General features: G+C 32.4%; 2 protein-coding genes across 2 annotated transcripts in view; one reads left to right on the top strand and one right to left on the bottom strand.

The window, feature by feature from the left end:
• Positions 1 to 2,698, top strand: part of LOC145248082 (kynurenine formamidase-like) — a 108,806-nt gene extending 106,108 nt beyond the window's left edge. The window contains exon 10 of the mRNA XM_080109860.1: positions 2,023 to 2,698. Coding sequence (XP_079965986.1) covers positions 2,023 to 2,052 — 30 coding nt within the window. The 3' untranslated portion in view covers positions 2,053 to 2,698. The remainder of the gene's footprint in view (positions 1 to 2,022) is intronic.
• Positions 2,699 to 34,577: 31,879 nt separating this feature from the next.
• LOC145248081 (palmitoyltransferase ZDHHC12-like) lies at positions 34,578 to 69,681 on the bottom strand. The gene is made up of 5 exons (XM_080109859.1): positions 69,307 to 69,681; positions 53,788 to 53,921; positions 41,604 to 41,711; positions 37,483 to 37,649; positions 34,578 to 35,201 (listed from the first exon to the last, which is right to left on the bottom strand). The coding sequence occupies exons 1-5, from the start codon at positions 69,407 to 69,409 to the stop codon at positions 34,865 to 34,867; spliced, it is 849 nt and encodes a 282-aa protein (XP_079965985.1). The 5' UTR covers positions 69,410 to 69,681; the 3' UTR covers positions 34,578 to 34,864.
• Between the last annotated feature and the right edge of the window lie 2,408 nt (positions 69,682 to 72,089).

The following is a 72,089-nucleotide window of genomic DNA, read 5'->3' as shown; positions in this document are numbered from 1 at the left end:
TGAAGGTTAACTAATTTGCATTTGAAAAACGAGCATTAATTAATTACTTATTCATTTTATGGTTTCCTATTAGATGATTGGTTTCATTCAACTTTTACACTGAATTCTGTTTATGCATAGTTTCTACATTCTGCATAACTGTGCAGAATTTAAGATGAAAACATTCTAGCATATGGAAATTTTTTATCTATCTATCTATCTATCTATATATATATATATATATATATATATGTATATATATATATATAAAATATATTTTAGTCATCGACATACAGACCTGTTTCGTTGTTTCACAACTCATCAGTGCCGCTAGACTAACACCTCTCCCAAGCCGAGGATCGAACCTAGAACCGTCGTGATGACAGTCGGCAGTCCTACCCCCTGACTACGGAATCGGTGGCCGAAATTAAACTGTCCGAACGTCTATTTAAATAAACATCCGTCCGCCACTCGTAGAGGGCTCAAACGTTTGTTTGTAAACAAATCGCGAGCTTCGCATTATTTCAGCTAAATTAAGTAGCGAGTAAGATAATTTACGAGAGTGCTCTACCGAAGAGGGGAGCTTTATAAAATATATTTTAGTCATCGACATACAGACCTGTTTCGTTGTTTTACAACTATTCAGTGCCACTAGACTAACACCTCTCCCAAGCCGATATATATATATATATATATATATATATATATATATATATATATATAAAAGTGACCTTGTCGAAAACTCTCTACCAAACTCCTCTCTGAATATTTTGTCTAGAAAGTTGAAATTTGATATATAGGGTATTTGGACATGTATCACACTTCTGATTTAGTTTTTAGCCAGTAAAATAACTACTAAAAGGTTAAAATAGGAAAAGTTGGCCTCGGCTTGGAATAAGTTGACTATACTTGTTTTTTTTTTTTTTCTGCACATGCATTAATTAAAAGTTATAGGTTAAACAATGTTATGTTTTACAGGCTTTTATATATGTATGGATTTAGGTCATATGTTAACAGATAAGGCTGGAGAGCTATATGTTTTGGTTTTGATTCTAAGTGATGACATACAAATTATTCTTTTACTTATTAAATCACTACTATATATTAGGTATAATGTTAAATAGAGAAATGGGTCTATGATAATAAATATGAAATCTGCATGAATTAAAATATATTCAAGCAAACACATAAATTGCTATTTATTCCATGTTGGAGACTTTTTTACCGCCACTTAATGTGAACTGCAAAAACAAGTGGTTGTGGTTGAGCTATTTAGTATGTCTACTGTTGACACTCTAGGTCTTGTTGATGAAAAAGTGGGTGGCATCATGACTGTGCAGTAAACCTTCAACTGGGAGGTAAGGTTAAATTCTTTCTGCTCTCAAACGCTTTAAGAGTCTCTTGAAGGTGATACTGAATTTGGCAATTCTGTTGTTAAAATTTGGCAATTATGTTGTTAAGATTTGACAATTCTGTTGATGAACTTTGACAATTTTGTTGTTGTACTGTGACAATTTTGTTGTTGTACTGTGACAATTCTCTTGTTGAACCATGCAAATGTTGTTGTTAAACGATTTCCATTAAAAAAAAATGGACACATTTTTCAATAATGACCTAGCAGCAGAAGACCTACAGAAAAAGAAGGAAAAAAATCCCGATGTTATTTTTGCTTATTTTCCATCTATTTTTTTTTGAGAGAGAGAGAGAGAGAGAGAGAGAGAGAGAGAGAGAGAGAACGAGAACAATTATCTTTATGCATTGAATTAATAATCACCATCACATATTTGCCCTGTGGATCAATCACTTAATTTGCTGTTCATAGAGATAGGATCTGTGAGTTCTAATCTCATGAAGGGTATAATTATTTTTACATTGATTTTATCCACAAAAGCTTACTTAGCTTTCATTTTTTCCTGTAATCTAAATAATTTATAGAAATTAGGACCCCAGGGCTATGTCAGGTGATCCTGCTAGTTGTAAAATATTTATTTTTCATTTTATTTATGCATTTATTTTTTTTCTCTCTTTTCTAATCTCCTACAGGAGATTCACAGAATTATGGGATTAAGTTAATCCCTTGTCAATGGAGGAAGTTTTTAGCGGCCATGATGATTGAACCTTTTTTTTTTTTTTGGCTGATGAGATTTGTCCAAATCTTCTCATTCAAAGCAACGCCAAAGAATAGGAATGAAAGAAGAACGAAGACTGTTGCCACGCACAGAAATAAAGATGAAGAAAGCATCAACTCATGTAAATATTTGCATTATTTGGACTATTATTCTCATCTTGAATGTTATTCATGCAACGTGACGTAATGGATAAAGTACTAGGTATAATTCAGTTGTAAGTTGAACAATATTTTGGAGGTTGAAGGTTTAGTCCGCAGTGCAAACAATACAAAGAATACAATTAAGAATTACTTAAGACTTCTACCCGGTGATGGCTGACGGAAGGAGACCAAACTATGCCCATGGATTAAATAATGGGTTCCATTCAAAATTCTGTGCCGATTCTTTAGTTCAACAAAAACATTCCTGAGTTTAACAAGTTACACCGAAAGAAAGTCAGAGATTACTTTAACCAAAATGTTATGAGAATAACATTCGAGACGAGAACATTAGTCCAAATGATCCAAATAATACCAATTATCAATCATCTCAAAAATTCAAAAATATTAATTCATGTATATTTACATATATTAAAATTGCCTTTATGCACAGGCGCTCTATAAAATTTCTATATTTTTTATATTCACAACGTTTCAGCCAATGTAACCTCTGTATGGATTTGTGATACAATAGTGCTAATTAGCAACTAGTTGGAAGCGACAATCTTTTGTGGTTGAAGGTTCAATCCTTAATACTACTAATAACATAATAATTAACACTTCTACTCAGCCATGGCTGACAGAAAGAGAAGAATCCACCCTCGTGGATCAACCCTTTTATGCACACAATCAGGATCGTTAAAAGTCGATATCATCATAATATTTTTCATGTTTTCAAAAATAAAAAGAAAAAAAAATAGATGAATAAATAAAAATACTTTTCACTAAAAAGTGAAACCATTTTTACAACTGGACATTTTTTCACTAAAAAGAAAAGAAAATCTAAAACACATTTTTATCGAGACACTTTTCACTGAAAAGCAAGGAAAGGTTAAAACACGTTTCAACCAGAAATTGAAAAAAAAAAAAGAATCAAAAACAAAAAAAAAAACAAAACAAAAACGCTAAAACATTTTTGGGTTCGTTATATATACTATACACACAGATTCGAAAAAGTTGTCAAAAAAACAAATATATAACAAATAAATATAACCAAAGGCAAGATGAGTTACTTTTCAACCTAACTCGATAAGTCTTTAGTGTTTTATTTAATATAAAATGTTTATTCAGTTCGAAAATCATCCACTGTTTATCGATATATTTGAACAAGACAAATGGTGACAAGGTCTCTGTCGAATATGTTAAGTTTGGGAAAATGAGTTCAAACTAAAAAATTATGCAAAATACTGTTAGAAACCTACTCAATATGTTACCTATCATGACATAGGCTGGCATATATTGAATGAGTTTCTAACAGTATTTTGTATAATTTTTTAGTTTAAACTCATTTTCCCAAACTTAACATATTCAACAGACCTCACCGCCATCTGTCTTTTTTAAATATATTGATAAACACTGAATGATTTTCGAACCGAATAAACATTTTACATTAAATAAAAACACTAAAAAATTATCCAATTAGGTAGAAAAGTAACTTATCTTGCCTTTGATAACATTTATTTGTTATATATTTGTTTTCTGACAACTTTTTCGAATCTATGTGTATAGTAAAACAAACCCACATTGTTTTATCAGGGACTTTTTTGTGAAAAAACAAAACGAGTTTAAAAAATTGATAAAAATAAATACCAGCTTTTAAAGTGTAAACACATCCACGTTGAATAAAATACTCTAATACTGGAATGTCGTTTGTTTTCAAGCTACTTTTTCTGCTGCATGCCTCCTTCGTAACTAAAAAAAAAACACTGACCCTTCCATTATGAAGCAGGCACTCTTGAGAATGATAAAATTATGGGTTGACCCAACACCATTACTAAAGACGTGCATAAATATTCTCCTCGACCTGAAACCTTTCTCTTGCCTCACTGAAAAAAAAAAAAAACTTCAATTCTGAAGTAACACTGGTGACAAATTGATTTGTTGACAATGTTTAGCAATGAAGAGCATTAAGTTAATGACTTCGAATTCCACTAAAACATTTCAAATTTTAAGAAAGTTTTTACATCAATTCTACAAAAAAAAAAAAAAAAATTGAATACAATCATTGAAAAAAAAAAAAAATTGAAGACAGTCAACCTGATGTTCACAAAGCGGATTTACACAACTGACATATTCAAGATCCTTACTACATTGTATTTCGTCTACACATATGCAAATTTTGACATAAAATGGACAAATTTTAAAAAAATATATATATATTTTGATAAAAATTTTTTTTTCAATTTTCTACTAAAAATCAATCTAAGAGGTATTTGTAGTCGGTCTACTACATATGACACGATGGAAGTACATTCCTATATATCTCGAATGTAAGTTCAAACTAGCAAGAATTCAAATTTGAACATTATATTTCCAAATGCTTACTTTTTAACATTATTTTACATAAAAATCTTTTTACAAAATAAAGTTTCACTTATGTTTTTTTTTTACCCCCTTATCAAGGCCCAAAAGCCACTCGAGGATAAAGGTTAATGAGTGTACGGTACAGTAGTCAGCAGGACAACAGTGTAGTAAAAGTAGTGGAAATAGGGTAGAAATGGATTGTTTAGGGGGACAACTTAACAAGAACCTGTTTACTTACTGACTTGAAGACAACCATATTGTAGTCAGCGGGAAAGCAGGCCAGCAGAACAGAGTTCCACAGGTGGACATTTCTAGGAAAGAAGCCTTGTTCAAGGAATTTGCATTTAAATTTAGACACAAATAGAGAGTGACGAGAAATTGTTGATAGCTGTTGTAACTAGATGCGTGATTTTTGTGAACGTTTGGCAAGGTGGGGGACTAAAGATTGGAGCTCAGACAAGCACTTGCGATGAAAATAATGATTCAACTGAGACAAGCTGGCAACGGCTCTTCTGTGGGAAAGAGGTTGCAGGAACGAGAAAAGGTCATCATCTACTAGGTTTGAAAGTCGATTTTAAACTTTGTTAAGTCAATATTGTAAAACTATCTCTTTTTTTTTTTGTTTCCTTTATTTTATTTATTTTTTGTATACCTTATCATATACTTTTATATGGTTAACAATAAGTATTTAAAAGAAACGTTTCACAAGAGCCTCTGCAGTTTCACAGTAAACCGGAGCATCAGTTTATCAAGTGACATCCACTGAATGAAAAAATATATTTTGATCGTTGATTTTGATTTCCTTTTAAAATAATCGATTCCAATGATTGAAGTGAAATTCACTGATTTTCTGAAGACTAAAATATTTAAATTGTACCATTTTTACCATGCAAGGTTTCAAATTCGCAATAAATTGAAAATTGATTAAATTTGGAAGAGAAAGAAGCATTAGGTTTAAAGAATTCAAAAAATTTAGAAAACAACATTTCAAAGGATATCTATACATGGTAACCACTAAACAATGATAGGGATCAGATTGGCACCAGCAAAATACAAAAACGAATGCCTGTCCCAAGTCTTTTAATTCTCAACTGAGATTTCTGAGAGTTATTATATAGAAAATAGGTGTGAAAACAAATTTGAACATTTAAAAAAGTTTGATAAGGGAATGGTTATTAGTGCACTCTAAAATATTTATTTATATATAATTTTTTTGAATTTAATTTAATTTTTATAATATTTATTTATATATAATTTACTAATAAAAAATTAGATTAGACTTGGAGAGTCAATGTTAAATCTGGGAACAGGGTTCCTAACCCGTGGTCCTGAGGCCTTTTAGTCTGATGTTGTAAATAAAAAACTTCTAATAGATACACTGTGTTTGTTTGATTGCCAAGAAAAAAAATTAAATGAGTAGTTTTTGGAATCAGAAATGGAGCTCAAGTCTTTCTGATCCAGATAGCAATTCCGATACCTTCCAAATTTTAATTTTGAACTACTTTCTACAATATTCATGGAGGAGGCTGGAAAAAATACAATCATCAAGATGAACTTGCTGTAAGATGATAAACTTGATTGAATTCTTATTGCAACGAACAGAAAAAGAAACATCATTACAACAACTACAACTACAAAGAGATGTCACAAACTGGTTGAATCAACTACCTGCAACAGGGTTTGTACAGATTTTCACTGTCTATTTTCAAGCTTTTTATATTTTTTTCAAGGACTCCAGACAAAATTCAAGTTTTCAAAACAAAATTTGGGATTTGTTTTACAAGTCACAGCAATTCAAAATGTGATAAAAAATTAAATATACAACAAATAAATGTTACTATAGCCAATAAAAGTTACTTTGCAAACTATCTGCATTATTTTTTGTGTTTTTTAAAAGTAGTTTAAAGTGCTTTGTATTTCATTTCAAATATTAACTCTCTTTACGACTTGTAAATTTCCAAGATTATTGCTGCCGTCTTGTTCATTTTTTTTCAGCCTGACCAGCCTCGTTTTTAGTTATCAGTATGGGGGGGGGGGTATTTGCCCTTTGGAGAATCCCATCTGGGCACAGAGTGTTTCTTTAGTCATTTTTATTTATAGCAGCTACCACTACCTCCCTCACACAAAAAAATTAAATTATAAATGAGAGTAAAAAAAAAAGAAGGGAGATTTGAATACAACCCCCCCCCCCCCCCCCCCCCCCGCTCAATGTAAGAAATAAAAATGACCATCCACTCTAATACAGACATTCCTTGCATGGACAGGACTCTCTAATGGCAAATATGATTTTCAAGGCTTTTTCAAAATATTTTCCATATTTTCAAGGCTTTTTCAAAATATTTTCAAGGCTTTTTCAAAATATTTTCAAGGCTTTTTCAAAATATTTTCCATATTTTCAAGGCTTTTTCAAAATATTTTCAAGGCTTTTTCAAAATATTTTCCATATTTTCAAGGCTTTTTCAAGATATTAGAAATAAGGCCTTTTCAAGGCAAAAGTCAAAATTTAAGGATATTTCAAGTGTGCATGAACCTTGTACAACTTGTTGACTAAGAAAACTACAGCCGCTGCTGCCAATAAGACAATGGCCAGCAATCAGGTTGGGGAATCCAAAGAATTTTTTATCTAACATTACAATCCACTGATTGATACCATAGTATCACAAAAGAAATAGAAGCTGGTCTCCTCCAAGTGTTCATGGATGTTTTAGCATTATTTACAAACAAAATTATTAGGTATTTCAATATCAAAACAAAAACAAGTCTGGTCATTTAAGATTGTCACAAATATACAGAATCAGAAATGTCATAACACATGCATAGGAATAAAACAATCAATTCTCTCTATATATAAAACAGTAGATGTATGTATGTATGGGTGAAAATACTTAACTAATACACTCTTAAACTACTGGTCACATAAGACCGAAATTAACAGAAAATAGTAATCATACATCAAGAATGATTAATAACGAGTAAAATCTTTGTTTGGATGAATAATGCTTACAGAAATATGTCGGCAAGTTGAAATGCAAAATGTTCATTTCAATTTGCCAACATATTACTTTTGTGCATGCGCAAATTCGTTCATAGCTTGAAGTTTCATTTGAAAACTTTCTGATCTATCTGCCAGTAGTTCTAATGGTAGAGAATGTGATTGTAGGGCTTAATGTTTTGGTTTCAATTCTAGCTGAAGGCACACAAGTACTATATATATATATATATATATATATATATATATATATATATATATAAGGCTCCCTATCTTAAATTGTAGCACACTGGGAAGTGACATACAAACTGCCATTAGCGTATTAAGCGATGCTCTTTGTGTAAACAAATTGAGCTTCAGCATTTGGACGATGTCAAAACATTGTTAATTCACTACTCGCACAGCAGCAGCCGAATAGTGTAATGGTAAGAAGCCTCGACTGTCATTTGGGTGGTCAGGTTTTGATCCTGGCTTGAGCTAGTTGCCTGTCTAGCCACACTGATGAGCTGTGATACAGCGAAACAGTACTGTATGTGGCTGACTATATATATAAAGATGAAGTCTGTATTAATTAAAATATATTTAAGTGTATTTTATAACCGAGCAAGGCGAGCCCCCACCTCCACCCCGTTAATATCATACTAACGCTGCATGAATTCATGAGTACATTTTCGCCTTTCACACACATTTAAGAAGATCGTTTAATTAGAAAAACTGGTCCATGATGAGTAATCCAATGTTGCAAATGTAATTAAAAAAAATGCAATTTTAACATGAATTGCTTCTAAATCAAATTATGTGGTCCAATCAAGTAAAGAAGTATAATCTTAAATCAATTTCAAAACGTGAAATTCAATTTATTGATTTCAAGAATATTTAGCTTACTGAACAAAAAAAAAAAGAAAAAAGAAAACAGAAAATGTTTATTGTTTCCAAAAGAATTAAATTGTCACAATTATAGTTTTTTTTATATATAATATTGTGCTTGTTCCTACCTTAGTCCATACATTGTGCTTTGAAAATGGCCGAATACAATTTTTGAAGGCCAAACTCTTTAAAAAAAAAAAAAAAAGGTCGAATTCATGAAATTTGGCTTTAAAAAGGTCAATCTGGCAATTAGAATATAATGTCGCCTCATTTTCGAATCTCATTACAATAATATATAATCATTGTTGTAATTATGTAATTCATAGTAATTTTGATGTGCAGCATTTCTTCACCGAAAAAAGAAGTCAATGAAATGTTACATAAAAAAAAGGAACATTTGAAAGAAATAGGGCAAAAAAAGAAAAAAAAAAAATTGTCTGTCAGAAGGTGCTGGACTGAATGACTAAAGATTGTTTCTTACAATATGATTTTATTAGTACTTATCAATTTATTTCATTTGGGTCAGTTCTATGTTAAAAATGCAATGAACACTATTTTCATAGAAATGTTAATAAACTCATATTTGTTGCATGTTATTGGTTTTCTGTTAAAAAAAACAAAAAAAACAATTTTTTCACTATCCATAAAAATATCAGCTTTATCAACATATTTGTTGATGAAATAGATTTCTCGTTCCATGGAATTTCCACAGGTCCTGCTAATATTAAGTATTCATTCAGTAATACTGTCTAATGAGAAGACCTTCATGCCAGACTTTGTCAAACGCTCTGAATCTTTTAATTTATTTTAAGACTATTTAGTTGACAATGACAACGGAAGAAAGAGTGGTGCTTATTCAGATTAGCACTCATAGCGATAAACAAAAATGAAAAAAAAAATCTTTTATTTTATATCTACTTGTCACAAATTGAAGATTGCATATTCCAAAAAGCACAAAAATTGATCAAGTAGTTTTATTTTTATTTACGAAAAACGAATTCAACGTTTTTTTATAGATAAGTGAAAGACGAAGGTATGTTTTTCAAGAGAACATAATGAGGGGTGATTATTTTGACAGTGTCCACATGCAATTGGGTTGTCTGCCCTTGTCTACTGATTCATTGATTGTAATATGGACGCTTTTTCCACTCTTATTAAAACAGTGTAAATTTTGATCTTCTTGAATAAAAAAAAACTTGATTAAATTTCGTGACTTTTTAAAATTTTTCATCTTCATCCCATGACTCGTATAAACAAACATTTCTGCATTTTCTTTAATTTGAAATGCCACCATAAGTGCAAATTTGAATAAGCACCGAAACAGTTCATTTTTCTTAATAGTATTGATCCTGGCAGACATTTATTATTACAAAAAGAATATTATAACTACAAGTAAATTATACAAATTGGTGTAGAAAGCACAAACAAATATTTATGTTGTGATGTGGCTCAAATATGTTTCTACTGTTCACATATATTTAAGGAGAGTGAAACTGGTTTGAATCGGGTGAAGTTGTGAGATGGAATGCAAACACTTGTCAACTCACTTACCAGTTGTTGCTACTTGACATGGACTTTTATTATTGTACCTAACAGAATAAATCTTAGTTCAGTTTGAAAATTCATGTAAGATGCACGTGAAGAAGGTCAGCGTGTTGTGAGGACATCCAAGAAGAGAACAGTACTCTGAATAATTCAAATTATAAATCCTCATTTAAAAAAATTCTGAAACAGGTTTTTTTGTTTTTTTTTGCTAACTTTTATTCACTCCCAAACAAGTCATATTGACATTGAGAAATAAGGGGCTATTATGATTGGGAGTGAGATTTATTTATAATGATCATCCTAAGTGGAGAGTTGCTCAGCAAGATGTTTGTTCATATTACATTTAAATTTCTCAAAAGCCCATGTTTGTCTAATAAACAATGGATATGTGGACACTTCACGATATATAATGTTCTTAATTTGTCATTTTTAGTGTACGCATTTTTTTTTGTAGACTGTTATCCTCATCTTCATAGTTGGTGCTTTCACCACGTTTCGGTCAACTCATCCCCTGGCTTTCTTTAGGTGGTTAATCACAACGGGATAGGAATGCTGAGTTTTAACTGTATCCTTAGTAATTAATTTTCTTTCATAATGTCCCCCATTAGCTCTTTAAGAGAATACACAAACAAATAAATAAATTTGATAGGTTTTTAAAAATGGGCAGAAACAATGGTATAAATAAATATGCTTTTTAAACAATGTTGAAACATTTATCAAATTATATTCAGAGCTCTAATATTTACTTACTCCCTGTCCAAAAGGTTAGACACAAGGTCAGTTGTGTGTTTGATGAAAGTGTTTCTGTGGATTCACACCTGGCAGATCCAGGTTTTAATAATGTACACACTATTAACCCAGCTTTACGTTTCTGATTTTTTTAGATGAGGATTGGTTATTCGTACTATTTGGATTCTTCGGACTACTGTTCTTATCTTGAGTGTCATTTATACAACGTTTTGCAAGAACTCGCAGTGCAGTGGTTAGTTAGAGTATTTGGAAAAAAATCAATTGTAAAAATGATATTTTCCTGAAGATTAAAGGTTCAATTCTCAGCATGAGTGACCAAAAGATACAGCTGCAAATTACGTAGGGCCTCTATCCAGTCATGGCTGACAGAATGAAGGCATGCTAACACTGTGAAGTAAATAAAAGGTTATGTTTGAAATTCTGTCCAGATTCACAAGTTTGCCAAGATACACCTAAAGAAGGTCAGGATTACATTGACCAGAATGTTGTGAAAATGACACTCAATAGTAGTTTGAAGACTCTAAATAATACAAATAATTGAGCTTTAGTAATTTTTTGAATTAAATATTAAAAAAAGAAAATGAAAAAAAGTATATTCTTCAAGAGTGATTAAGAAATTGTATTTCACTGTAAAAAATGCTAATATAAAATTTGTCTGCATGATTTAACTTTGCTGTATCCTCATATTACAATTAGTTCAGCTAATTCTACCCATGCGGCGAAGGCCATCAACTCCCCATATTTCCTCCTATAACACAGAACAAGCTAGGTAACATAAAAATATCCGTGCATGAGGTCGCCAAGCTAATCAAGAACCTAGATTCCAGTAAAGCAACTGGCCCTGATGACATCCCAATTATAGTGTTAAAAAAGCTTCAACCAGAATTTGCTCCCATACTTACGAAACTATTTAAGCGCTTCCTTAAGGAGAAGTGCTTTCCGACTCCCTGGAAGACCTCATCAGTTTGCCCTGTATTTAAGAATTTAGGTGATAAGTCATCTCCCTCTCAGTTCAAACCAATAAGTCTCCTGTGTGTTATGAGTAAGTTGCTGGAATCCATATTAAATAGAGAAATAGTCAACCACCTCAGCAGGAATAACCTTCTTAGTGACACACAATATGGTTTCCGCTCTGAAAGATCTACCGCAGATGTGCTGACGGTTATATCCCACAGGATTAGTGAATCTCTTGACAAAGGCTTCCTTTCTAGGGCAATTGCTCTTGACATATCAAAGGCCTTCGACAAGGTATGGCATAAGGGTCTACTTCACAAGATTTCCAGCTACGGTATAACTGGAAATGTTTTCTCAATCATTAAATCATTTCTCTCTGATAGGCTCATAAGAGTAGTGGTAGATGGACAAAAATCGGAGGCCTGCAATATAAATGCTGGAGTCCCTCAGGGGTCAATCCTGGGCCCAACTCTATTCCTGATCTACATCAATGACCTCCCTAAACACATACTTAAATCATTCGTTGACATCTATGCTGATGACATGAACATCTATGGCAACACATCAAAGGCTGTAAATGACAAAGTTCTCTCTGATTCTCTCTCCTCTGATCTTGAGCGTGTGGTTCAGTGGGGGAAGATGTGGCTGGTTACCTTTAATGCATCCAAAACCAAACTCCTATCCTTACATCATCAACGCTCTGATCCCCATCTGGCATCAATTGTGATGGATGGCTCTTGTCTGGGTGAGGCCCCATGTTTTGACAAGCTTCTGGGTTTGACCTTTACTCCTGATCTGAAATGGAACACGTACATCAAGTCTGTTGCCAAGGTCGCTGGAAAGATGGTGGGATCCTTCTACCGCTCCAGAAGATATCTCACTACTGATGCAATTCTCTATCTATATAAAAGCCAAGTACGTCCAAGGATGGAATACTGTTGCCATATCTGGGCAGGAGCTGCTAAAAACAGCCTATCCTGCCTTGACAGAGTACAAAATAGACTTCGTGGCTTAGTGAGGGATGCCCTTTTCTCTACCCTGCAACCTCTCTCCCATAGAAGAGACGTTGCGAGCCTATCGTTTTATCGTTATTTCCATGGCAGGTGCTCGTCTGAACTCCAATCTCTGGTCCCCCCTCGCCAATCTTTCACGAAAAACACCCGCCTAGCTGAATCCACTGTGAAAAATTTCCCCCACTCTATATCTGTGTCTAAATCAAAACGCGGATTCCATGAACAAAGCTTCTTTCTTAGAACTGCACACCTGTGGAACTCTGTTCCGTCTGCCTGCTTCCCACCGGACTACAACTTGGATGTCTTCAAGTCCAATGTTAACAAATTCCTAATGAACCGCCCCCTTAAGTAAACACTTCATCAAATCTTCACACTAACGTAATGTACTTGCAATAACCCTTATCCCTGAGTGGCTTCTGGGCCTTGATAAGTGGTGATCACTGTGTTAAAACAAAAAAAAAAAAAAATGCAAAATTTCATTAAAATCAGATATCTGGAAGTGGGTCAAGGGCATTATTATGAATGCCTTTCATATAATAAAAATAACTTTTTTCAAAGAAAGAAAACATTCAACAGTCAATAAAATATTAAATAAAAAAAAAGAACAAAACATGTTTATTTGAACATTTTTATTTTTCAAAAAATATATTCCATTCCCAAATTGTAATAATAATAAAAAATGTCTTTAATCCCCACCCCTGATAGTAACGGTTGAATAACAATGCATAAAGACAGCTTCTAAATATTGAGACGAGGCAAATAAGAAAAATAAAACTTTTTTTTTTTTTTTTTTCCTTTTCTTGTATTTTCAAGAATCTTGATTATTGCAGTTTTACAGAGGAAAGAAAAATTGGATTGTTGGGGTACCTGTCTCATTCAAACTAGACAGAAAAAAAAAATTCAAAAATGGAATGAGGTAATATGTCTCACAGCAGCTACACTTGTCAAATTAAAAAAAAAAAAAATTGTCTCATATCTAAATTATTTACATTTTTTAAAAACTTTTGTAGCACTAATCTTAGTTACTGTACTCTGCAACCTTCTTAAAGCACCGTTTGCAATGGTCATTGTCTTTTGAGAATATAACAACAAGTTCCAGAAGAAGACAGAAGAGTAGAGCTGTTGAAATGCTGTGAGCATAACAAGATGAGGGTAATAGTAGATAATGGCAATATTTCATTATAGAAATGTCATCAAATAATTATATTTGTTGAATCTATTTTTAAGGTCATCTGTATATTTATAAAGTCGGATCATTTTTTGCACTGATAATAAGATTAAAATGCCAACTTCAGACTCACTATAGAAGAATGGCTTCTAATATACTGATCATGTGTATGCAATCAACATTGCGAGGTTATCTAATTTGCATATTGGATACATCATGCAGTATAAAGATTGTATTATCATCAGAATCATCCAGGTGGTTCATGAAAAAAATGTTGAAAGATATAAAACTAAAATTTCATGAGTTTTATTTTTTTTTCATGCAAATGCTGGCCAATTTTTTCAATGAAAAATATATTAGTTCTATAAGTAGAAAGTTAATTCAAAGAGAAATTAATTATAAAATGAAAACAATTTTAATGGAGAATTAATTATAAAATGGAAACAATTTTAATGGAGAATTAATTATAAAATGGAAACAATTTCAATGGAGAATTAATTATAAAATGAAAACAATTTTAATGAAAAATTAATTGAAAAATGAAAATTTCAATGTAAAAATGAGAAATGAAAACAATATTCTTGATTAATTATAGGACAATTTTCATGAAACTAAAAAGATTAAACTTCAAATTAAGAAAAAAAAGTACATTCATTGTAAATTTCATGAATAAATATTTATTTTTTGAATAACAACTGATAAAAAATAAAAAAATTTTTTAATTTTGTTTTATGATTTTTTTTGTTCAAATCAAGATAAATATTTAGATTTTTTTTACATAATAGACCAATGATAGCAAACAAATGTTTTCTTTATAGTTTTTTTGAATTAGGGTTAAGATGCTCAGCATTTCAGCACCTTCCAGTGTTTTCCATAAACTGTACAGACAATTCCGACGATAGCACAGTCCTTATACTATGTACTTCATATAGCTTTGCAAAAGGACTTCTCATTAATTAACTATTTGTTTTTACTATTTTCTTATGCTAAGATTATTTTCATTTTAATGTCAAATCAAATATAACAGTTCTATTTACAAATATTTTTATATAGCATCTTGGGTGAAAAAGTCTTTCTGATCCTTTTCAGTCAATTTACTTGTAAGAATTGCAAGGTTTCCTCAAATTTCCCAGGCAACATCAGGATACATACCCTGCAAGTATTGTGTGTGTGTGTGTTGGGGGCTTTTTATCCTTTAAAACTATATAAAAAAAAAAATTTAATTTTTATATTTTTCATCATTTATTGGAAAACTATTTAGTCATTAAGTCGTTTAATCACCTGCAATCACTGCATCAACTTGCTCTCTCGGATTATATATATATATATATATATATATATTATTTATTCAAAAGAAATTTACATTCAATAAGTAACCTCATTTGCATATTACATTAAAGAAAATCTATTTTAATAATTAGCTCGATTATATTAATTGTTTGTTGTAATAGAATCGTTTGCATTGTTCTATTTAGAAATATTATTTAAAATTGATTTATTCAATTTATTTTTACTTTAGTTTATTTTTAATTTAATATATTTTCAATCCTTATCATTAACAGCTGACAAAAGTTGCGTTTAAAACTGGAAGGTTATTTGAGCTATGAGAGTTATTTCCCCTTTAAGCAATGACAGTTATCTTGCATTTGATTTTCATAGACCAAGAGGGATGTGTTTTATGCTTCTCTAAATCTAAGAGGAAGTTAATTTTCATAACAGGTTAGGATATTTGGTGAATTTTAAATAGCATGTTCCTAATCCCTCTGCCCGGCAATGTTTTGTACTGGGCAACGCTGGTATATACAGTCAGTATACTGTATATATGCTGTATATACACTGTATATGCAGCCAGTATATATATATAGGATTTCAGCTGATGTGTAGTTTGGCCTTTTTCATGTGTATCGTTTATCTACAGTGATGCCTTTTCTATATTTAAATACTAGCCTGAGTGTTCAGAGATGTGTGTTGAGCAAAAAAAAAAAAAAGTGGTAATAAGTAGGCAGGCTCAAATCCGTGACGTGAAGGTGGAAAAGAGCATGAAAGAAAACCTGACGTCTTACCCCTAGTCCATGACACGACCAGAAGTTCGGAACGTTGAAATTAGTAAAGTCATTCCAACTGATATGATGACTTACAAAAATGACAACGCACCCCCACCTCCTTGTAGAAAACTGCCCAGTTTAGAGTGAAGAAATTAATGTTTTTAGCCAATTTTTCGATATTTGTCATCCGAAGGGTCGAGTTTCAAAACGATACCGATCTCATGGAAATCCGTCGTCGTCTGTCAAAAATTTTAGGTGGACATACATACACACATACATTTAAACAGGCAGGTGAGATTTATATAATAGATGATGATTGTTTATTGAGTATGTCCGCATTTCTCAACCCTAAGGCTCCGCAAAAGGTTAAGTTTTCTTCAAGAACAAGCAAGATAAGATAATTCATTTTTGATATGTTATTTAATATCATAGACGTAATATTATTAAACACATACAATATATTCTTGTTTGTTATAATAGAGACATCATCATGTCTAACCTATTTATGTTGTTAAAATTATAACAATCATTGGGAATATATTTAATGATGCCTGTACAGTGGCAGGGTGAAAGACTTTCACTAGTCATGCCAATTTTACTGCAGATATTCTGTTGTCTCAGAACGCAATATGAAAGCCCTTTCACTAGTCAGTGTTCACTCAACAAATAAAAGTTTGACCTCAAATTAACTGTGTAGAAAAAGACAAGAACCACAAGTTTCACATTAGAAAAACGTTTCATTTTATGAAATGATTATGAAGGTAGAATTTTCTTAAAAACAGAATTTTAGAATTTTTTTCCTTGAAGTTAGTATGAAGTCGCTTAATTTTTAGCCTTTTTTTTTTTATCCATCTGGTGATAGCCGAGACAGCAACGACATACGCTAAATAACAACTCTGGTTGAATTGCTGAATGTTTTTGTTTCGATCCCAGCTGATGGCATCAAAGTGATAAAAAAAAAAAAAAAAAAAAATCTTTTGAAATCATTACTATATATATTGGGTACAATATAATAATCAATAAAGAACTTGTTCTATAACAGATGCAAAATCTGCATAAATTAAAATATCATATAAGCATATTTTACAACCAGGCAACACTAGGCAGCCTGCTAGTATATAAGATACATTATATATATATATATATATATATATATATATATATATATATTCACAATGAAGGCCTTCCTCATCACCAGTTTAATCATCTAATTCTCGTGCTAATTTTCGGTAGCCTGGAGATTGGATCCCAGCATACAAAATCAAAGATGACTTTGTAACAGAGTTTGAATCTGTAAGTTCAAACATAATTATTAATATTTATATGAATTACTAGCCTGGGTTCCTGGCATTGCCCAAGTGTTCGGAGGTGTGTGTTGAGCAAAAAAAAAAAAGTGGAAGTAGGCAGTCAGGCTCAAACCCATGACGCGAAGGCAGAAAAAAAAGTGTAAGAAAATCTGACATCTTATCCCTACTCCACGACGCAACCAGAAGTTTGGAACGTTAAAATTAAGAAAAGTCAATCCAACCGCTAACTGATGACTTGCAAAAATGGCTCGCAAAAAATAGACCCCTCCTTGTAGAAAACTGCTCAGTCGAGGGCGAAGGAATTAATGTTTTGGGCCAATTTTTCCATATTTGTTGTCCGAGACGTCGAGCTTCAAATGATACCAAGAAAGTTTTACGCAGATATACAAACATACATACATTTAAACAGACAGGTGAGATTTATATTATAGATTATCATTATCTTCTATTATATAAAGGAGAGATGTCTGTTAGTGTGAATGTATGTATGTATGTATGTATGTACATGTCTCGCTAAAACATTCAAGATCCAAATCAAATAAGAATGATTCTGGTGCTTCTTAAAGGACAGGGACTCAGACGCATAAATATGTGAAATTTAGAACAAAATATTCATTTTTTATAACTTAATGACAGTAGAATCTGATAGAGGTCATGTAAAATTCTACCTTTTGAAACGATTTTAACATTTGCGCATGTGCGAATCATTCACGTCTCTGATACGTCAAGTAGATAAATTTTCAATGTCATGTTATGACTGTCGCCATAGCCAAAAGGTTTAGATGGTTGTCTCATAACTATTAGTTTTTGTGTTCGCAAAACGATGGATGTATTTTTTAATTTGTATTTATTTTTAATGTTTCTGAAAACGTTTATTTCAGTAAGCTTTTGCATTTAAACAAGGTTAAAACATTTTTTTTATATATTTTGTTTTGCACTTTTTTTTTTTTTTTTTTTTTAAATCGGTGGTTAATTAAATTAAAACGAAAATAATTTTTATAATTTTGAACGTTTTTTTTTTTATCGATAGTTGATTTAAAGATCAGATTACTATTAAATCCATAAACATTATTTAAATCACAAATATTTTAAAAACTCTTTTTCTCACATGCCCTTATTCCTAATTCATAGCAGTGGGCCAACATCAGTGTATGATGTTTTTGTTTTTTCAAACTGATAAATTATTGCACAGTAAAAATAATTAAAAAAAAAAAAATTTAGCAAGTGTAGTCAAATGCAACCTAATTTTTTTTTTTAATTATATGGCCAGGGCAACGCTGGGTATCCCTGCCAATATATATATATATATATATATATATATATATATATATATATATATATGGCACATTGAAACACTGGTCTTCATTAGATCACCAAAGAAAGAGCAACAATGAGCCTGGTCAATATCAGATCGGTGACGATTTGGGAATGTTCGATGCTTTATGTACTGCACTGGAACATAGAAATTTTCAGATTTGTATCTAGGGCATATTTAAAACCATTGGGAGAGATGCACTCTCAGTCTTTGTTCAGATATGCATCTAGGAGAAGGAAAGAATTTTGGTATAAACCCTCATTTGTACTGCCTGCTCCGTTCATGGCATTCAATTGCACCAACTGAAATTAGCAGTTATTCCAAAACAGGATGGGCAGGTTCAAGGAAACCAGTGATTAAGGCTATGCACTCTTCAGAAAGTAAGACACTATCCAAATAGTTAAAATAGGGAAAACTTCTGCAGACCAATTTCCTTCTCTCTCCGTATGATAAGAAACTTGCTTAGTCGTCATTTTTTTTTTTTTTTTGACGTATCCATCCATTCTGTTATTTTATGCATTTCGTATATGACTGGTTTGTAGATTAATTGGTTTTATAGTCAAATGCTTTATAATAATAATTTCTACAAGTACTTTTGTTTGAGGTCAGATGGACAATGATTCAATTCTCTACCAAAGCTCGCGAATTTGGGCTTCACCAGTCGATTCAGTTTTTTGTAGTCATGATATACTTAACCTATCAATATACCTTGCTCCCCTTATTTTATCCTTTAGTTCTCACATTTCATGAACGTTTCAGACAAAGGAAGAATAATTGCTGTTTTCAAAGTCAGAATCTATCCAATTAACATTTATTGTTAACTAATTTTTGACCGTGAAGTAGTATTTTTAGCTGTCTACATCAAGTGGCTTCATGCCTTGTCTGGAGCAATTTCCATTAAAAAAAAAAAGAGAGATAGGACCCTGACAGATACTACTATTCCAGGCCAGAACGGACGTGAGAGTAGTAAAAACTAGGAGGTAACTGCATACGTCCCAAGGCCCCCAAATTGGGGTTTCACTACCGAATACAGTTCTGTGTTATAAGCAAAACAAGGAACTTCCAGATTCGGAAAGGAGATTGGAAAGACAAAGGACAAAAATCTCCTATAGATATGAGCATGTCAATCAGTTCATGATTAAAATGTCTGGAACGGAATACCATAAACCGTCGGAAAACTAAAAGTGGTTGTTTAATGTCTGCTTTGATAAAACAAGACGACACGTGATCAAAGCGTGTGTGAATGTGGAAATACTGTTCAAAACAATCAACCACATCTTTATCTGGCCATGCAACACCACATCACATGCCTATATGCATAAGCATAGTAAAGGTAAAACACAATCTTTAAATACCATTTTTTGAAGACATAAATTGAAGAATTGGTTTCCCAACCAGATGGGAACTTTTAATATGTCAGAGTGTGGTTGTGTGGATAATGATCATCTTAACAACAGACAAGTAAAATATTCCAGTTAGCTGAGAACTATGACAAGATGGTGTCTCAATAAAAGACTTGTCCCTTTTGGGAGGAATGTTAGGAAGAACATCAAGCTGTTAAAATTTTGCTTCAAATAAACCATGATTGTGCTAAGCAAGTTTACAAGAACAAACATCCAAGCAGTCGTCAAAAAAAGTAAACCTTTGCAAGTCATGGAAACGTGTGTACAACTTAATAGTCAGCAAACAATAAAGCGACAACATTTACATGCATTTGGTGTCGGGGGGGGGGGGTACAAGTTTTATGAAAAATTTTTTTTTTTGACAATTTCTTTTCATTTCATATCAAATTTTTTAAACGGTTTTTAAAACTTTTGGCTGAATCAAGTGTACATCACTCATTTTAATTATCAATGTTACAAGAAAAAAAATGCAAGATTTATTGAGGACGGAACTAGTCAAAACCAGATCATCACAGTTTTGCCTTTAAAATATTTTAAAAAGAAATCCAAACAATTTTTAAACACTAACATAACATGTAAGCACCATTATAATAAACTATAATAAATGATAAATAATAAACAATAATAATAAAAAGATACAGCTTGTTAGAGTACGACCAACAGATACCTCCACATATCTAATAACTAAAAGCATAGTTGGGACCAAATGAGAAAATGCGCTCAGTTTCATAGCCTACCTTTCTAAATATTTTATGTGCTCTGTGTTTCCTCATTTATGTGAGACTCCTGCTAGATCTACTGGTTATAAGGTAGACAACTACTATAATATTCAAGTTAAAATGAGTTATATATATATATATATATATATATATATATATATATATATATATATATATACACTCTTTAAAGTTTATTTATATTTAAAAATTCTTTAATAAATATTTTATAAAACTATTTAAAACTTTTCTTCTAAGAATAATAAGTTGAAATTTTCAAAATAATTATCAATATTAAACTAAGAAATGAAAGCTTTAGTATATGTTTATATATATATATATATATATATATATACTAAAAATTTAATTAACTTTGAAACCGTTGTAAAACATCTTGGCATAGTATGCATTTAGATGATATATATCATCTCTCTCTCTCTCTCTCTCTCTATATATATATATATATATATATATATATATATTGTAATTCAATGAATTTCAAAAAACTCTCATTGAAATGAAATGAAGTGGTTGAGTTTCATATCAAAGAATTTTTATTATTCTAAGCAAGACAAAGAATGCTTTAGAAAATTAATCTCCTTAACCTATAGGGTTTTGATGTCTACCATCTCATCAGAGGAGAGAAAATATTAGCAAATACTTATAAAGGTATGCACCCTATTTGCTAAAGTCAGTGAGACATGGAAAGTCAAAGTCAAAATAATAAATTTATCAGAAGTCCTGTAGTAGGAGGATTTGCAGAAAAAGGATATGAAAGTTTTTTTTAGATCCAGCTTGCTTGGTAAAATCCATGTTATACGTTCTTTACATCCGTTTGGTAATAAGGTCCAAGTTATATATTGGGTAATCCGCATAGCTGTGTAGATATCCGAATCGGGCAAGTGCTTGTATAAATTTGTTTGTGGGTCCAGCGATAATAATTCAAAGTCTGGTGGAAACCTTTTCATTAGAAGTCTATATTATTTTTAGTGGGGCGAGGTGTTAATATTAGGGAGAGTAGGTAGTGGTAGGAAGTGGGGTGAAACATGTGCATATTCATCCCTATATACATATGAACACATATATATAAACACACACATACAAACAATGTACATATATGCATATACATACATACACACATACAAACAATGTACATATATACATACATACAAACATACAAACAATGTACATATATACATATACATACATACAAACATACAAACAATGTACATATATACATACATACAAACAATGTACATATATACATACATACAAACAATGTACATATATACATATACATACATACACACATACAAACAATGTACATATATACATACATACAAACAATGTACATATATACATATACATACATACACACATACAAACAATGTACATATATACATACATACAAACAATGTACATATATACATATACATACATACACACATACAAACAATGTACATATATACATACATACAAACAATGTACATATATACATACATACACACACAAACAATGTACATATATACATATACATACATACACACACAAACAATGTACATATATACATACACACACATATATACATATACACACATACATATATATATATATATATATATATATATATATATATATATATATATATATATATATACACACATAAACATACATACATGTATATAAATAGATATCTCTTTAAATAGAATTTAAAGAATCATAAAGTTTGACCAGTCGCTTAATTGAGGTCAGGTCGCATACTAGATATAGAGACTTGGTTCGGGAAAGGGAAGAGGGGAACAAGAAGATAGATAAGAATAAAAATAAAATGATGGGCCAAATACGTAAATGGAATAATTCGTTTTTTCCAGATTTTTCCTAGTTTCATCTCAAATCTCTTTGTCAGTTTAAATCGTATTTGTTCCGTCAACTCAAGTTATATATACTGTCCATGAGGTGCTAATTATTATTAATTTCATACGTATCTATATTCCCCTTAGAAAGGAGGATTGACATAAGGTTTAGAATATACTAATGTTTATGAGCTAATTGTGAAACCAATTCTAAGATGGAACATTTTATCTTTATTTTTTAATCCTTACAGTAATAGTTCAATGCTAAATAAGCTAAAACAAGGGTAATAAAGTAATGATAATACCTTACTGAAAAACGTTTAAAATCAGTAATATCCATAACATTATGCTATTTAATATTTAACTGGGGAAATTTTCTACAACTGCATTCAAATACACACAAAGTTACCTATAAATACATGAATACATATATACATACACATGCATGCACGCATACAATATATATTTTTACATACATGCAAACACACATACGCTCACTTATTCTATATATACTTACATCTAAGCCCATATATACCCACATATAACACGTATTCCATATATACCTAGATATACCCTCATATATACAAAAAAATATATTTAGACATAAAGAAAGTATACCATTATTTAACACCATTAATTATAACAATAATCAGTGTAGGTAACTTACCTAAGTTTATCATAATTTTTAGCACCTACACTGCTAATTGCACATCAATAAGATGAAAAGAGTGGGATTGTTTAACTATGGTTATAGAATTGAATTACCCTAGTACCAACAGGGATGATGCATCAATGAGTATAGTTCTTTCTTGTTTATACGTGCGGATCTGGAGATTACCTTGCAATGGGGAATTTTTACTCCTTTTCTGGTTAGTAGATGGGGTCGAAATTTTAAATTCTTTAATTGGGAAGCTACATGTTTTTGGAAATACTATTATAATTAGATATTAGAGTGCAAATTACTTGTAAGAGATTTAAAGTGTAGTATTTTAATGTGCTTATAGTAAGGCCCTACTTAACATGTGCATATATACAAAAAGAGAAAGTAATTTTATGGGTTAAAAGAGGTGATTAAGGACCTATCTTTAGAAAATTAACATTATTATATTAGCAAAGTAATAGTTTAGATTTTAGTAAAGACTGATGTGTATTTAGTCCTTTGTTTTTACCTATTTATCATTTATACAGAGAGTGTATGTTATTTTATTTTAAGATGGCTGTATTTAAATTTTTTCTTGTGTTTACATCTGGACACTAGTTCATTCTTGGTATTTATTATGGGTTTGTTGAAGGTTATGATGTTAACTGCTTCGGATATACAAAGATTGCAAAACTTACCCCCTGGGGCATATGATCTAGATTTATTCAGTATGCTCCATTTAATTGAATATGGAATTTTCTTGTCCTCTAGGCTATTGATTTAGTTAAGGATGCACTATTATTATCATTGTTTTGAGATCTTTCATTTCTGAAGGAATGTAGATGGTTTGAGATTCTTATTTTTATTAAGCTTGATGATGCACTTATATACGTGAATGTTTTCCTTGTTTTATTACTGTTTATTTGTTCATCGGTCCCATTGCTATTGAGTCCTATATTGGGGGGCTGGGCAAAGATGGGGTCTGGGGATTCATAGCCTGGGTTCTGGTTAGTCCTAAACTGGTCTTCACTGGGAATTATATTATTGGATACGTTAGCCTGGCTGTTGTTGTTTCTGTTGTTATTATTATTCGAGCCCTCACCATATGTTTCCCTATGTATGCTTGCGTTCTGAACGCTTCAACTATATTCATTGTTTTCCTCGTTTGATTGGTTGTTTGCATGTTTTGGTAATTGCATGACTGTGCAGTCGTATACCACGTCTTTGTGTATGTAATCGTTATTAAGGGGGCATTCATTTTTATTTTGGCAGTTACATTTGTTACTAGGTATTAGGTCAATTGGCATATCCAGCACTTGTTTAATTTTCCTGTTATTTGTTGAAATTATTGTCTGTGCTAGATTAGGTATCGTGGAGTATGAGATCTTTATGGAGTTTTTGTTTAATATGGTACTATTCCTTATGAGGGTATTTAAAATATTTTTCCACTATTCTGAAAAATTCTTTTGGAATGTTAGTTTTTACATTGGAGCTGAAAGGAGGATCGAACCAAATGGAATTTTAAGTCTTACTTTTCTCTTATTAAATTGTTTTTGATTTGGGATTGGGCTGGTGGCTGTGTATTTAGTGAGGAAATTTGTATTGTTAGGAACATTTTGGCTTATTCTGTTGTTGTTATTTTTTATTGTCATATTATGTGTAGTTTTCTTGCTAAAGGGTGTTTTTGTTATATTCTATGCATTCTTTATATCCTGAATTCCTTAAAGCATTATTGTAGAATGTCGATACCTGGTCAAAGGTTTTTTTGTCAGCTGATAGATTTGATATTCTTTTGGAGATAGATGGAACTATTGATTTGATTATTGACTTTGGGTGATTAGATTGCTTGTGTACATAAAATAGGTTTAGATTTGGTTTATGGTACGGGGTGTAAGATTCATAACATAGATTTAAAGATACGTCTAAAAAGTTGGAAGTTTTTTTATTTGGGTCGACATCTATTGTTAATCCAAAGTTTTTGAAAAATTCATGCAGTTTTTTGATAGTGTTGTTTTATTGTCTTGGTCTTGCAGGGATGACGAATAATGCGTCATCCCTGTATAGCCCCCCTTGCATGTTGTTGAATTCTATACTAATTTCTTTTAATAAATAAAGACCCACTAAGTCGGTTACTTATGCACTATCGGAAGATCCCATTATTATGTCGAAGTCATGAGGGGTATCTTTTCTTGTCCAATATTTACCTTCAAAATTAATTAGGGATCGTCTGGCTAATAAGATTAATTTAATTTCTAAATTCGTTATGTCCGAATGCTTTTTTGCAAATATTAGTGCTTTATTTAATAGTATTGGGGAGATTGAGTGATAGTAATTATTTATATCGAAAGTGATAAAGCTTAGTTGTTGCTTATCCTTAAGTTTTAAGAACCAGTTTATAACTGAGTCCGTACATTGCCACAGTGGGAATTTAACTTTGTCTCTAATGGAAGGTATGATTCTATCTAAGATTTTCTTGCTTACTAGACCAATTTCCGACCTAGATGGACAAATTAGTCTAATGGAAGGGCCTCATGGAAGTTTTCTTTGTGGTCTTTCAGTGTAAATCTGTATGTTCATGGATATTCATAATGTTAAGTAAGTTTTTAGCTTCTAAGTTGATTTCATCTATTTTGTTTTCGGGAGCAGGTTTATAGGATTTGTTTAATTCTTTGTATATAAATTTCTTATAATTGCTGTATTCTAGTTTATAATAGTTTTTGGTTTTATCGGCTGGAACAAATATATGTGAACTTTTACTGACTTTTTTTTCGCAAAGTTATTTATTTTTCTAGTGTTTTTGACCAAGTCAATTATCATGTTTTCAAAATGTTCAAGTTCTGGGTTAAACATAGGGTGCTGATTTGTTTTAAGCCTGTAGAATTTTGCCGCAGTTCTTTGCAGTTTCTTCTGTTCACTATTAGAGTTAACTGGGAGGCCTATTTTGATTGTTTCAGGATGTTGAACTAGTTTTTTTTTTTGTGCTTTTCTTGTTGGTGTTTTGATCAAAGTGGTAGGCTTTCCATCTGACATTTATATGAAATTTGTTGATGGACTGTACAAGCTTATGTATGTATGAGCGTTTAGAGAGAATTGGTATATTTTTAGCGGAAAGTGGTAAGTATTCTTTGTCAAACATATTTAGGAGGGATAGAAAAGCTCAACCTTATTTGGAGGGAGCTTAATATTCTTAATTTTTATTATTCTAAGCAAGACAAAGAATGCTTTAGAAAATTAATCTCCTTAACCTATAGGGTTTCGATGTCTACCATCTCATCAGAGGAGAGAAAATATTAGCAAATACTTATAAAGGTATGCACCCTATTTACTAAAGTCAGTGAGACATGGAAAGTCAAAGTCAAAATAATAAATTTATCAGAAATCCTGGATTTTACCAAGCAAGCTGTAGGTTAAGGAGATTAATTTTCTAAAGAATTCTTTGTCTTGCTTAGAATAATAAAAATTATTTGATATGAAACTCAACCACTTCATTTCATTTCAATGAGAGTTTTTGAAATTCATTGAATTACAATTTAATTTATTTGCTCTATCTTGCATATCGAGCAATTCTTGTTTAGATGGGATAACTTATAGAATATTACTGCCAGTAATATTTTGTAAACCTACAATCTCATGTTTCCATAACAACTGATTGTTAAATAAAAACTATTCTGAAGTATATATATATATATATATCAATCATCTAAATGGATACTATGCCAAGATGTTTTACAACGGTTTCAAAGTTAATTAAATTTTTAGAATTTATATTTTTACAAAGAAATTCTATTATTAATTCTCTTCTTTCCAAGAAAATATTACTGCTAAAAGATGTTGCTAATCTTTCTTTATACTATCATTATTTTCATGGTAGGTACTTGACTGAGCTCTAATCTATGGTTCCACGCTGTAAAACATTTACAACAACAAGAAGTACAAAGAAGTAGCCACCTGATATCTAGTTGTAAGGTTCTGCAAGAGAATGGCTACTATATAATACGACACAATGGAGTGTGTAAATATCTCCACTCAGCTATCTGTAAAATGTTGAATATCAAATGTAGCAGGAAGTCTTGAGAACATGTTCCAGAAAGAACAATTGGAAACAAACCATACACCATCCTGTATGGTTACGCAATTCCTATAGTTACGTACCTAGAAAATGGAGCTATTAAGTCTGACAAAGTGATATGGGGTAAGAATGAGAAAGAAGCAACCTTAGTAGAAGTTAGTGTTCCAATAATGCAGAGTTAGAGCTGAGATGAAAAAGATATAATATAAAGATCTTATGTACAATATGAAAAAAAATTGGAATCTTAGGAAGATCTCCATTATTCCAGTAATTATAGGAGCAACCAGACTCATGAAAAAGCATTTAAAAAACTTCCTGACAAATATATCTGTTGCCTCAAGTGCAAGAGAGATAAATGATTACACATAAAGGGACGGTTAAAATCTTGGAAAGCTTTCTTGGTTAGAATATCTGAGATAGCAGGTGAATGCCTGGCATCTGGTAGGATGCCCCGTACCTAGCTAGAACCAAATAAGAAAATTAGAAAAAAAAAAAAAAAAAGCCGAATATGCGGGTCCTCCTCCACGAGTGAAAAGTTTACTTTCATCATAATTTACGTTTGTGCCAAATTTTTTTTTAAATCCAAGGCGTTATTAAATAAAGAGCGAATGGATGAATGATTTGGGGCCAATTTTACCCTTATAATGCCCCCTAAGTGGACAACCAGAGTTATCCTGGAAAATCCATTATGGCAAAAATTTGCTTTCACCATGACTAATATTTGTGCAAAATCTTTTAAAAATCCAATGCATGGTTATTGAGAAAAGTACAAATAAACGAATGGACGAATGGTAATGAATTACTAGGTTCAATCTCTCATTTGTCAGGGCACCAAAAAAAATGAGATAAGTCAGTAAAATGTGTTCATGTCAATGGGAAATTGGAAACATACGATAAAACCGATTTATATTTCTAATTAAAATTCTACTTGATAATTTTTTCCTAATTTTTGGTGTAGATACCTACTTTTGACTGAGATACAAGTATATCAAAAAGTTTTCCTCTTTATTTCGAACTGACATACTTCCCCTGTGTATTTCTATATAGAAGCACCCAATTTTTTTTCTATAAAAATGTGTGTGTGATGGTGGTGGTGGTGATGTTGGCAGGGTTAAATAATCAGTTTTGTTCAGCATAAATATTTATTACATAAATATTTCTTTGTTCAGTTTTGTTTTGTCAATTAATTGGCATATCAATATTTTTTTTTTAGATTTAATGAAATGCAATGCCTACTGTAAATGACTCATTGTATACAATTGATTAAACATACATTGTTATTTTAGCCATAGCTGGGGAGAGATTGTGGACCCATATCTTAACCAATATTCTCAAGTATTCTTCATGTTTTTTTTTATTTCAAAATTAAGTTTCATTTAAAATGTTTGTAAATGACACAAAAGAACAAACAAAAATTGCATCTGTGTAATCTTACAGTATAAATTATATTGAAATAAGACGAGCTTGTAAACAGTTTCAGAACTGTAAAAGTATACGGGTTAGTATAAAATCAAATTTTACAAATTGTAATGCATTTGGTACAAGTTGTTTTCCATTATATATATATATATATATATATTAAAAGTATACAAGTTGGTAGAAAATTCAGTTTTAAATATTTGGTCCAAATTATTCATTTTATTTTTTATTTAATCAGATGTTAACTATGCTGCAAGATTACAAAAAAAAAAAAAAAAATAACATTCAAATAAAATTTCAGAGAGTCCATATAAATCCAATTCAAAATATTTGTAAATATCAGCTTTGTAAGGGAAAGAGAGCACACTACACCTAGATTATAATTATTATCAATTAGAATTTCGATTAATGTATTCAGTGACAAAAATTTGATTGATTTATACAGTTAAAAAAAAAAAAAAAAACATCTGGCATATTTTCCTCTGCTTTTTCATGACTTAGAGCCACATATCACAGATAAGATTAAAATGCAGGTCTATTTAAATGATTAAACACTCATCGCTAAAGCAAATATCAAACAGTAATGAACAAAGAATTAAAATTGGTGGACATATTTTTTTGAGATGAGGATTGATTTTTCATATTACAGACTACCGTTCTCACTTTGATTGTTATTTTCATGTTTCGATCAATCTAACCTCCGACTTTTTTCAGGTGTCTCTTGTGAATCTGCACAGAATTTCAAACAGAAGTCTTTATTTAATCCATGGAGCTAGCATGCTCTTGTTCCATCAGCTATGGTGAAGTAGAAGTTCTAAGTAATTCGTAATTGCATTTTTTAATGTTGCCCGCACTAAGGATTGAATCTTTAGCCTTTAAAAGAGTATAACTCACAACTGAATTTTATCAAGTACTTTATACACCATGCCACGAGTCAATTGCGAATTACTTATTTCTACCTAGTCATGGCTGACAGAACAAGAGCATGTTACCTACGTGGATTAAATTATGGATTCTGTTTGAAATTCCCTGCAGATTCCAGAGTTTGATAAAAATATTTCAGAGTTCGATAAGATACACCCAAGGAATTTAGAGGTTACCCCAACTGAAAAATAAATGAATGGATAAAAATAGGTAAATATAAAAAATGCTAATCCGCATCTTCGTAATGTCCACACTGAGGATTGAACCCTCACCTTCAGTTATAAGTGGTACTCTTTGGGGTGGGGATGGGGGTTTGAGATTCAATCCCCAGAATCCAATTGTGAATTACTTAAGATTTCTACTCAGTCATGGCTGAGGGAATGAAAGCATGCTACCCCGGTGAGGTAAAAATAAACAGTCCCGTTCGAAGTTCCAAGCAGATTCCCAAGTTTGACAGAAAGATTTCGGAGTTCAACAAGATACACCTGAAGAAGGCCGAAGGTTATAGCAGCCAAAACATTGTGAAAATAACATTCAAGATGAGAGCAGTAGTCCGAAGAATCTGAATAATACATATCAACCTCCCCCACACACACTTGAAAACATTTTAATTGTTGAGGAACAAAATTTAAACTAAAATCATCACATTCGGTTTAACATCCATTTTACATGCTGGCATGTGTTGGACGGCTTTTAGAAATGGATTTCGAAACTAACCTATCTTTGGCCAAGTCTTCATTTATATCTCTTTTTCATGCTCATTTCCGCCACTTCTCCCATGGTTTCCTTGGCCTTCCCCAGGAAACTGAACCTGTAACCTCAACTATTTTACATCTACTAACCCCAAAACTCTTCATCTGTTTTTCCAATGTGGCCATACCATAGAAGTTTCCTGTTCTGCACACATCTCCCTATGCTGTCCAGATTTAATCTTCTTCTGAGGTCATCAGATCTAAGCCAGTCTTCAACACTCACATTACATATCCATTGTGTCATTTCTCTCGCGCAATGCATGGCCTCACTTCTATACATTGTCAAACTGCATACACATTACCTTGCTCAACGGGTTAGTAATAGTAGAAGTTCCTCAAACTTACTCCATCCGTTCCTAACTCTTGTAATCACACTAGCACCTGCTCCATCCTGCTTGATTGTTTTGTTTAACGGCATATCAACCATTTTCAGATTATTTTTTTTATCAAATCTAGTAATTTTGGAAAAAGTTTCATTGCTTCAAGTTTTTTTATATCTTCAAATTCCATGCAGTTTGATTTGGTTGTTTTATTTTACGATACATCAACCATTTTCGGGTTATTTTATTCTAAATCCAGTATCTTTGGAAAAAAGTTTTATCCTTCAAATTTTTTTATATTTTCAAATATTTATTCATTGTGTTTGGGCAGGTGGTTTTATGTAAGAAAATTGTGGTTTATGTTTTTAACTTTGCAGAACATGATTGAGTTTTGTAAAGGGAAAGCAAAAAATAAAATAAAATGTTTGGCTCAGTTTAGGTCAGAAAGCCAGCATCTTTAGATAGTCTGATCCAGTAGTACCACCTGCACCACCCTGTGCTCCAATGGCATCACAAAGATAACAAAACTTCTCAACAGCCTCAGGAATAAGTGTAGTATCTGTTCTGATACTAAACCACCTTTTCTGGCAGGGAGGCAAGTGAATAGAAATCTTAATAGCTTTGCCATCCAAATAAACTTTCTTCATATCAATTTCCAATCTTACACTTCTTGCACATCGAATTATTCTTAATTATTTTAAGTTTTTTTTTTTAAAGAATGCCCTTGGTAACAAGATTTTTGGTTACTTAAACCAGTTTAAAAAATACTGGCCTATTTTCTTTCTTTTTCCTCAGCGCAACAGCAGGGGTTGATTGGGATAAGTATTTTTGTTTTTAAAAAGATTAATAATCATCACAATAGCAAGAACTAACCACTAAATAAGCAAAATGATTAAATGGTGGTCAGTTTTTTCTAAAGACAATTATCAGGGAATAAAATGTATAGCAACTCTGAAAAATGCCATTTCATTCTTATCAAATTGGTTTCATTCTCCCCCTATTATTTAGGACATTTGAGTAATAATAAATATTGTGATATCATTTGCAATTTATTTTACGTATCAAGCTTTATAAAAGAATAAAGTTAAAATCTCAGGGCTTAGCACTATTATATATTATAATAGCTGTATCTACTTAGGGTTGTCCAGGAGTCATTTTATTTGCATTTTTGTTTCATTCTTTATTCCATTTTATGTTTTCTTTTAATTTCTTGTAAAAAAAAATTTTTTAGGGGGATATAGTTTGCTTGAAAAATGGTGTGTGGTGCGTACCATGTATACAGGGAAGTCATAGAAGGTTATTACAATGAAAAAAAAAAAAATGCCAATGTTGAGAATGAGGACAAAAACGAAATGATTGTTTTTCATTAAAAAAGTTTAGTATTTGATTTCGTCTAAACTTCGATTTCCATATTATATTTCAATGTAAAACCTCTTTATCAAATTGTAAGTGATTCAAATCATTCTAAAACTCGTGAGATCTGAGCTTTTAAACAATTTTGTGGTTGTTGCAAACTTTCCTTTGCTTATAGATAATAAGGAGATACAATTTGCTTGATGCAGCATATGCAATATGTATGCACAGGCCATCATAGTAGACTATCACCATGTAAGAAGAAGAAATAAGTTGTTGTTTAGAATGAAGACAAAAGCAAAATGATCTTTTTTTGTTTATACTTGATTTAACCTCAACTTTTACACTGTGTTTAACCAGAGCAAAAATCTGTTTAAATGCATGTATGTTTGTATATCTGCCTAAAATTTCCACAGACGGATGGATTTTCACAAAATCGGTATCGTTTTGAAGCTCAACCCTTCAGACAACAAATATCGAAAAAAATTGGCTAAAAACATTAATTCCTTCACTCTCAACTGGTACTTTTCTACAGGGAGGGGTAGCAAAAAATCGTTCCTTCATGACAATTTAGCCAAACATGCATGCTCAAAAAACGTTCTTTCTTAAATTAGTTTAAATATAAAAAAAACTTCGCTCATGCGATCATAGACCAGTCGTTATAGTGGCAGCATCGTTATCTTAAGATTGCATGTTCGAGCCGAGATATCAGATATATTTTTTTTTGGGGGGGGGGGAGATTTTTTTAAAAAGTTTTAATATTGAAACAGGGTTATTTATGCCTTTTTTTTTTACGTTCGTTTTTTTTTTTTTTTATTTTTCCATCACGTTCACTGTTTTTTTTTTTTTATTTTTCCGATTTTTTGAAGTTTTAACATTTAAACAAGATTATTTATGCCATTTCTTTTTCGTTCGCAGATTCTTTATTTTCCATTTTGTTTTGATTTACCCCCCCCCTCCCTCACACACATACCTTACCACACCCAGGCAATGCTGAGTGGCCCCGCTAGTGTTCTATAAAACTTGATCACTCTGCAGAGGTTGAGACTAAATCAAGCATTAAAAAATAAGAATTACAAAGAAAGGAGAATCACTTCATAGTAGTTTTCCTACTCAGCATCGGCACGTTTCCACTTTTTGCATTGTAATAACTTTCTATGCCCCCCTCCTCCCGTCTTTCTATAATTAAATTATATTTTTGGAAAGATAAATCAATGAAAAATATGTATTATTGTTTCAATCGGCTTTGCAGTAAATTTGATTGGATGTCTTATGAAATATTAAAATTTAGATCCCATAAATACTTTTGAGTTTGTTTTTTAACTCTTAAATTCATAATAAAAAACTAAAAATCAGAAGTGCAGTGCATGATTTTTGCTTTTACCAAATTATTTTTTTTGATAGGATTTTGAAACTTAAGCTTACTATAATTATTATTTTTAATTAACTATTTAAAATAAATTGTTAATTAAATAATTGATTTTTTTAAATTTTTATTTCACAAATAATGCTTATTCGTATTTAACACAGAAAAAATATTTGATTTGATAATTTTATAAATAGAGAAGATACAAAAATCCCTACATTTTTTTTTTCAGAAAATGTTTTATCAAAATTTGATTTTTTTTTTTCTTTCTGATAGAGATAATAATACTGCCACCATTTTTAAGTAAGGTGCAGTTTAATATGATTATTGTTAGTTTGTATGCTATGAATATGATTTAAATATTTAGAAAAAATAATAAAAATTAAATAAAAATAAAGAGATCAATTAAAAAAATATCTTTTTAAAAATAAATTAACAAATTAAAATAAAAAACCAAAAAATTCAAAATAAAAAGTTAAAAAAAAAAGTGTACTTATGCAGAGAAGAACCCATTTTTCAGTGAATGTTGCCTCGGCATATTCCGACAGCTTACATAAACTGCCTGAATATGGCGAAACACTCAGTTGATTCAACAGACGGCAGTTAATAAATTGGAAGAAAATATTATGCATTTGAAATAAATTAAGTTTCAGTTTCTTTGAACCTATACAGGTTCACAGAAATTAAAAAAAAAAATTGGATTAAAAAAGTGAAACTGCAAACTTGGTTCCACCATTATATCTTAAGTTGCATTTTTTTTTTTTTTTAAAGATATGGAGCAGCCAGACCAGCTGCCAACATTCCCCTACCGAGAGCTCTTTTTAGTATCCTTGCTGCTCCCTTAAGTGCAATTGTCTGGATCTCTCTTGCACTTGGATCACCAGGAATATTAATTAGGTAGGATTTCTTTATAAGCCCTGTGGCACCTATAATAACTGGTATGATTGATATCTCCCTAAGATTCCAGTTTCTTTTTATATCATACATGACAGTTTGAGTCTACCCGTTACATCTTTGTATTGTTCTGCCTTCTATAAGCTTAAATTTCTTATACAAACATCAAACAATGCTTCAAGCAAACTACTTTGATCTATTACGAAAATGCTGGTTTTAATTTTGCAAATTTTTTTTTTTATTGTATTTCCATTTTTCTTCATTAAAATTACTATATGATAAATGCTTTATATCTTGATGTTTTCCTTTTCTTTTTTTTAGCATTTTAAAATTTTATCAACATTCGGCATATTCCAGCAGCTTATGTAAACTGTTGGTGCAACATGCATAGAAAAACGGGTCGTGATCTGCATAAGTACCCAAAAATATTTTTAAGAATATAAGAGATCAATTTAAAAAGGGAAAAAAAATTTTTTTTTAAATTAAAAAAAAAAAAAAGACTTCCGACCCCAAATCTGGACGAATGACTCCTCACTTTAGCAAGGGAGCAGATCGGTGTTGAAGCAATATCTCACAGCAGTCCTTGGTCCCTGCTACACAATACCACTGTTGCTAGTACCCTGGGCTTCGGCCTTTTTAGCGTACAGCGCCTCCCAGCGCCGGAGCTTCCAGTGACACAAGAAGTGGTACAAGTTGCAAAGGCACCCCTCATCAAAAGGGTTATAGGAGTCATCCAAATATTTGAGGTAAGTAATTCGCTCTCGTGATACAAATTCCCACGTGGTGAGGCCGACGACAATAAGATACGAATGGAAACAAAGCAATCCGAAGACAACCATCCCAGCAATAATCAGAACAAATAAATCACAGAAAAGAAGAGCATTACTTTCCAGCCATTGGATCCAATCCAGTTTGTAGACAATGGACTCCCTATTTTAAAAAAAAAAAAGAAAGAGTAAATTTTTTAAAATGTACATTCTTAGTGATGCACAATTTTTAAAAGTGAGAGTTAAACAAATAATATAATAGATATGATAATGCAAAAAATATTGTATTCCAAAAATCATATAAATTAATTGAATAGTCATATTTTGGAATAAGAAAATCGAATTTTATGGCTAAAGAAGGAACAATTGTCCCGCGACACCATAAATTGGAAACACTCAAGAAATGAGGGAAATAAATTTAAAATCGAGATTTAAGAAAGTTATTCTTGACATGGGGAGGGGGGAGGTCACTGGAAAAACTCAAATTCGCTTAAAAATTATTTTATTTATAAAAATAAAACTACTTTATCAATTTACATAATTTTTGGTACATGATATTTTCTGTTATGGGTATGCACATCATACAGATTTATGTTTTAAATAATTAATGAAGAAGCATGTTAACTGGTTAGCAGGATAGCAATACATACATACGACACTGACACCAACCAAGAAACAAGATATTTGGTTGATTGAAGTACTACTACTACTGGATAGTTTGACATCTTAGCTGCTAGCGTTGAACACCTTGTAATATTACTGCTAGTGTTGATAGCTGTTCTCCAAGTATTACAATCATTGAACAGATGCTCTGTGATGTTTAGAGCATGGCGGTCAACTTTGGTATTGTCCAGCCATCGTTTCTTTGGCTGGTTGCAGCATTTGCCTCAGACATCAAAGGATAACATTATGTGTTGCCAAAAGTTGTCATCTATTCTATTTGAACTTGACTTGGAAGCCATGTTTAGTTTCAGAACAGTTTCCGATGGTTAGTTGTTCTATACAAGTCATGGAAGTGACTGGTTCTCAGTAGACAGTTGTTTTGTTCAGCTTCCTGATTTTATAATTTTGTAGCCACAGAGCAAAAGATTCTTCCCGTGTTGACACGAAGAAAACATATGCAAGGTTGCTAAAGAAAAGGTTTAATCTTTATGGAGGAATTCTGGTTTTTGATTGGTTGGTAGCAGAATGTGAATTAATTTTATTCGTCAGTTCCTAGCAGCATTTTTTATAAATAGAATCTCCAAACTGTGAGGGACCATACCCCCATTATTAATCAAAAACATTGCAACAAAACCATCTCATATTAATTTATTTATTTCGGACAATTATTCTCATCTTTATTAGTTGTTGTTTCACAACGTTTCGGCCAACTATTCCTCTGCCCTTCGTCAGGTGGTAACCGCGATGGATAGGAACTTTGAATCTCCTAACTGCATTCTCAGCAATCATTGCCATCCGTAATTGTTGTCGCCTCACCATGTTTTTTGGCCAAGTAAGCCTCTGGCACGCTTTGGGTAGGATTGAAACCGCTATCTTCAGACAATCATCATCTGGAACCGTAGAGATTCAACGTCTATCAACTGCGTCATGGGCCCCGAAGGGCGATCAAGGTTGGATTTTTTTGATCTTATAAATCCACGTTTATTTATTATCTGATCTTCCATGGTCGGGTCTGTGCTGAATGGTATATATTATTTTTTAATTGGAATTCATTCAATCTTCCACGCCTCATGATAACTTCCAAAGAGGGAATTCCAAGATGTTCTTTCAGATTGGCCATGCACCTCTTGTCCATAATTTTTGAAGATCTGATTCATTTGACCAAGGTGTTATTGTTTCTCACAAGCCTGTCCATATCATCAAAAACAACAGCCCTAGTTTCAGTGGCGTGAAGTATGATTCCTCGAACACCAGCAATAAAGACCTGCTCACGGGACTTCAGGAGTATGCCTTTGTTGGTCAGAATGGGAATGAGCTCTCTGAACTTCTTCCATATGGATTGTATCCTATTTGTGATTGCATCTGTACACCATGCATTGTTGCCTACCATGTCTCCAAGATAGCAGAAGATGGAGACAACTTTCAAAGATATATCACCAATAGCAAAGTTGATTTGATCAGGGGCAGAGGTAGAATTTTTACAGCACGAACACATAAACTTGACATCATCCACCCATCTGGCTTTTATGGTGAACCTAATGAACAGTAGACGAAGTTATAACCCTCCTTTGTAGCAGACTCCACAAGTCCATCTACCAGATTTCTGTCATTCATTCAAACCATGCATACGGTGAAGAACTTTCATCTTTTCCATGTTGACATGCAAGCCTTTCAATCTTTTCCGTTCACATAGCAACGTTTTAAGAAAGAAGCATTAATGATTAAATCGTAATCAGGATGTGAAACAAAATATGAATTGGTGGAATACTTCTGCTACTCACCACGTGATATAAACAGTCCAAAATATTAACGATGATATCGAGAGAAGGAACAACCAGAAAAACCTGTGATTTCTCTCACCGACACAAGTCTCAAGCCATGGACAGTGATGGTCATATTTACGAACACAGCGCTTACAATCTTCGCAGTGTTTAGTTCTCATTGGTTGCTGTTTAGAAAAGATTTCAAAGAAAAGACAAGAGAATTAGATATTAAACAGAAAAAGAAATGACATCTCTATATGTTCAATATACAAACGCACTCACTCTCTCTCTCTCTATATATATATATATATATATATATATATATATATATATATATATATATATACTAGCAGGGAAACTCGACGTTGCCCAGGATAGAATGAGGGTCAATGAATGTTCTATAGTTCCAATACTTTTATTGTGATCAAAATCAGTGAAATCGCATATAATCATTTTTATATAATAGTTTGAGTTAAAGTTTAGGTATTAGTGCACTTATTGATCCATGCCGAAATAATAACATTATTTAAAAAGCCATTCTTAACATGGTGACGGGAGAGTGTTTTGTATCTATTCTATACTTTAACCTTACAATTGAATAAAAAAAACATCATAAAAACTTGGAAATATGATTTAAAAAATAGCGTGGATCAGTAAGTGCACTAGCACCAAAGTTTAAATTGCAAAAGTCAAGTATCATGGTTCAATTCTGCTCTAAATCAAAACTTTTATTTCAAATGAATCCCTGTCATATCAAAGAACCTAATGATTTTATATGCCAGGCTTTTCTGTGTGGTAATAAAACTTCTCAACTGCACTTGTAACATTGTATAGGACATTAACTTTAGACAAAACCTTTTATTGGATTTTTTTTGATTATCGATACTTATGAAAGACATTTTGATACAAAACCTATCTAAGAACACTGCCACACACAAAATTCATTTGTGTGAAATTTCTAAAACATCTGCCCAGCCGTTTTGGAGTTCATTGGGAACAAACTCACACACACACAAAGATTTTAGTTGAAAAAAATGTTTTTTTCCTGAGTGCAACAAAATGTACATAACAAAATAAATCCAAGGTAATTTTTGGATCCAATTTAAATTTTTATATCTTACCTTTTTAAGGTTTATAAAAGTGCACTTTGAAAATTGATAAATTTCAAAATTAAATCTTGTATCTTCATTTTTAAAGTTTATAAAAAAAATATTGATTAAGCATTTTCATGAATTGCAAGAAATGCTTTTTTCTCACACACACACATTAGTAACTTTTACATGAATTGTTGTATCTATATATTTATAGGTACAGAATTAATTCTTCAACTGATCAATTATGAATTTTGGAACAAACCTGCTAGGTAAAAGGGTGCATAATGTAGACTATATTTAGTTTAATTTACTTTTACACAAAGGGGGTAAAAAAGGGGGTGAAAGCTTATCGTGAACATTCAGATAACTGATTTTTATGGAATTTTAATAAGTATTAACAAATGTTCCTCAAATTTCAGTTCCTTTGGAGCAAACTTTTTTTAGAGAGTGTGATATGGATTAAACCTACCATTCGTCGACACCTCTCCGCAAGTTCTGTAAAACAACCTGACAACGATATACAAATGACTAGGGACCACTTGTGAATTTGATATTCCCATGAAACTTCTTCCTTCAGAGATAACTGGTTTAACCAGCCATGGGTGAAGGCTGTTTCTGTATCAAGGTGGGGAGGGGGGGGGTCTGTTCAATAGAAAATTGATTGAAGTAATACTATTGTTTGACAGCCTTTATACTTTTTTGAGATCATAGATTTTTTTTATTTATGTAAGTGAAATGAATTATAGTTATTCATTGTCATATGATGCAATTTGACGATTCTCCTACCCCCCCCACGCAGTGTTTTTAAGAAAAGCAACATTCAGCACTCACATTGTTCCAAACCCCTCTATCAAAACCAATAACAAATATCCAGACACTTTGAACTAATCTTGACAAAGTAGAATGCTTTCTCTATGTAAAATTCTCAGATATACGAGCACTATGTGAAAGGAATCTAAACTCAATACCTACTTATTTTGATATACCAAAATACCTCCAATTCTGCTGAAAAGACCTGAACAAGCATATGCACGGGCTCAGAGCCGATATCTCTAACACCCTCCCTTTGAACAGAGAACTTAGTCTAGAATCTGAAAATCAGGCTTACCTTATCAGGTTGGTTGGTTGTTTTTGTTTTACGGCATATCAACATTTTTTAGGTTATTTAATGCCGAATCCAGTGATTTTGAAGAAAATTTTTTTAATAGAATATATTGTTTTTCAAGTCAGTTTCTATTTAACCCATAGTTGGGACCCTAACAGGTACTACCACTCCGGGTCAGAGTGGACCTGGGAGCAATGGCAATTAAGGGGTGGCTCCACACTCCTCAAAGCCCGCAAGCTGGGCCCTCACCATCAGATATAGTTTAAGGTCATATCCACGACCACCTTATCAGGTTAACCTTACAACATTGTTATTGGATTGATGCAAAAATAATGTCATTTTTTTTTACGTTCAACTTATACAAAAAATGACATTTTTGCACCAACCTAATAGTTACCTATATTTCCTCTACCGTTCCCTCTGAATCCAGAACTATACCTTAATTGACTAGATCTCCGCACTTTCCTCAAATCCACACTCCCAATTTAGGGACTTGAATATCCACCACAGCAACTGGCTCGGTTTCCCAAGGTTCAATAGCACACATAGCTTTGCGATTGTCCATTTTCTCACACAAACCATCACCTTCCTGATCCACCTTCCAGATGATGAAGAACAGCAAGCCTCAAGAATGCCGACTTCATTGAAATAATGGTTAATACAAACCCTCAACCCAAACAGAACTCAAAACAAGATATTAACATGCTGATTGAGAATCACTCAGTTCTTAACAATGCACCTTGGAGTAAAAGAGTTTGGTTCTCATTCTAAATTCAACCTAATTAAAAAGAACAAACATACAGAAAAATTTTTATGACGTACATATCTGCCACGGAACGAAGATGTCATATTTCAAAAATCAAATAGATTGATCAAGTAGTTTTATTTTAACTAAGAAGATCAAATTTTATGAGTAAGCAAAAAGAGACCATCTCGGATCATCAAGTTGAAAAAAAAAATGAAAACAAGGGAAGATAAGTTCACAATAATTCAAACTTGAAAGATTAGCCTTGTAATGCTACAGATTTTACATTAATCACTTAAGAATGATTTTCTTTATAGAAAAAAAACTACTTGATCAATTTACATGATTTTTGAAACATGACATTTCTGTTCCATAAATACATACATCATTCGATAGTTTTCTTTTTTAAATTAGGTTGAATTTAAAATAAGAACCAATTTTTTCTCTCCCCACAGAATAGATCAAAACGAACAGAAAAGCATTTGCTCTCATGTATAAATGTTGTGATAACAGGAGGAGGGGTGGGGGAATCCGTGTTTATATTTATGAGTTCCTAGTATCAACTAGTGTTGTTATTGTATGCAAGTGTGTATACGTATGATTGTCTATCTAAAGTTTGTTGTGTGTGTATGTACATTTAAATACAGTTCATGACGGAACAATAATCTATATATAAATTAAAAATGTAAAATAATTATTCCCCTTGAAAAGAAAAATGACCATATATTTATTAGAATTATAGTAATTTAAAATACAAATTAAACAGAAAATTAACTCATTTCAAAATGATAATTTAGAATGATGACGCCACAATCATTTGTTTAGTAAAAAGTTTTGTAAAGAAAATAAGCGCATTAAAAAAAAAAAAAATTTTAATATATCTCCCCACCCATCTCATCTTTTCTTATATTAAAAACTGACCTTGAAACAAAAAAAAACAAAAAACAAAACAACTTGGGTTTTCTTATCAGTATGTTTACAGATGATACGTGCATAGAAAGTCAATTGGTATTTATTCAAAGCTATCATTTTTTTTTTTTTGCTTATTTTGTGGGGTCCTTGAAATCTAATTGATCCATTTTAAGATTTCAATAAATGAATGACTGATAGCAAAAAAAAAGAAAAAGAAATATAAAACGTTACACAGAGGCAAGAAACACACAAATACGCACGAATACAAGGGAAACGAGATTACCTCAACTTCACAGAAATCGCAATGTCTGTAGTTTGTCGCTTTGTTTATCATGTTACTGTCTTCAAAAATGTCTTCTTCGTCCGAGTTGTTGTTCAAAGATAGTGTTTTCTACAAAAGAAAGAGAAAGTCATTCATCCTTTTTTCTTTTAAATATGGAAACACCAAACATGAAAAACGTTGTTACTGTTTTGTATGAATCAGCATGCAAAGTTTTTTTTTATGTTTGATTCTGTTGTTGGTATCGATTCCACAATTTCCCGACCTAAAAACACACACATATAGAGCACAATTCTATGGTTATATCTTTAATATTGCAAACATTTTGAATACATAAAAACGTCTCTTTAATCTGCTTTGATGAGTAAAAAAGTCCCCACTCTACTAATTTCCTTATCTAGAATAAGTATTTACAGAAAAAAACCTGAGGCAAAATAAGATATATGTGCTAAAAATATAGTGGAAGGAAGAAATCAGCTAGTCTGAATTGAGTATCAATATTTAGATTTAACAAAATATATATATATATATATATATATATATATATATATATATAAAAGACTTTATGTTATCTATATATTAGGTTGACAAGAAAGCTCTTGAGGTTTTTAACTTTTACATTCAGATGAACATATTTCGGCTCAAACAAAAATTTATTGATCGAAATAAGCACCATCAGAATAAACACACTTTTGCTAACGCAAAATAAATGTATTTGTGCCAGTAACAAAAATCTTGCATTCTGGTGGTGTTGAAGTCATTGAAGGCGTTTTTGATATCACTTAGGTTTTTGAAGCTTTTCTCACACAGAAAGTTGTCAAGATGGTTGAAATAGTGGTAGTCGGTGAGTGAATGGTTTGGAGAGTAGCTCAATACGTTCAACTTCTGCAGGATCAGTTTAGCAACACACGGTTGGGAACTGTGATGGAGGAGAATTCAGCCTTTTCAGTTGACTAATGTAGAAATACACATGAAAAATTTCAAATGGCTTAAAATTAGTGGTGGGACAATTAATCGGAATCGTTAATCGTAAGAATCGTGTATTTGGGGGAGAATCGGAATCGGATCGTTAAAAAATACCTTAGATTTACGATTCTCTTATATTTTTAAGTTGAACTGTTTGTTTGAAGTGAGATTAATGCTGTCAAAAATTTATGATAAAAACGTCATAGAACTTTTCATAACATATTTAATATGATATACAAGAATTTTATTAACTACTTTAAAGGTAATCTTTATTTATCTTAATGAGTTTTCTTATACCGTCACATACGTAGGCGCTGTCTGTTTCGAAACTTTGAGGCCCATGGTTAGTTATCTGTTTGCACTGTTGCAAAACTTACGGGGCCACGAGGTAATATTGTTTTCATTTGTGAGCAAAGTTTATTCATGTACGAAAAAGCCTAACTATATCAAGTTCATGAAAAAGTTGACGAATACTTAACCCTTAGAGAAAAAAGATTTTAGAGTGCGCTTATCTTTTGGCAAGTTTTTTTTTTTTTTTTTTTTTACCGACACTCTTCGATTAGTAAATGAATGAAAAATCTCATTAGTAAATGAAAAATGTCTTGTCCACCTTTATATTTTTCAAAAATAAAACAAGCAAAGTTAAATTATTTAAACAATAAAAGGTTTAATAGAACAATAATAGGAAATATTTCTAAAACTAAAATGAAACTGATCATGTGGTATCAGTTCACAAAACTTTGACAGTAGGTCGGCTTTTTTGAAGTATCCAAAAACAAAAACGTTAGAACTACATATTATGCTGACTGATGGTTCCGCTTAAGGTCTTTCGAAAACTACAAAAGAAAACAATCATTTTGCTATCTGTTAAATAAATAAGGTAAGTGAATTTTAAAAAACTAGTAACTCAGAGCCGTTCAACTAAAGGACTGTAGGGGCTTGGTTGACATTCACCAATGCCTGGTATCACAGTTGTGATGTGAGCATAGGTAAATGTTTCCCAACCCCTAACAAAAAATAAAAATAAAAAGGCTGTCAGAAACAACATTAAGGCAGATGTGATTTCGAAAGTTCAATAAATGACTTTTATTTATCAATAGAAATAAACAATTACCAAAGTTTTACTTTTTCATATAGAAACTAGCGGGGGGGGGGGGGGTACCCAGCGTTGCCCGGGTGTTTGGAGGTGTGTATGTAGGAAGGGGGGGGGCTGTTTTAATATTATAAAATAACATGATGTTATAAAAAATTGGAAAAACCAAAACAAAGCAAGACCGCAAATAAATGTAAAAAAAAAAAAAAAAAAAAAAAGGAAAAAAAAGGTATAAAAGAGGAAAAAAGGTTTAGGTAGGAAGACAGGCTCGAATCCGAAGCATCGAGGCTAAGGCGAGAAAAAAATGCCTGACATGTTATCTCTACGCCAAAAGAGATACACAATTGAGAACAGATAAAATTAACCCTTTAAAAACACTTGCACGTGGTTGAAACAAACGTCAACGTTTTCTAGGTCAAACATGACGTCATTGTCACAGTAGCAGGAGGAGGCCGAGTTTAGGGTGAAGGAACACCCACACACATACCCACATATTTTAGCTTTTATATTCATAGATGCCCTCCGCCCTGGTTTATGACGCGTAAAATTGAAAGGAATAAAAAACAAAACGAACGTGAACGAATACCAAAGAAAAAAGGAAAAAAAAAGAAAAACCCAAAAAAAGTTACCGCATAAAATGCAAATATGTTTATTTAAATCTAATTTTTGGGGTTTTTTTTTAATGGAAAAACAAAATTTAAAAAAATAAAACTTACTGTGTATAATGAAAATATGTTTATTAGATTTTAGTTATTTATTTTTCTTTGTTTCAATGAAAAAGAAAAAAAATGAATAAATAAAACCAGAAAACTGACCGTGTTTTTTATTTTTTTAAATGTTGGTTTGTTTTGGTTTCTTTTTTTTGTATTGTTTTCTTTGTTATCGCTGTTAACCAATTTGAATGTCGTCCGATTCCAATATCGATAGCGTAGTAGTAATTGTGCTAATGAAACTCTCGGAAATGTAATGTATAGAAATAAATAATGAATAAGTAATTAATCCGAAAATAGGAAGTCAGCTCTCCCCCACTAGTATTATGTATGAAATCAGTGCAAACATAATAGAAGTATAAAGACAGTAAATAAAATATTAAAGCAACTAATCAGTGCAAGATTTGAAGAATGCTGATGGCTGACTGTTAAAGTTTCTTGTAAAAACTGGAATCCAATGTTCGTTTTGTTTAAGTAATCCTTCGAATCGCAACCTCCCACCCCCATACAGAAAGAGAAAAAATATAAGAGGGAAAAAGGGAAAAAAAGAAGAAATTTTTAAAATGGCACAAATAACCCACAGAATAACTGGAATGTAAAGTCGCATTTCACCCGACGGAAAAATGCCAATCCATATTTTTTAAGCAACTAAGAACTCAAACTGGTTTGCCGCGTATATTCCCCTGTGGACATATCCGCAGTGGTGTTAAGCGGTCGTGGGCAGAGTATGAATCAAATAGAGAGAAAAGATTTTACAACTTTCATTGATCCTAACCGATTGCGGCAGTGAACTCTCACCGGAAAAATATAGAAATGTACGAATATCAAGGAACTGTAAGGGTAGTAGGCTTATAGCACACCTCAGATCCTGTGCTGGTGTGGGGACATTACATTTGAATGTAATGTCATGATTTTTAATCCTATTAAGGTCAAACTGACATGAGGAAAAAATGAGTTCATTTTATTTATATAGAGATTTACTTTTTTATATAGAAATAAAGAGGTAAATTAAGACATTAAATAAGAATAAACATTAAAGGACGATAAGTATATAATTATATAATAAAAATAAATATAGAAATAAACCAATTTATTCAGATTAAAAAAAATAACATTATTATTGTTAAATATATTTTTAAAAAGTCAAATAAATAGGATTAATTTGAGACGATTGAATATAAAAGGCTAAAAATTTAATCAAAGATTTAATTTTTTTTAAATTTCATTTAGAAATAAGAATATTCTAGAAAGTGGAATAAAAATCAGTTAATGATCGAATAATAGGTATCCCAAACTAGCCTAGTTTAGGATGCTAAACTGGTAAATAAAGTTAAATTTCCCTTCACTTCAACTTGCAATATCTCGTTTATTTTTTGTGTTATTTTGATAAAGTTTTGATTTAAATTATATTTAATCGTTTTGCTTTATAGATATATAATTCTTTTTCTTGTGTCTTTAATAGTTTTTTTTCAGGCTACTTCAAGCTATGTCACTAATTTTGGTGAACGCCATTTTATCTTTTACACAAAAAAAAATGTTGGTATTTTTCAAATTTGGTGCGTGCGATATTGAGTGTCTACAAAAAATAGTACCATTTTAAAGAAAAAAGGTTACTTATCAATATGGTGAGCTTAAAAAAGGGTTTTAAGTTGTTTAAGTTGTTTTTCATAAAAAAATCCAACTTGAAAACTTCAGTGAAAGAAATATGAAAGAAATTCAATTGAAAAAGTTCCGAAAATCGCACCATTTTGTAGAAAAATATCTCCTCTTTAATAATCTATTGCTGTCATATTACTACGCTCTTAAATCAAGAAGCGCCACTAATAAAAGTGAGTGTACCTACACATCGAGATTTACAATTTAATGCCAAGTGACCAAAGTAAGAAGTATCATTACGAAAATCAACTGTCAGCATGAACAAGTCGTGTGACCAAACGAAAATGTAAACAAACTTGTTTCACTAATAGCAAAGTTCTTAGGCGAGTTTTTGTTTATTTAAAAGTTTTAGAAAGTTATTGTTTAAAATAATAGTTTTAGTGCGTCAATAAAAGAAACGAAGATTTACAATTTAAAAAATAATGTCCGTTGTTTATTTTCTATATCTTCTTTCAAACTTTCATATGTTCTTTGCTTTACCTTCTTTCGGTTGGATAAACTTCAGTATTATTAAACTATCTTTTAAAAATTAAACTGGGTATATTTTAAACCAAAAAAAAAAAAAACATTTAGTTGCATGTGACTCTAACGGAAAAAATTTTTTTTTCATTTAAAAAAATGTGGCTCATTATTTAATTCTCTTATGTTTTGTTGGGCGTTTTTGATTTTTTTTTTTATTATTTTTTTTATTAGACTGTACATTTACATTACTTAAAAGAAAAAATAACAAAATATAAGTTTTAAGTTAGGTGCAACAAGTCATGTGTAAATAAAAAAAAATTAATTTCACACCGAAAATGAAGACACCATTATTTTTTAGCCTACCTGTCGTTAAAATCCGACGGTGAAATCAGTATTTTAAACTATGGCCGAAGTTAGAAATAAATAACATAAAAATTAAACTAGATATTAATTACTTCTGGAAATAATAACTATGAAAAAAGTAAATAAAGAACGTGAAAGAGAACATATACCCATAATTATTTAATTGAAAATGTTTCGATTTAATTACTGAAAACGGGAAAGTTTTTCATGAAACGTATATATATTTTTATTAATAAAAAATAAAAAATGAAAAACTAATTAAAAACAGAAAATGAAAATGGCATATTCATAATTGTCTAAACTGGGCGAGCACCATTCAAAAACCAAAACATATAATTGTAAAAACATTTATTGAAAAGTTTGCGTAAGAATATATAATTTTAATAAAACAATTTTGTAATGAAAGCAACATTAGATTTTTATAAAATTGTTTTTTTTTGTTCGAACAAATAAATAATTTTAATGAAACATTTTTTAAATTAAAGCAACTTTAAAGGGTCAACAACAAATTAATTTAAATGAAACAGAAAAATCATTATCTAGTTTAATTTTTTTGTTATTTATTTCATGCTTCGGTCATAGTTTAAAATACTGATTTCTCCCTCGGATTTTAACGACAGGTGCGCGAAAAAAATGGCATCTTCATTTTCGGCAATAAACTGTACAATACCCCCAAGACATATGTTCTATCAGGTGTTTTTGATAAACTTGAACTGAGATATCTCAAGGTTGTGTTAGGTGTCAAAATCAACACCAGTGGAAATAAAGTTCAACTGGAAGCTGCTCTCTCTGACTAGTTGGGAAGAAATCCAATTAATTCATTTCCATTCCAAAGCAACAAAAAAAGTCCCTTAGTGAATCTGCTAAACATTCAGATAACTCCTGCAGTTGTGATGAAGAACCATCTCAGGATATCTTCAGTTATGAGCATCAAGGACAATGGGTTGCTGTCTACTATGACACCAACTTTTACATTGGCCAAGTCATTGAGGTTTTATCTGCATCCAGCGCTGTAATAAAATTTTTATCATGAACCACAGGTAGAAAAGATTTTTTTCGATGGCCTTTGTCAGATGACATTGCACAGGTAGAGTCAGCATTTGTTTACAGATGGGGTTTTGAGGTTATGCCAGTTTCAAGTGATGGTAGGATTTGGAGTGTTCTTGATATATCTACCATAGCAGAAGTTTATGAAAGAATTCTGATAGAAAATCAATAAAGAAAGGAATTGTAGTAAGACCTCTGCCTATGAAATATCTTACTTATTTACTTGTCTTTTAAGTTGAAAGTTTTTCAATGCTAGAAAAAAAAAAAAAAAAAAAATGAGTTGTGACTTTTTGTATAATAAATCTCTAAATCTTATTGTTGTCTGCCCTTTTTTGGCGAGTTTAAATTCCCCAAAGTAAAAATATTTCTGTGGCAAAAAGTTTTGTTATGAGAAACAAGGCAAACATTTTTTTGAGTTCCTCACCCAAAAATTAGTAAAGTTGCAAAGTTTTAAGCTTCTACCTCCAATCGTTACATTTTTACAGCAATTTCAGTAACATATACTTTTGACTCATTTTTTTTTTTAACCCTTTTTTGCCCTTTTCACCAAATTGTCAGTTTGACTGCTTTTACATGATCCACAATTGAGTGGTTTTATTAATTTATAATTAAAAGAAAAAATTATCTTGATCTCTAATGTGTTATGAATCATACTAAAAAGATTCAATACATTAGCTATTGAAATGAAATTGATATGAACAGTCAAAGTTGCATTTCCGCATCATATTTGCACTTTTTTCCCATCAGTAGTGGGATTTTACTAGTGTTTAGGTTGGTTTCATCTAATAATTATTGCTTTCATTAGTATTAATTTTCATTTACCAGAAGATGACATTACATTTATAAGGATTTTTCACTTGTTAGTAGCTTACATTTTTAGTTATATACTATGAAATTTGGTTTCTGGACCATGATAGCAAATTTTCAACTTTCCGTCAAACTTTGAACGATCATAACTTGATGGCTAATTGAGTTACCAAAATAAATTTGGTACTTTTGTTTATGGTTTGCAAAAATCTATATGACCACATTCACTTTTTTTTTTAGATATAATGAAAATAAAATTTTGGTTTGGGATACTTAATTGAAGCTGCAAAATAAATGTTAAATTTTAAAGAGTTATTGAAGATAAAGAGAAAATGAAACAAAAAAATAAATATCAAAAGATAAACAAAACATGTTATTCCCTTGAAATCTGATGTTATTGTATTTTTGTTGAATTAATAATGACTTACTTTTTCTTTATATTTTTTAATATATAAAATAACTCCTGAAAATGATTGTTATTAATTTCATGGTGCATGTTTAATTCATGGTTAAAATATTTGTTTTGACTTTTATCTTCAATGAAAGAAATTTTATGAAAAAATCAAATCGTTTTTGAAATTCCTTTAATTGTATTTCTGCTTTTTTGCTACACAAAAACTTTCGATTATATAATGGTATATTTCAAAACAACAATTCCACAGCAATCAGAATCGCACTTGGTATCGGAATCGTTAATCAACATTTTCCTGGAATCGAAATTGGAAAAAATTTAGGAATCATCCCAACACTACTTAAAATATTTCAAGAAAGAGTTTGATGAGGTAAGAAAGAATTTAAAAAAAATTTTTTAACTGATTAAAATTAAGGAAGTTGTGCCTCACACGTTTGGATATTTTTCCCTCTTTAAGATCAAATGCATTTCGTTACATTTTTTACATCACTTTTTCAGTAAAAATTGTTATATCTTTGTTAAAACAGCAATGAAATTTGCCATATAAGTGTATTTTGTGCAAGGAATCAGAATATGCTCCTGAAAATCTCTAAAATTAATGGTTTCCAAATAATCTGCAGTAAATGCACAAAAATATGCCATGTATACATTAACAAAAAAAAGAAGTTAAAGAACTCAAAGCTGAATTGTAATGCATTTTATGTACAAGAAACTGAAATCTAAATCCAGGACTGTTTAAAAATGAATATATTGCAATATTTCTTTGGTATTATTGTAGATTAATACCTTCGTTACTTCTACTATCTGACCACTTCTCCAAAATATGATTCTACCTTTTAAGTGAACATCCCGAAAAACTTTAATGAAAGATAAACAAAAATCATTTTAGAATTCAATGTAAAATGGTTCCCCATTTGAGCCATTCTCGCGTTTTAGGGCAGTTAACCATTTTTTTTCTATGGGAGATAAATCCTGTGCTTTATATTTTCTAAAGACGATTATGTGTGGTTTTTGTGCAATGATGGAAGGATGGGGAGGCTTACCACTCTGAATGAGTTAATGGTAGGGTTAAGGGAAATTATGTGCGGACATCCTGAAGACTTAATAGAAACAAAACAAAAACAATTTTAGAATTTAGAGTCGAGGTTAGTTTCACAAATTTAATGTAAAATAATTCACCATTTTGAAACGATTCTAGCATTTTAAAACAGTTGACCAATTTATTTTTTTATGGGAGATAAATCATGTGCAAAGGTCTTTTTTCTTCTTTTTTAGTCACTTATACGAATTCTGTTTAGTAGGGAGCTTGCCACTTGAACTTAGCGTTATTGTTAAGGCTGAAGGTTTTAGGAGGAGGCTTGCCACTTATATCTAGGGTTAGAAGTAGGATTAAGGCAGTTTTTTTGTTTTTTTAAGGGGGCATTTGACTCTAATATTTATGGTTAGTGCTTCATAATTATTGAGCTTTGACATGTTATGGCTTAAATTTTGAACATCAAATTACTTTGAAATATGCAAACTTAGGTAAATGAGGGTGTGAAACTTTACAAGAATTAAGACAAACAGGCAAAAATAAAGTTTATTTAAAACAAATGACATCACTAACAGAAAATGTGACACTTGGGAAAGTATGAAGCATTTTTGCCCACCTACTTAAATATCAAAACACTTTTTGCTAAAGCTGACAAAGCATTCACAAATTTTGAATGAATTTGATTTTTATTTTCAACTAGCGGGGGTATCCGGCGTTGCCCGGGTGTTTGTAGGTGTGTGTGGTGTTAAATAAAAAAGAAACCGGGGGGGGGTAAAAGTTGGTAGGATCGAACCCGAAGCCCTGAAGCGAAGTTTGAAAATAAAATCGGCCAGCCAGAATGAGTTAGTGAAAGATGCTTGAATTTATTTAAGTAAGAACCAAACTGACAGGTGCGCGCCCGGAAGTCGTCGAGCGTGACGACGATGTCAATGACCAGGTTTGTTTGTTATAAGCAAAGTAAAAAAAGAAAACAACGTTAACACTTAAGTGGGAAAAAAAAAAAAAAAAAAAACTAACGTAAGGCAAACGAACGATGAAAACAGAAAAACGAACACGTGAAAAATGGCTTAAATAAGCCTATTTCGATATTAAAATTTTAAAAATCGGTGGGTACCCGGGTGTTTTTGGGTGTGTGATCGGGGAAGGGGGGGGGAATAAGCGAAGTAAAAAAAAAAAAACAGAAAAACCAACGTTACGTGAAAAATGGCTTAAATAACACTGGTTCAATATTGAAATTTAAAAAAAAAAAACGAAAAAAAAAAAACATCTCACACCACGATTCGAACCCAAAACGTTTAGATAATGAACTAACGCGCTAATCAACTGACCTAACGCGACGTACATGAAATTTGTTCAGTTTTTCAACTATTTAAAGTAAATCAGGTCATGACGTCATCTGGCGCATGTGTAGAACCGGCCATCGTCACGAGAAGACCGTATGAACATTTACAAATCAAGGGTAGGGAGGGGTGGGTGTCTTTAGAAAACCTTACCGAAAATGCTGTTTTATGATGTTCACATTTTTATCACTTTGTTTGTTTAAAACTCTTGAAATATATAATATACATTTAATTAATTCATTTGAAAGTATATTTATTTCCAAACAAAATGGTGATCTTTTGAGGACAAAGTGCTTTGATTTATAAAATATGACAATTTTAGCGGAACCTCCTTGAAATCTGATTTATGCAATACACACATCCGTGTTGTTGTTGAAGTTTCTGATGCTTTCATCGATTTGTTGACAGTACTTCACCACCATAATGGTTTCATCTGCATTCAAAAAACTAATGGATGAGACCAGTCACAAACCACCAAACAGTCAGCATGACCTTCTTTTGGTGCAACTCTGGCTTCAGGAAGTGTCGTGGAGCTTAGCTGACGTCTAACCACCGAGCTTAGTGTCACCTATTGTCATAAAGAACTCGCTTTTCATCGCAAGTCACAACTGGTCGAGAAAAGGGTTGTTCTTGTTGCGTAAAAGGGAAGATGACACTTCATAACAGCATTTCTTTTGGTTGTCGTTAAATTCGTTATGCACCTATTTGTCAAGTTTCTTTTTTGTCCTTCAAATCTCGCTCAAGTGATTGGAAATCGACGTTTACGTATGTAAATTATAAAAACTTGTGTCTACTTTCCTAGATCAAAGATACAAATTTAAATTTCAAAAGAATGCCATGGAAAACACTATTAAGAATTGGATTCTACATCTACTTTCTACTGATGATAACGAAGCAGAATTAGCAGGATACACTTCGTCAAGCTCTGTTGAGAGTCAAGACAATTAAAGTGAAAGCAAAACTGTATCTCTTTCAAGCTTGTTTGAGGAATTAGCTTCAAATAAACCTACAATAACAAATCAAAACTTAGAGTAGATAGAAGCAGAATTAAACCTGGAGACTGCAACTACAATAGAAACACAAGAATCACAATCTAAACACAAAAGGAGTGCTTAAGTGCACCAAAGAACTTGACCATTATGTAGCTTTACAACTATTTGCAAGAGGATGATCCATTTCAGTGGTGGAAGAATATACAGGAGACCTTACCACTGCTGAGTAAACTGGCTTCAAAATATTTAAGCGCATCACCTTCATATGTGGAGAGTGAGAGTTTCTTTAGTACAGATGGTAATATGTATGAACCTATGAGGAACTGGTTGTGTCCTGAGAATGGAGAAACTCTTAATGCTTCTGCATTACAATTTAAAAGTATTCAACTTTAAATAGTGAGTAGATTATGAGAGCAGAGGAGGCAGGCAGCAAGATTAAGAGGAAGTGGAGCAGCAGCAGGTGCAGAACTTCAGCTTATAGTTATTCACTTAAAGAATTACAATTTGCATTTTGTAGTTAGATAACAAAAAAAAATTACAAACTAATTGTTTAAGAATTGGAAATTGTACTTTATATTTTGTAATTTTATTTAATAAAGACAAAAAACCATAATAGTGACCAAAGACTTAAGTGTTAAATTAACAGTTATTATGTTAATGTATCAGAGCAATCTGATGAGTCACTTGGCAGATGAAATGGTTTAAATTAGATAGGAAAGAGAAAAGTAATTAATCGGCAAATCGCCCGATTACCGATTAATCAGCAAAGTGGTATACCCCTAGTATCTATATATAACTATATAACTTTATGAGATATATATATATATATATATATATATATATATATATATATATATAACTTTATGGTATCTATATCTCTATTATATGAAAGGAACTTTGTATGAATTCATTTTCTATGGACTCTAAAACGGCTGGGACGTTTTTTAAAAGTCAGACAGAAGACAACTATATAAAAGGTATAGAAAAAAAAAAAAACAGTTCAAAAAACTTTTAAGTATTTATTACTTTAAATAATAAACCAAATTTCGCGTTTGGTATATTTTTTTTTTATCACAAAGGTTTTTGCCTCGTTAAGTATTCCCCAAATCTGACTCATGCTGATTATATTCATGTGAATTCAATGCTATATCATTTAATGTGACTCCGGTCAGTTAATACCATATGACCCAAATTTTCCAAAGCCAGAAATTTGGACCCCTTTCACACACTAGCAGTAAAAGTGTGACGGTAAAGTGTACATAAAAGATAAAAGAAGAAAGAAAAAGAGGCAAGGGAGACAACTTACCTTTTTGGAGGGCGGTAGAAAACCTGGATTGACCAAGCAAGCCAGGAAGTACATGACTAAAGAGAAGAGCAGTAGGACGATATAGCTAATTGCATAAAATGGACGTTGGAAGTAATAAATGGCATGCCGTAATTCTGGAAAAAAAAAAAAAAAATTATATCAAAATCAATAAAATGTTGATCATTTTTAGAATATCAAGAATATCTTCAACAAGCTGTACCTACTTGGTGTTGCTTGGTACTATATTTATTTGCAATTTGGTTAAAAAATAAAAAATAGTTTGTTAAGTCTCTATGGTTCCAGGTGAGCATTATCTGAAGATGGCCATTTCACTTCTACCCAAAGCAGGTCAGAGGATTAGTTGGCCAAAACGTGGTGAGACAACAACAACTATGGAAGGCAGTAATTACTGAGGATACAGTTACAAGACTCAGCATTCTTATCCCGTGATGGTTAATCACCTGAAGAAGGCCAGAGGATGTGTTGGCTGAAACGTGGTGAAACAACAATAACTATGAAGATGAGGATAACAGTTCGCAAATAAATAAATTACTGATCTCAAAAGATTTCAATAAAAAATAATATACAAAATATTTTTTGTGTAATCAAAAGCAACTAACTCTGTAGTTACATAGAGTTATATCCCATTTTTTAGCAATCATTTGAAAATAATCCTAACACATGTAAACCTATGGCCTTGATGGAGGGGAGACTAAAACTTGCTGCTATGATTTCAAATGATTTGAAATAACAGCAAGAGGAGACTTGATTCCAAATATTTCTCATATGTTATAACCTCCCTCTTTGGTTTTCATACATAAAGTAAATTTCACAGTGTATAAGGATTATTTGATACTGAGGATATTCATAATCGTACCCTATTTCCAAATGTGGGAGATATAATATATATTTGGAATCAAGTCCCCCCTTGCTGTTATTTCAGATCATTTGAAACCATAGTAGCACGTTTTAGTGTCCCCTCCATCAATGCCAGAGGTTTGGTGGAAATATATATATATATATAACACAGACATGTAACAGTCTTCACTACACTGGCATGACAATGTTTCAATCTGTAATTATTAATAACTAAGATCTTGTCAGGTGAAAAGTCTGCTTTTTAATTTAGGCATTCATATTGAAAGAAAGAGGAAGGCATTTTTCTTCATTACCTTTCTTTATCAATAACTACAGAGCGAAACGTTGTCATGCCAGTGAAGTGAAGCCCGTTATAACTAGCTTTATTTACTAATGAACACCATTTATAAACCAGGTGGAAATTTATGGGATTTTTATCCAATGAATACATTCTTAACCTCGACTAATATATATATATATATATATATATATTAGTACATTAGGACTGTATAACTGGTTACGGTCAATAGTAGTCCTCACCAGCGAAAGTCTTTGTTATTGTTTTCTATTATTTAAAACATTTTGTGTCCTGGTCTTTCGCGTGAGGACTAATTTTGAACTTTAGAAATATAATCACTATTGAGTTATCAATCTATTGAAAGAAATGTAATTATGCATCTATTTTCAGTATTTACTTTAACAGTGCTCGATGCGTAAATAGAGCTAGATAGTAAGTTTTAAAAATATGTATGGCAATTAAGCTACACAGAATTTTCCATATTTCATCTCCATGAGGGGATGATATATATATATATATATATATATATATATATATATATATATATAACTTTATTCGATTTGCAAAATTTTAGAATAATTATAAAGAAGTGAACCATCGCGTAAATTCAATCAACTAAAATAAGAAAGAGAAAAAAAAAAAAATAAAATAATGGGGCAAGTTATATGTACAATTCAATAAAATTAATACGTCGATTAAAAACAAGATCGTTAAAATACATCCGAAGCGCTTTTCGTTCAGACTAACATTTTCAAGGGTATAAGTCTGAAAATTATTATTTTTTTTTTTTTTTTTTTTTTTTTTAGAATATTTGGTAGTGGTATGGAGTAAGAACAGAGAGGAGGTTAAAAAAAAAAAAAAAAAAAAAAAAAAAAAAAACCTGACTACCCAAATAATTCTAATTGAAGCCGGAGGTTTCTCTGCTTGCACAAAGTAGGTGGGTTAGCAATGATGGCAAGTGCTTCGAGGACAGACAGGTGGAACTTTGTGCGTCCTCGGTACAAAAAAACACTCCGGAGAGAAAACAAGACTGCACTCCTTTTTATCGACCAAGTGTTGGCCGATGGACGATTCTATCAGTTGAGATTTTCTGGTGGTAGGTTGATGATCTCGGATGAAACGGGGAACATGTTGGGCGATTCTGACGTTATGTTGACGACACTTTTTCTTGTTTCGCAACGCATGATGAAGCTGTGTCCTTTTTCCACTTATTAAATAATTTACACCCTTCTCTCAAATTTACGATGGAGGTGGAAAAAGATAACTCCCTTCCTTTCCTTGATGTGTTAGTTTCTAAACGTGGGCTTTCCTTTATGACATCTATTTATAGAAAACCCACTTTCACTGGTCTTTATCTCAGTTGGGATTCTTTTGCACCCACAACCAGGAAACTTAATCTCATTAGAAACTTAACCCATCGGGCACTTGCTATTTGTTCCCCACCTTTTATTGATGTGGAAATTGAAAACATTAAAAGGATTTTTATTATGAATGGATATCCACCTCCATTAGTCAACTTAGTTATTAATAAAAAAATTCCTTTTCTGAGCTACCAAAATACGGTCTATTTAGATTTCCGGTATACCTTAAGCTACCCTGGATTGGACCTGAAGGCCAACTTATTTGCGATAAGATTTCCTCTCTAGTGTCTTCTAATTTTGGTGCTCTATCGCTCCGTATTGCTTTTTCCACAAAAACCGCCTTTCCCTCATTTCGTAAGGATGTCTTGCCTATCTCTCAAACAAGTAATATTATTTATAAATTTCAATGTCGGTGTGGTGCCGTCTATATAGGCAAGACGACCCAGCGTCTTCAGGTCAGAATCGCCCAATATGTTCCCCGTTTCATCCGAGATCATCAACCTACCACCAGAAAATCTCAACTGATAGAATCGTCCATCGGCCAACACTTGGTCGATAAAAAGGAGTGCAGTCTTGTTTTCTCTCCGGAGTGTTTTTCTGTTTTGTACCGAGGACGCACAAAGTTCCACCTGTCTGTCCTCGAAGCACGTGCCATCATTGCTAACCCACCTACTTTGTGCAAGCAGAGAAACCTCCGGCTTCAATTAGAATTATTTGGGTAGTCAGGTTTTTTTTTGTTTTTTTTAACCTCCTCTCCGCTCTTACTCCATACCACTACCAAATATTCTAAAAAAAAAAAAAAAATAAATAAATAAAAAAATAATTTTCAGACTTATGACCCTTGAAAATGTTAGTCTGAACGAAAAGCGCTTCGGATGTATTTTAACGATCTTGTTTTTAATCGACGTATTTATTTTATTGAATTGTACATATAACTTGCCCCATTATTTTATTTTTTTTTTTCTCTTTCTTATTTTAGTTGATTGAATTTACGCGATGGTTCACTTCTTTATAATATATATATATATATATAAATTGATTAAGTTCAAGTATATTGTAAACATGAACAAAAACCAATACTTTTTAAAGTGCTCAATACCTTTATAGAGCTTATAAATATTAGGTTGGTGCAAAAATAATGTCATTTTTCTTTAATATATATATCATAAAAACAACATTTTTGTACCAACCTATTAAAATTATAGAAATATTGTAAGGAAACTATGCAGATCGATACATTGATTGATCAGCATAGACACCTTACAAGGCTTATATAATTTTATTTAATTATATATATATATATATATATATATATATATATATATTACATTTCTTTCAATAGATTGATAACTCAATAGTGTTTATATTACTAAAATTCAAAATTAGTCCTCACGCGAAAGACCAGGACACAAAATGTTTTAAATAATAGAAAACAATAACAAAGACTTTCGCTGGTGAGGACTACTATTGACCGTAACCAGTTATAGAGTCCTTTTGAAATTTTCATCTCTATTTTTCTCGTTATGTATGTACTGAATATTTTGTTAATGAAACCTATATGAAATATGTTCGTTATTAAATTTTAAAGATTTTCTATTCTGAAAGAAGTTTTAAAAAATTTAATCCAAAAAAGTTATTTTAAAGTTTTTGTTTAAAAAAAAATTCAGATTTTCTCATTATTCAGACCTGTATTACAAAGAGGGGGTTGCAAAAAATGAGTTGTGGTGTGAGAAGAAATACAAACTGAAACAGAGAGAATATTCAGACCTGTAATAACACAAAGAGGGGGTTGCAAAAAATGAGTTGTGGTGTGATGAGAAATACAAACTGAAACAGAGAGAAGCAGAGTTTTAAAATATAATCTTAAAAAGATAAGATACAAGTTAGAAAAGCATTTCATCCAAGGTATGAAAATTATTAAACAAAATGTTTTTACTATAGGCTTTAAAATGCAATTTAAAAACATTATCTTTCATCTAGCAATTAATGATATAGAGATAAAATTTTCAATGATTTTTTTTTTTAAAGTGCAACAGAATGTACATTACATAAAATAAATCCAAGGTAATTTTTTGATTTAATTTAAATTAAATTTTTATACGTTACTTTGTAAAATTTATAAAAGTGCACTTTGAAGATAAATAAATTTCAAATTGAATCTTGTACCTTTATTTTTAAAGCCTATAGTAAAAACATTTTGTTTAACAATTTTCATACCTTGGATGAAATGCTTTTCTAACTTGTGTGTGTGTGTGTGTGTGTGTGTGTGTGTGTGTGTGTGTGTGTGTGTGTTTCATAAAATGTATTCATGATCCATTGATAAAGCAACAAAAACGAATTTAGTTTGGTCACAGGTTGATTGATTAGAAATAGTTTCTTTTCACTAATCATTTTATTTCCCCCCCCCCATTCGTTACGTCATTTCAGAAACAAAAGCTGTTACAACAAAAGCAGAAATCGTCATGAAAAAGTTTACTGAAAGTGAATGCTATTTGTATTTGTAATAAACTGACAATCCCTTAATTTGACTTCCAGGTGAGGGACGTTTCTTTAAAAAAGCTACAGGAATAATGTGTCATCGTCAGGGAATGAGTCACTTCAAGAATGTTTTGCTCAAAACTCAAATTCTGATAAACATCAGAAAATCAAGCGTTACTTGATTATTTAGAACTAGTGAAGAATGTTCCTATTTTTTACATATATGCAGGTCACATGTTCGTTTATTAAACTGCAACCGATACATATTAAATAAAAATCCTCAAAATCCTATACATTTGTAAAATTTATTATTCTTTAAAAAATTATTGTCACATATGCTGGTTTAAACAGAGCTAAGAGGGAAAAAATAACAAAATAGCAAGGTCTTACGTACGACATGAAAATAAACTGGACTTTAGGAAACTCTCCATCATTCCAGTAATTATAGAAGCAACTGAACTCACAAAAAAGAATTTCAAAAACTATCTGGCAAATATACTCAGTGAACCAAGTGCAGAAGAGATACAAACAATTGCCCCCCCCTCCATTTAGCCCAAAATGTTCCCAAGGCCTTAACATATTTAAATTTGAGTTCAGCACAATGCAAAACTGCTAAATAGACATACATATAAAATTTTGGCAAATATGGTAAAATAGTCCCAAAATTGGAGTGTTTTTATTAGCCCTAAAAGAGCCCTTGGAGCACACCCAATAGTTATCGCAACGTATAGACAAACAAAATTATATAGAAATCAGTTAGTTACAAGTTTTCAGAAAGTTTTATAAAAATCCAAGGCATCAATTTTTTTTAATAAGCACAAAAGTGTCAATTGTAGCTATTTTAACCAGAAACGCACCCCTAGGCTGGCAACTGGAGTTTTTCCAGAAAATCCGTTCAGTTACTTTTTCAGTTCAAATCATGTTTAATGTTTGTGCAAAATTTTTAAAAATTTCAAGGCGTAGTTATTGAGAAAAGTGCGGACAGATGAATTTACAGGTCCACCCTCCTTTTGTCGGGGGACCAAGAAAAAAAACTGCCACTTATAATAATTGTTTTGGAGTCATGCCAAAATGCATTTCACTATAAATAATAGGTATGTTTGAAACTCAACTATGTGTTAGTATTTATATCGATGTGAAATACTATGAGAATTATTTTATCCCCCAAAAGAAAGTTCAATTCTCACATGTAAGAAGGCAAGAAATTCAAATGAAGGGGCCACAAAACAGTGTATAAAATCGAAAAATATTTACTTAGACATTAAGTAATAAAGAACAATGATAATATACAGCATAAAAAATGGTGAATGTTGAGAATGAAAAGGTTTGTGAATATGTGCCTTTGCGGTAATTATCTGTGAAAGAATCTTTTTAAACAGCTCACATGCTGAGATTCGTCAATTCTGGCTCTTTTCATGATGGTCACAAAGGCTTCTTTTTTTTTTTTTAGCGTGAATGGTCTTCTATCGCAATGCAGTTAGACCAACATTAATTAAGGACAACTAGAAAAAGAGGTTGAAACAGCATGCATTTGAGTTTATATAGGCTCATATGAAACAAAGAAAAGCAAGGAATGGGTTACTTATTGGCCAATTCATGGAAAGACAAGGGAGATAATCACTGATATAAATTCCAATATAGTCACTTTTTAAAGAAATTGGCTTTGGAAATTGTCTGGTTTAGCAATGTCCTAAAAATGAGCTTTTGTAATAAGTTTTTTTTCAATCAATGTGAGCCAGAGAGGAGAAAAAAAAAAATATATATATATATATAAAATAATAAAAAATGGTGGCTTTAATGTTGGACAGGAGGACTTCAGGCAAGACTAAAATGCAGTGGGTTTAATATGAATAATGAATGGTTGCTTGAATTTAGGTAATCATGGCATAAGTTGATAAATTTAAAAAATGGCAAATAACAACAGCATAGATTAAAATCAAATGAGTTTATTAAAATCTAGGATATAATGCATAAAGGGAAAACATGCTTGTCAAATTAAAAAGAAAATTTAAAAATTCAATAAAAATTAAACCCTAATCATTATTTTTTTTCTAAATTCCCTGCTCGGTTTATTGTGTCTTACTTAAAGCTAACAACTAATATATAACATATACAACTAAAACTAGTGGAAGTATATTTTTAGGTTCCTGATTGTCATTTTTACCTGTGCCATTATTAATATCCACCCATGTCACAGTTCTTTCGACTTATGTGCTGTGACTTTCGTAGAAAAGGTACCATTTCTATCACAAATAAGTGGTTGTAAATAGACATCTGCAATAAAGTGTGACATATTTGGTTATGCAAAGGATTCTTTTGCTGTCTAAGCAAGGACATCTTAGCCTCAATATAAGCAGGAGTATTATATATATGGGGTCAGTTCTCATCCGTTTCAGTTGTAACTTTGCTCTTTATTACATTTGAATTACCTACTAGACATCATCCTTGAGTGTTTTTTGTTTCTCTGTACAAGGGTTTATCAGGAAAACATGACAAGCGGATACTTCACCTATAAGTAAAGCATGGCCAAATATTTAATATAACATAGTCAAAGCTCAAATAAGATCCCCCTCGACACAGAAATTTGAGTGTTTATCCAGATTTTCGACACACATGAAAAAAAAAGCAAAAGATAAAGAAAAATCTGTACGCAGCCATGATGGAAAGAAAATATCATACACCAAAAATCATGTCAATTAATCAAGTTCTTTTATCTTCAAATAAGAAAATCGAATTTTGTGATTAAACAAACAGCAGTGATATTGTGACACCCATCATAAAAACAGGCTAAAGAAACAAGGGAAATAACTCCAAATAATTCAAACTTGCAAGATTTTAGAAAGCCATACTTAACATGGGAAGAGGGGCTATTGGAAAAACACAAATTTGCTTAAAAAATGATTTTCTTATTTAAAAATAAAACTACATCAATTTACATGATTTGTGATGTACAATATTTTCTTTCCATCATAGGTAAGCACATCAAACTTTCTGGTTCCCCGACAAAAGGAGGGTGGATCTGTAAATTCACCCTTGTTCATTTCTTCGAAAGGAGACGATGACGTGCAAAAATGTTGGCGGAAAAAGCGACCCCTCCTTGTAGAAAACTGATGAGTTGAGGATGAAGAAATTAATATTTTTGGATAATTTTTCAATATTTGTTGTCCAGTTTAAAACGATATTGGTTTCGTCATGTTCCGACGCATTTATCAGAAGTTTTTGCGAGACATAGAAAAACACACACACACAAGGGCTCAACATTGCGAGTGAAATACTCGCATTTGTGAGTGATTTTTCAAAGTGGCAACTAGAAATAATGCAACACTTATCTTTTGGCGATCATATTTCTTTCACCTACACTCTTTCAAAGCTCACTACTGATATCTTTTCAACTTTTGCTTTTTGATAAAACGAGCAAAGTCAAATTATTTAAACAATAAAAGGTTTAACAAAACAACATACTTTTTTTTTTTAACAAAAGGCTATTTAAAATATATTTAAAATATATCTGAGGAAATTCAAATGTTTATACCTTCAAGTCTCAACATAACATTTGGTGCATAGTTAAAATTACACTTATTAAAAAAGAAAAACAGAGAAAATTATTTATGATGTACATACTCATTATAGAACAAAGATGTCATATTCTAAAAATCATGTGAGTTTGGCTAGTAAACGAAAATATTTAGTTGTCAAAGGTCAACTAAAGATAAATTTGTCCGTAGAGTCCTACACACACACATTTTGCTCTTTAGATTATAAAACTGGACCTTGCTTGCTTTCTTGCATTTTATTTTTGATGATTGGGCGATTCCATCTTTTAAAAAAGAGATGATAGATAAATTTATATATATATATGCATATGAACAGGACCCAGAGGCTAAGGAATGCAGGTGGAGAGTTGTATGTTTTGGTTTCAATTCTAGCTGATGGCATCCAAGTAATATCTATACATTATTTAGTCCTGATCTCACTACTATCTATTATGTTCAACATAATAATCGATACAGAATTAATTATAATAATAAATACATAATCTTCATGAATTAAAATATCGTATTTAAGTATATCTTACGACTGGGTAATGCCGAGCAGCCTGCTAGTATATGATAAAAATGATTTAACTACAATACCTGAGGATTGTGTGACAAATGTCCATAATCCACCCGGGCAAGCAGGTCACTTTGTGATAGTGGTTGACATCACCCTAAGTTTTCAACTCCAAGCGGAGGAAGTGTTGCTAAAACTGACAAAATGCTTCAAAAAGTCTTCAAAAAGTCATCAGAGAACATATCAAAGACATTCCATGGGCCAATATCTTTTCTGTTCCTGCTGAACAGTGTGACAATGAAACAACTGAATGGTGCAAAGCAGGCATTGAAACACATGTCCCCACACAGAAGTAACATAGCAAGCCTCACTCTCCAGCATTCCATTGATTGATCCGTCACAAGTCAAGTACAGACAGAACTGTTGACAGAAGCTAGTAATAATTGTAAGTGAAATCACCACAATCAAGCGAAGGCATGCCGAAGTGATCAGGAAATGTATTGAACTGCAGAAAATAGGATCACATGATTCTTGGAAAATTTATAATAGTGTGGTGAATAATGGACAATCAGCAATTCCCTCACTATCCAACAATCATGAGGTTGCTTGCACAGCAAACGAGAAAGCTGACCTGCTTGCTTGGCGGTTTATTTCCAACTCCGCCTTAGACCCCCCCCCCCCTCAAATCACTCCCTCCCAAATTTCCCTTTGCAGACGGTAGCCATACTCATAGATCTAAAAATCACACCTTCTCATGTCCATGATATAAAAAACCTAGACACCTCCAAGACATGAGGGCCTGATCTCATCCCTTCTTAAATGGCCACCACTGATAACATAAGGAATTACACTGCTTAACATCAGAAAATTTATTTGCGGCAAATTTAAATGCGATATTCGTTTTCAGCATTTTTTTAAAATAAACAAAAAAAAAAAAAATCAGGTCATCAATTTGAAAAGGTAAAATTTTACTTCATGCCCCTCTCACGTTCGTATAGAAAAATATTCGGTGCTAGTGATCATGAGTACAGCATAAGTACAAAACACTCTCCCCTCCCCATATTAAGAATGATTTTCTAAATAATAACGTTATTATTTCAGCACGGATCAATAAGTGCATTAATACCAAAAATATCTTTTTGTAGAATTTGGTGTGCTTTAAAGCCGTTTCTGTTGCAAATTTACTGCTTGCATGGTTTTAACCCCTGAACCCTGGGACTATTTTCCGCTACTTAACAGCCTTTGTTTACACTACATACGAGCGCGTAGTAGCAATGCATAAACGAAGGAAGCTGTTAAATGTACATTTGTGCACGCACTTGCATACTAAATTACCTTCTCACATAGCGTAGTAATCTTTGGCGGACAATTTAAAATTAGATGAAAAAGAAGAAAAAGAAAAGCACTTGGGAGGGAGATAATGTCGGAAAGACATTTGTTTTTTTTTGGGGGGGGGATTTTTTTTCAGAACAAAATTTTAATATTTTTTTTTCTAGTGGAGGACAAAACATAAAATACATTATAGCACATTGGGGAGGGAGGGGGGATATTGTAGGAATAGCTTAACATTTCACAAAAATTCTGTGTTTACATTTCTGGTTGGTGATGGAGGACACAGAATTTTTGTGAAATGTTAAACTGTACTTCTGCATTTTAGTTATCGCTTTTCCGTGAGTTTGATGAGGGCTGACGTAATGTTCTGACATAATTATTTAACATGGGAGAAACAACCCCAACCCAACTCCTAGCCACCTAACCATAAATTTAAAAAATTGCAAAATCATCCACTTACATTAATTATCTTCGTCAGTTGATTCGTCCATGATTGGGACTGGAGGCTCCATTCGCTGACTTTGTGGTTGGGGGAGGGGGGGATAGAGGCATGCAGCATGAATAAATGAATAAAAAAATGATGCATAATTCCATCCTCGTCATGGTCCTTTACAAATAAGTATCTGGCCACTATAGTCGACCCAGCACATATGTATTTCAGTATAATTGGGAGAAGGGTCTCTTTATCACTCTTTTCACCGATAGGACCAACCAGAGGAATGACAAACTTTTTTTTTTGTTAAGTCTCTCTATCCCACCAAACAACCAAATTTGGGATAGAGGATGGCCTTTATTACATTCACTATGTACCACTAACAGCTCGTCTATTTCTACAACGATATTGGGGCCACCGATGGCTTCCTGTTCCGAGAACCAAAAATCGGTAACCTCACTGCAGAAATACCGTCAGTCAACAGAGTTTTTGGTGGATATCTATAAGCACTTAACCATTGTAGCGTGGTCCCAGTGCTTAGTAAGCCAGTGGTTGACGAAGAGAATTATTTTCCATGGTGAAAGTCGGCAATCCTGAAGGAGTGTTCCTTTGAAGTCGGTAACGGTGAAGTTGCAATAGTGCCTTTTTTTTGTTTTCAGAATAAAACAAGTGCGAATTCGGTGCACAACATATAGATTTTCTTGGACACTATACAGATGCTCACAGAGTCACCCCATACCTGCTAAGATAGAAGCCATTGAGGATTTTCCAACGCCTACATCCGTAAAGCAGCTGCGCCATTTCTTGGGAATGATGAACTTTTATCGACGATTCATCCCAGACGCTCAAGCGTCCTCACCTCCCTGACAAATCTCCAGAGGAAAAACAAAGCCATCATCCTGGAGGGTGACCAAGAAAAAGCATTTAAAGCAGCAAAAACAGCATTAGCTAACTTTACCAAGTTAGCACTTCTAAACGAGGACACACGGACGAAGATATACCTCACAACAGATGCTTCGGATACTGGAGTGGGAGCTGTGGTAGAACAAGAGTGTGGCGACCAACGCAAACCCATCGCATTCTTCTCTGCAAAGCTATCACCAGCTCAGTCAAAATACACCACCTTCTTGAAAGAGCTTCTGGCAATATATCTCACCTTCAGGCACTTTCGACACCTACTGGAAGGGCAGAACTTCACTGTCTTGACTGATCACAAACCACTGACAACCTCTCTGTCAAACAACTCCGACAAGTACTCGGCCTGTGAAATCAGACATCTGGACTACATCTCACAACTCACGTCTGATATTCAATATCAGAAAGGAAGTAACATTACTGCAGATGCCTTGTCCAGATCCAACATCAACACTTTAGAAGACAGCCCACTCAGCCAAGACCTAATAGCAGAGGCTAACACATCCCTACAACTGAAAGAGCTTCCAGCCCCTTTCAGCAACAGAACACTATATTGCAATACAAAACTGGACCATCCCAGACCCTACATACAGCACTCAGAAGGCAAATCTTCAACCACCTGCATGGATTGTCACATCCCAGCAAACGTGCTATGGTCAAACTCATCGCCAATCGTTTAGTGTGGCCCAAAATGAATACTAACATTCGTGATTGGGTATCAACATGGCTTGTGTGCCAGAAATGTAAGGTACACAGACACACGAAATCCCCACCAGGCACATTCAGCAATCCAGACGCACGTTTCAGCCACATCCATATCGATATAGCCGGACCTCTCCCTATATGCCAGGATTATCAATACCTCCTCACCATGGTCGACCATTTCTCCAGGTGGCCAGTAGCAGTGCCCATCAGAGATACCTCAACTAAAACAGTAGCAAAGACTATCCTTCAAGAGTGGATTGCAATATTTGGTGTGCCCGGCATCATCACCACTGACCGCGGTGCAGTTCCAATCTTTACTCTTCCGGGAATTTACTCAACGTAAAACACATCAAGATAACGGCTTATCCTTGCGTCAATGGCCTCGTGGAAAGATTCCACCAGACACTAAAGGCTTCCCTGACCACGAAACACCCCACCAGCAACTGGGTAGACGAGCTGCCTCTGATCCTTAAGTCAATCTGCAACTCACTCAAGGAAGACCTAGATTGTACTCCAGCAGAAATAGTCTTCGGCACGGCACTCATTACCCGGCCAATATTTTAAGGACACTATTCCCGATCTTACATCCACGAGTCCCTTCACTCAGGAACTACATCATAAAATGGCCCAACTAAAGTACACACCACTCAGGCAACCGTCATCAACAGCCCAGGTCCCACATCAGCTACAGGACTGTGACCTAACTTTCATCTGAAATGGATGCACTAAAGAGACCACTGACATCAACATACCAGGGTTCCTTTCAAGTCGTGAAGTGCTCAGAGAAGCATCTCACCATCGACCGAGGAAATCGAATAGACACCATTTCCATCGACAGAGCTAAACCAGCCTTTTTGGAAAAAACACCACCAGGGACAGAACTCGTCTCGACCCACCTAGACGCCACACCTGTCCCATCAACCATGCCGTCACAGCCATCATGTCACTGGTATATCCAACTCCAGAATTGTCCATCCCCTCAACTAGACACGCCTGTCGAGGAAGAAAGGTTACCTTCCCAAGTAAATACAAGACGTACATCTATTATTAATTGGTCATTATCCAGGGAGAGGGCCTTGTCGCGGTTTCAAAAATCACCGTCTCCATTTTCTTTTGGTTTTCTTTCTTCGCCCTCTCCTTAAACAAAGGACGCAAAAAGCTAACACATCCCAAATGTATGAACAATATCCAATTTCAGTGAACACATATGCTTTCCCTTTTCCGTTACAAACGAAATTGATAGGTACGTGCAATTTACGGATCGTACTGAACTTAGAAAGCCATTCTTAATATGGAAATTTTTTTTTTTTTTTTACTTTCACTTAATTTATTAAGTGAAAATAAAAAACAGGAAAAAAATTATATAATTATTATCAAATTTAATTTGAAAATCTTATTTAAATGCGGGAGTGCCTCAGGGGTCTATCCTTGGACCTCTATTGTTCCTAATATTTATTAATGACCTCCCCGACAAAACTGACTGAGATGGGTATATATGTTGATGACACCACACTCTATAACAGGCATGACAGGAAAACAAATGAACACATAACTAAAGAAATGCCAAAAACACTAGAGGATGACCTCCAATCTGTAGTGGAATGGGGACTAAAATGGATGGTCACATTCAATGCTGCCAAGACTAAACTGGTTTCCTTAAATAATCACAAGAAACCTTCTCTGCCACCTATAGCAATGGCCAGTGACTCCCTGTGCCCTGTCTGAGAGTACATCTTTCAAACTGCTTGGTCTAACGTTCACAGGAAACATGAGTTGGAACAATTATATTGAAAACATTGCCAGGGCCGCTGTGAAGAAGGTAGGCTCTCTCTACCGTGCTAGAAAACTGTTGACACCTGAAAGTATTCTGTACCTCTATAAGGCCACCATTCGCCCATGTATGGAGTATTGCTGCTAGTCTCTCGCTCCTAGACAAGGTTCAAAAGAGAGTCGCCAATCTGATAGGCCCTCTGAACTGGCATCTAAGCTTCAGCCTCTGTCCTATCGACGAAACGTTGCATCCCTCTGCCTTTTCTACAAGTATTTTAATGGTGAATGCTCTGACGAACTGCAGACACTTGTGCCCCCACGACGTAGACACCCTCGACAAACCCGACAGGCAGCTAAATCCCACCCCCACACAGTAGAGATCCCTAGATGTAGAAGATCTTTCTACTCCAGTAGTTTCTTCCCCAGAACCGGTAGACTCCGGAATTCCATTTCAGATCCCTGCTTCCAACTGTACTGACATGCAGAAGTTCAAATGTAACGTGAACCGACACCTTGCTGCCCAAATCCCAACATAGTGCCCCAGTAGCTGCTGCCCCTGATAGTAAGTAGCCCCTATGCTACAATGTGCCTTGTTTGAGGTGAAAATGTAAATAAATATTTTTTTTTTTTTAAATAACATGGTCCGTAAACTGCACAACTACTGAAAAATATATTTTACTATGAAAAAAAAAAAAAAATACAACGCAATAAAGAAGATATTAGTAAAAAAAAATAAACTGCAATGTAAATAAATCATGAAGTGTTTTTCCATTTTTTGTTTTGAGAAACATTTAATTTTGTGCGGTTTTACAGAGTAAATATGAGCTTATATAATATAAGCAACATGTAAATAAATAGATTGTAAAAATAAAATGCAAGGAAGAAAAAAATAAAAATAAAAAAAGTGTTTTTGTTTTAGAAATTCTGGTTCTAATTTGTGAGTTAATCATTTCGGCTGCTTTAATTCATTAAGCGGATTCTGCCGAGCAAATGTGTACAATCGTGGCTTACTCTCGGGGGCCGCGAAACAACCATGCGACCGGATCTACATAAGCACTTTTGTTGACTTTGTTATTATTATTTTTTTTTAATTATTTATTTGACTTTATTTGTGGTTTTAGGATTTTCCGAAACTAAAAAGTAGTTTGTTTTGTTTTTTAATGCAAAAAAAAAAAAAAAAAAGTTATACCCAAATGACGTCATCAAAACTCGCTGATGGAAAAAACGAAAAATGGCCACCTGTAAAATAGGCACACATTTTAGGGATTACATTCACAACAAAATTTAAATAAATCTAAAACAAAATTATATTTTCTAACCTGTGTCTTGTGTGATTAGCGTAATTGGAATTCCCAAAACTAGGGCCGTGTGAACAGTTCTGATAATAATATGAACTCCGCAACAACAAAGTCGACATATCATTTTTGAACGTTAATAGGGACGAGTAATAAAAACACACAGGAAAGGATTTTTTTTTTTTTTAAATGGAATAAATATCCGTTTGAAGGGTTAAAAACAGATAAATTCTGTTTTTTTAATGTTTCCCGGCTGCTCGAGGCCAGAATATTCGGTTGGAAATAGTCCGGTTCAAATTATTTCCTATATAAAAGAGACAGTAGTCATTGGTCAGTAAGTTCAGACAGGAAGAAGTGGACATGACATTTATGTAAACAGAGGGGAGAACTTTCAAAGGGAGACAACTCGCTCATCAGTTCGATAATAAAATTGACTCATTCCCCCCCCCCCCCCGTGTTCTCTGGAAAAAAAAAAAATGAGAATGAAAAGAAATTTTTTTTATATCAGAATCATGCAATCATGCAGTATAATTAACAATCGAAAATGATGAAAATATACAACAAATAACTTCTACCAAACGCATTAAAATTTAATTTTCTATCCATCTGCTTAGTTTTAAACTTCTAAAACTAAGTTTTGTTAGAATATTTTTTCGGCACTTTCACTTAGCCGAATTTGTCAAGCAAAAATGATAGTCAATTTTTAAAGGGGAAGTGGTCACTAATTTTAGACTAAATAGATTTTAGAAAAAAAAAAAAAAAAAAAATTAATCGGACTAACAATCACATCCGGACTTTGGGTTAGCGATATCTTCTTTTTTTTTGGGGGGGGGGGGTAACTTTTTCTTTTATTTTAATTTTCTTTTAAACCTAAAATTAACGACCACCTAAAAAATCATATTCATTCGAAACAAGACACGTTAACACTAAGACATGATGGGTTTCTGTGAATTAAAGGCATTCTATGTAGGGAATTGAGCAGCAAGATGTTTGTTCACATGACAGTTAAATTTCTGCATGTCAGTACAGTCAAGGAAGCAGGAAACAGGGAGGGAATTCCAAAGTCTACCAGTTTGAGAGAATATGTGGGGATATGTAAGAGTTGGCTGCAAAACCGGAGGAGGGAGAAATCAACAGTCGGGGATGAAGGAAGGAGGTCTCGTGCACATCGGAAGAAAGTGCGGGACTTCCGGTTGAAGGAGAGAAGATTCAAGAAGGGGATTCGCTCCGCTGCATCAGTGAACGCATGGACAGATTCTCCCACCTGACCTAAAGAGATGAGAAGAAGAGGATTCGCCCCGCTGCGTCAGTGAACGTACGGATGGATTCTATCACCAAACCTGAAGAGACATAATGAAAAAAAAAAAAAAAGAAATAAGGCACCAGTGAACTGAAGCTGATTACGCTCTCATGTATGAGCCAACGCCTAACTACACCACCAGAAAAAGAAGATCAACCTCTGGGGTAAATCCAAATTAATGTCATGTTTTGGATATACAGCCACTGAGGATGAACTGAATTTTTCTTTTATTCAAAAAGAATTTCCAAACTGATTGATAGAAATTAAATTTTAAATCATTTTGTAATAGGTGTATATTTGTAACAATAATAGTCTTGGCTACAAACAACAACAACAACAGAAGCAGCCGCCATTAATGATAATCAGTCAGGCACAACCGTTTCACTTCTCCTAAAGGAAAAAGTCCTGCTAGAATGGAACAAGTCCTAATTTTGCAAACAAGACATTAACTGCAAAAGTTCAAGTATCAAATTAGAGAAGGTCAAATTATACCTTTAAAATATGGAAGATTTTTGTACATGCCTACACAGTCATAAATATGTTTCAGTCAACTAATTATAAATAACTAGAAACATCCTCAGGCAATGCTGATTTTACAAAAGCCAAATTCAACAAAAATTGGAGAAAAGTTCAGTTTGAAATTTGTGGAAAAAGAAGAGGAAAAAAGAAAAAGAAAAAAGCCATCAATTTTAACTTTAATTTTTTTTTATTTTTAATATCAGATAATCACTTGATATTAAAAATTAAAAAATAAAAGTAAAATAAAGTTTTTTTGCTTTTTACCAAACAAAAACTTGTGAACTTTTCTCCAATTTTATTGCGAATTTGGCTTTTGTAAAAGCAGTATCGCCTGATGATGTCTCTAATTATTTATAACTAGTTAACTGAAACATATTCATGACTGTGTAGCAATACCTAAATGTTTATGTAATATATGTATATATATATATATATATATATATATATATATATATATATATATATATATATATATAAGAGCAAATAGTTAATAAAACATGTTAAAAAACACTTTAAAAAAAGAGTTAAACACATACTTAATCTGAAAAGGAAACACTTAATAATAAGTGGATAGTCCTTAATACGCGGAGTTTCGAAGAAATACTTTCCTTCTCATCAGAGGGTAGGAATTAGCAAAATGCGGGATCGGATTTTGGATAATTTACCTTTCACCAGATTATCCATTCACGTGAAATCACCTTTTTCTTCATGATATTCCCTCTGCTTCACTTTTTTGTTATCAAGTAAGATCTTTGACTTACTTGCAGTTTCATCAAATACTTTTTTATGCAAAATCCGATCCCGCATTTTGCTAATTCCTACCCTCTGATGAGAACTCCGCAGATTTTTATGTGTGTGTGTGTGTGTGTGTATGTGTGTGTGTGGGTGTGTGTATGTATTGTCGTAATATTATAACTCTTGTATTTTGTGTTTACTGTGTTGTCTAATTATCTCCCTTTGCAGTGTACTCTCTAGTATTTTCTATTAG

This window comes from Euprymna scolopes, chromosome 26, assembly GCF_053919585.1.
Source record: "Euprymna scolopes isolate OS-2025 chromosome 26, ASM5391958v1, whole genome shotgun sequence".
Lineage (NCBI taxonomy): Eukaryota > Metazoa > Mollusca > Cephalopoda > Sepiida > Sepiolidae > Euprymna > Euprymna scolopes.
Note: the sequence above shows the minus strand (reverse complement) of the source record. Positions and strands in the feature narration are given on the sequence as shown.

Coding starts and splice junctions, on each gene's coding strand:
- LOC145248081 (XM_080109859.1), bottom strand. CDS start 69,409: ATGATATGTCGACTTTGTTGTTGCGGAGTTCATATTATTATCAGAACT. Junction 37,650..41,603: donor GCGATTTCTGTGAAGTTGAG/GTAATCTCGTTT, acceptor TTTTCTAAACAG/CAACCAATGAGAACTAAACA. Junction 35,202..37,482: donor TGGACTGTTTATATCACGTG/GTGAGTAGCAGA, acceptor TTTTTAAAATAG/GGAGTCCATTGTCTACAAAC.